Source organism: Gymnodraco acuticeps, unplaced genomic scaffold (genome assembly GCF_902827175.1).
Source record: "Gymnodraco acuticeps unplaced genomic scaffold, fGymAcu1.1, whole genome shotgun sequence".
Taxonomy (NCBI): domain Eukaryota; kingdom Metazoa; phylum Chordata; class Actinopteri; order Perciformes; family Bathydraconidae; genus Gymnodraco; species Gymnodraco acuticeps.
Window position 1 is genome coordinate 1,352,213 of NW_022990235.1, and position 68,971 is coordinate 1,421,183.

A 68,971-nucleotide genomic window follows, 5' to 3' on the forward strand; every position below is an offset into this window, starting at 1 on the left:
GATTTCTTGGAAAATGTGGAGATTTAGAAATTCTGGAACAGCATGCTTTGGTTATGATACAGACATGTTTGATATGTTTGTGTGAGTGATGGTTCAGACTTTTGAGTAAATATTTAAAACACTTAAACAACTAAATGGTGAAAAACCAGCTGCCCAGCAGGCCTTATTTGGTCATTCAGAGTAAAAAGAAAAGTTGAACTGATGTGGATTTCCTAGAAAGATTCCCTAGAAAATAAACGCAGGAGGGATTCATAAACAGAAATATTACATTCTCAACCTGAGGCACGGCTTTTGGATAACAAATCAAGCGTAATGCAATGCAAAAGACAGGATTAGAGGGTGAAAATACCTTGGCAACATCACATTAGTCTCTGCCTGACAGTAGTGTTAACTCGTTTTATAGTGTATTGTCACAATAACAACTTCCTTTGTCGAGCGTAATTACTCCGGCAAACCTCTGAGAAAACCTCTCGCAGTGTTTTTCCACCATGGATCGAGGGAAATCTATATTACTGGAAACAGGCTGTGTGTGCATTCCTATTATCTTTAATGTCGAGGCGGTGAATTCCCAGAAAGAGAGCTCTGTCAGGCGGCCCGGCGGGGCGGAGTCAAGCCCTGCAATTATTCCTGGAAAGCGAATAGGGGGAAACTGCCGCGCGATTCCTGGGAGCGAGCGCTCGCTTCAGCCCGTGGCCCAAACAAGGGGGAGAGATGAGTCTCAAAACCAAACACGGGGAAATGACCGGGCTCACCGCGGTGTTATCCTGAGAATCAGCCGAAAGAAAAACAAACATTTTTTCATCAGCAAAAGCGCTGCTAAATACCGGAGCTGTTAGAGCAAGACAACCAGAGGCGAAATGGGAGTTGGTGCGGCGGCTGTGACGTCAGAGCCGCCGGTGCTGTTCTCAGAATAGGCTTCTAGGAAAAGGTGATTTTTAAAAGCCCAGCCTTTACACTCTGTCCTTCACACATTTGGATCCCATTCTGGTGACAACACACTCCAAACCGCTGCTACGGAGATTTCTATGTTTTAAACGTGTTGTTTTCATGTTTCTCGTTCAGTGTTGTTCTTATTACAACTACAGGACCAGACCATTACTGACTGGGTACACCGAGCTCTTTTATCACCGATTTGAAGGCTTTTCGTTTTGTTTTGTGGAAGTGCTTTTTCCTTTCTTCGGACGGAGATCATTGTCTTTATGTTTCGTTATTTTCTGCGGAAGAAACACTGACCGGATCTTAATCTGCAGAGGATTTAAGGAATAACATGATTCTTTGTGTACCAGCGTGAGTTGACTTTCTTTGTATATGCGTTTTCTATTTTATTGTGTGCGTTGAGAATCCTATCAAAACCAATTATATGTGTAAAAGTAATACACATTGTATTATTGTTACGTTTTTATCTTAGTCTAACAGTGTTAATTGTACATGTTTTCTAGGAATCGCAACTCATGTATAGCCTACCAATTACAAATGGCCTGCAACACGGATAACAAATATTAAATGCTCTTTATCAAAAACGTCTTAATTATATCAGTAGAAATCATACAGTTAAGTTTAACCTTTAATTAACCACGATGGACTGATTCAGGTTAAACTGTTATTTAAGGGTCATTACCAAAATTGCCATCAGTAACAGACAAAACATAAAATATGTCTAAATTAAGTATTACATATGTATGTATTTAATTACATACAATTACAAATGAGATAATTCATAAGAATATTCACAGTTTGTGCTTCTCACGTTTAAAGTGGACAAAGAAGTGGGCGAGTGAACGACTCCATCTGTTCCTTCTTATTTAGCAATAAACACTGAACTAAAAATAATGATGTACTTTAACAAGGAAGAGCAAACCCTGCATTGACTATTTTCTTTTATGTTTTTTTTAAACCTTGTTTTTCACTTTATTTACAGTCCGAGAGCACCTCTGACTGCTGCTCCGTCCACTGATACCCTGAGGGGGATGCGGGCAGGAACAGCACCTACCCCTTGCCTTCAAAGCCCCCCCCCCACTATGGGACCCAACAAGGACCTGCGGGCGATTGCCAGCAACTTCTGCTATCTAGAAAACTCAGGTATGAAAAGTGTTTAACACTCACACTCTTTGTAAAAGATTGAGTCATAATTCAGTTTTTAATTTAGTCATAATTGTGGAAAATTAAGCAACAAACAGGGCAGTAATAAGGAGTGTTCAGAGTGACTAATATTTAGGAATGTGTGTGTGTGTGTAGGATGGTACTGGGGAGCTGTAACTGCAGCTCAGGCCCACGCTGCGCTTCAAGAGGCATCTGAAGGAGCTTTTTTGATACGAGACAGCAGTCACCCTCTGTACATGCTGACCCTCTCCGTCAGGACGGCACGAGGTCCCACCAGTATTCGGATCCAGTACAGCGGGGCACAGTTTTTGCTCGACTCCAGTTCCCCGGCCAGGCCAAGCCTGTCGTCCTTCCCCAACGTGCCCAGCCTGGTGCAGCACTACATGGGGCCAGGGAGGAAAGCAGAAGAGGGCAAGGTGTGGGAGGAAGCCCCTTCAAAACCCTGTCAGCAGACAATTCAGGAGACATCTGTGGTTTTAAAACTGAAGCGGCCTGTGTACAAGCCGCAGGGCCTCCCCTCCTTACAGCACCTCACTCGCCTGGTTATAAACAGACACTCTGACCAGTCCGAGCAGCTCCCACTCCCCAGGCCTCTGCTGCGTTACATTCAGGACTATCCCTTCAAGGTATGATGGGTGCCTCATGATGTTGTTACATTTAGGGTCAAATAAACAGTCAAACAGGTCTCTGGTGCCTGAAAATGACACCGCTGCTCCAGCAGTTGGAGGCCAGTCACGAAACCACTGGACAAATGTGTATAAATTCAATTTATACTGACGTGCCTGGTGCCAGACTTGATTGGTCGAGGATTGGTTGATGAAGTACAAAGACTTGTGCGCAAAGATGTACTGTAATCACATATTTTGTGATTGATGTGGGAATTGTCCATGTCCATTTGACCCTCATCAGTTGTGGATATACGTACTGTTTCCAATAACTACACTGATTCCATTAAGACATATTTTATGCCGTTTTATTTTTCTCAGTAAAACATTTTTTCTACCTTTTACATGTGTACATTTTTCTATTAAAATAATGAACTTACTTGCTGTCTTCTTAATAATTTTTATTTCCTCATCTTTATTATTCACCACCACATGATGGTTTGTTTTTGAGTCACTTTTTCACAAATCACCTTTGAACACAAAGACTGGCCTTTGAGCTTCAAGTGTGTGAGATGCAGATTGTGTGAGGAAGTGAAGGCCAGATTGTGTGTGATTTTGCTCAACAATGCGTACAGCCTGCATCTGAGTCAGCGAGTGGACGAGGAAAGGGGAGGACCGTTCATCAGCGAATTCACAGAAGTACTGAGAGCTTCCTGGGAGCGGGAGGGAGATTCTGAGAGGGAGGGTTCTAAGAAAAGCCTCAGTAATTACCTTCAGCTCTGAGCCTGCTTTGGTGCCATCTCGCACACATTTTATTGTGGCGGAGGATGTGATAACAACTGTTACCAGGTGAAGTATTACAGTGACATGAAAATAATTTGAGCCACGGCAGATTGTGAATATTGAGTGATCAGATGGGTGCGAGCGCGCGCTCGGCAGCTCAGTGGGGGCGGGGGGCTGAGGCGACCTGGGCTAATGCCAGCGTAATAGGATCTCAGTTTCTCAATCCAGATCCAACTTGTGGTCCTTCTCTTTGCGAAGGATGCAGAAACGCGGCCTAAGGAACAAATACAAATCGGGATTTAAGACTTGAAATGAGGAAAACAAATGAGTTTTTGTTTTGGGTGTTAATGAGCTAAGTATTATAATTTAATTAAATATTTTAACAGTGAAGCCTTTTAATCAAATAGAACTGATGGGGCTTACTCTGACATTACAGCGGGTTAAAGAGATCTGCACAAACCTGCCGCTGATGTCGTGCCTTGTCTCCACATAATGCATCTCTTCCACATTCACCTCCACCCACCGTTGAATGAGCGGAGGGTGTCTGGGATCCACCTCCAAGTAAACACGGCTGGTAATCACCATAAAGAAAACACAGAATGAACAAAAAATTAATTATCAGGACAGGATTAGCGGCAGCACCCATGAGATGAGAGCAGGGGCACATGTCTGGAAGTGAATTCACTGGAAGCTTACCTCTTTAAAGAGGCAACACGATACCCGTGCTTTTCGGAACATGCTGTTCTTGTGACAAGCTGCCGCCGTTTAGGAATTAAACCCAGGTGGGCTTGCTTGCCTGCGTGTGTGTGTGTGTTGGGCAGTGGGGTTCCTTACCCATGATCTGATAAAATCTGTGGAGCCAGAGTCAAAATTTGTTTGATCACTTCTAGGCCATCGTTCCCTCCATCCAAAGCAGCATGGTCTTCAAACCTGGGACACCAGAAAACACATAAATACTTGAATCACTACTTCTAGACATTGCATGCAATTTTTTGACTTTGGCTACTCTGAAGCGAGCATCACATTAATTAAATACAATTACATATTTTAATATTTTATTTGTTAATAAATTATTAGTATGATTGTATTAAATGCGGCAGGTTTAGAAAGAATAAACAGTTCATGAAATGATATATAGCACATTATATCACACCGTACTGCCTAGAAAACCAAAAGGAAGTTACAATGTCTTTGGTCATCATTTAGAAAAGAACAGAATCAGATCTGTTGACATCTGTTTAACACACAACATGTTCTTATGCTCTAAACGTCTTTAATTTGAAAGGAAACAGTATATTAAGTTAGGACTTACTAAAAACTCTTACTTGCTAAGAGGGTTGTTCAGATCATCTGTTGCACTCAATACATAATTGAGAGCAGCTTGATACATTTTCCTCTGGGCCAATCAGAGTGTGACAACAACCTTTCTTATGTGTTTATGTTCTTGTCCTGGAACTCTGGCTTCTTTACTTTCTAAATGTTTCTGATTGAGGGTGATTTTGAGCATGTCACCTGCATCAGGGCAGACTTCAGCACTAATGGTGCAGGACCTAATGCTTGCATGAAAATATTTGAACACTCAGGCTTTTGTTTATACTTTTTTAAGCTTTTCGGGATTAACTATTTAGCAGATGGATTTTCTTTTTAATTGGCAAAAGGACTGTTGGCCAAGACGCAGGAGACGTGAGGCGACACAACAGCTTGGTGTGTCTGGGCCTTTAACCACACCAATCATGGATTTCAGTCAAGTCAAGAGCTGAGAGGGCAGGCTAACTCTCTTTGATATCCCATGAGCGGACTTAAGCAACTACCTTATTTAAGTTGGATAACAAAATAAATCACCATGATGTTAGATTGTTTATAGTAACTCTTAAATTAGTCAAGTGAAATGGGACATCAATATTACGATATGGGACAGATACAATTGTTTAAAAAAAGGAGAAGTCACCAAAAAGTCAATAAATTATTCAGAGCACATTATAGGGATCATTATCATCGTCATCTATGATAACAAGACATTTATAATGTATATACATACTTAAATACATGTGTATACTCCAGTTGAGGATACTTCATAGGAAGAGTTTTAATTGTTACAATAATCCAGGAATGCAGAGTTTATACTGCTTATAGCTCATGCTATGGGGAGGTTGAATACAAAGGTTTGGAGAGGCTGAATGTGTTTTAATCACCGATACACTTCAGGTTCCAGCGCCGTCATATCCTCTGAAAACAGGTACGGGGGGTTGCTGACCAAAACAGAGACAGAGCTACAGAGGCTCAACACTGTTTCTGCATCTGGAAAAACACATTTGAAGTTTGGGTAACATTTCATGATGCCAGTGTTTATAATGCATTCTAATAGTTATAGCATGGTTTTAACAAAGTTGAAAGAAAGCCATTCTTTATGCTTTATAACACTATTGATAACACATTGACTCATAAGGGCTATCAAAGCACATATCATTCATTAAGAGGTGATAACAAGTTACATTGTGGTCATTCTTGCTTTAAGAAAAACAAATATTTTACAATGTTGTGTGTATTGTTGGCAAAGGTTAATGACAAGGATTATAATGCAATATAAAACAATTGTAATGTATTACAAGAACAGGGATTATAAAACACAATATATGACTTGACTTTATAAGACCTTTGATTGACCCTTTATGACTTATTTTGTTCATTGTTTATAGAACACATTATATATGTTTGGAAAGTGCTTATCAGCAGTATGTTTAATTCACTGCTTTCCCTTACCTTTCATTACATCTAAATGATGGATTTGTAACCTGTCCTGAAGCCCCAACCTGCAGAGGAAAATCCTTCATCAGACTAAACACAACGTTTATTGTAAGTCTTTCACCGCCACAAAAGTAAATCAATAAGAACATTTACAACTCCCTTTCTTGGGCTGTGGTTAATTACCTTAAAGCATTCTCTCCTGTTAAATCCACCGCATCCTGGCTTTGATCCACAGCGATGGCTTTAAGCTAGTGACAGAGAAACAAACACAGCCATTTCAAGTGCTGTTTTTTGGATACAAATAGCTCAGGGAAAGAAGTGTGCATGAGAACGTGACAAAATAGTGGAAAGTACGCCTGGGTCAGTGAGCTGATGTAAATACTGTGCTTTGTCATGTGAAGACAATAACTTATTCTCTGAGGTCAGGAACACCAAACTTATCTGGGGACCATAATTGTCTTGACAGAATATGGTGCCAACACATTTGTCATTGCTGAAATATTTCACTGAATAGATGAAGATTTTGAACTGCTGGGGTCGCGTTTGGAGTCACACACGCAAGCATCCTCAGTCAGAAAGATAATCATGATGGCAGGCTTTATTCTCTTGGGAATATGTTAATCCATCAAATATTTGATGAGATACTGACGTTCTTAGAGGCTCATCGCAAGCGTCTTCTTCCTTCAATCAACACAAATCTCACCTGAGGCCAACTCTTCAGCAGACTGAGAGAAATAGCACCAGAGCCACATCCCACTTCCAAGCATGTTTCCTGTGTACCAACTTCAGTCCCTGGCTTCATCTGCAGATCAGTGAGCACCAGTTCAACCAACTCCTGCACCAAAAAAACATGGCTCTGGTTATGAATGATTGATCACTGTAGAATTGTGTGTCCTGTTTTCCTTCTGTCAAACCTCAGTTTCAGGTCTTGGTATGAACACAGGAGGTTTCATCTTCAGTGTCAGATCTCTGAAGTCCCACTCTTCAATCACATACTGCACAGGCATCCTACAACAAGAACACACATTCATGAGTATTCTAAGTAAAACATATTTAAACAAAGGTGTATTTCAACTATTTATACCTGGATAGGCGTTTAGAGCAGAGCTTCCACATCTGCTCAGTTTTTTCTGGACTGAGAAACTCTGTTAACTTCTCCTGCTCAAGACTTTCTATCTGGATAATGAAACAATAAGTAGAAACAAGTAAGAATGCTGTCAATTGTGAATGTAGCTATTCAGACATATGAGGCAGGATCACCCATAAGGGGACAACAAGGGAAACGATTTATTGGATCTAGCCACTAGTTCGGGGCCAGCAAGGATCGTGACCAACTATTATTTAATGTAAGCACATGTCTGTGGGCAGGTCTCACATCAGGTAATGATGAATGAGCCCAGCAAAGTTCCACTTACAGTTTTAGCCCCGAGCAGATAAGCAAGGATGTAATGGCTGGAGTGGTCGGGCTCCGTCACGCCTCTCTCAGCAAAGTGTCTTTCCCATAAATCTGCTGCCTGTCGAGCTGTGATCCGGCCTGCAGGTAAGGCTGGAGCGCTGCATGACCGCACTGCATGGTAGCCCCAAAGTCTCTAAAAATGAAAATAAGAAGGTTTAGAGTTATCAAGCTTTGGTTTAAACAGGTACTTGTTGATTTCTACTTGTGCCTCCCCTTCAGGGAAATAACCATATGCTCAAGTCAGATTTATTGATAAGATTGGATTATATTGTTTGGCTGGTCACATGCAAAATCTTTCAGATTTGGGATCACGTACGAATTTCCAAATTAAAAGCCTGCAGTTTTACATTATCTAGTGACACATTCTGGTTTCCATCACATGACCTTCGTCACCCACACAGTCCCCTGATTCCTACTTCCCTTATCGGCCTAGCAGGATTGGATAGCCTTTAATGTTCCAGAGGAGCAATTTGGTTTAATAGCTGCAAGGATTATTCAAAAAGAATCGCCACTGCTTTGATATCTGATTAAGACATTTTTGATGGAGAAATGGCAAAAAAAGCCTTTTTCAGTCCCTCCAATATGGATATTTCTATCGTATTCAAAATATTTTTTCGGGGTTTTGGACCAAACCAACATGGCATTTAAAGACATCAACTTTGAGAAAATTAGAAGGACTTTAAAAATATATATTTTCTGACTATTTAAAGACGAATCAGACATAATATGCCGATTTATAGTTTCAGCTCTATTCGGTTTGCAAACAGTATTCAACACACTACACTTCATACAATAGATAAGAAATATGTTTGACATATAGTAGATGTCATCCTAATACAATTGCAATGAGCTATAAAAGCACAGAGTCCATGAGTATTTTGTTAAACTGTGTGTGCAATAACAACTAGGCCGACCATTTGTAAACAGTCGATGGAGCCAATAGTCTCAGATGTCTGTTTGATTTGGCCCTCCTAGAAAAGTTGAACTCCTCCTTGCAGGCATGGTTTAAAACTTTGCATAAAAAGGGTGTGGAGTGTCCTTCAGAATCGCTCTAACTTGATGAACATGGCTAAAATAATTTAAGTTAGTTCAAATGGTCTTTTGGCAAATGATATGTTTTGTATACGATGCTAAGGTTGCCAAACTAACAAACTATAGCAACAGTTAAATTGACTCAAAGAAGATGAATATAAATGTTTATGAGCTTTTAGTCAACCTTGAAAACCTTCAACTTTTTCAAGAAAAACAGTCTGTGATTGGCTTATTTATATGCTGGCACATCTCCAATGCTTCACTGCCTGATTATCTATTTTGCACCTGTCCTGGTCTTCCAGCCTTTGTTGTCGCCTGTCTTACTGTCTGATGATTCTTCCCGTCTGGTTTTCCTGCCTGGACTGAGTAGCTGGTTTTGACCTTAGCCTATTTTTAGACTTTAGCAAAGAGAACATTTATCTTTCACCGTTTTTGTCACTTTAGATAACACAATTATTTGATTTTCTGAGCCATTAAAATACCTCAAGTGTTAGTTAAACTAAATAATTAATTAAAATGTAATCATTGGGTTCTAGGAACTTGTGGTGGACCGTTTTTGAGCAATACAATATGACTTACATATTTATCAATAATTAAGTGTAATCTTAGATAGGCCTATACAAGGAGCATTGACTCTAAATGTTGAATGGGGTGGAATAAATGGCTGCGATAATTATTAAATAAAATGTAATTAAATTATCTCTTCTTGAGATACAATTACATCTTAAAGCTTTTGTTCAGAAGCAATTAGACTGTGATGCCACTGCAAACCCAGTATAGGTAAAACAACTTTTATATTTGTATACATACAAATCCTAATAACATTGAAGTGTTAATCCCTACAAACCGGCTCAGTAAATACATAAGCATGATCACTGGGATTATAAAATAGGCGCACTGGTCTGTAAATGGTATCTGTTACAAAGGATCATTGTGCTACACAGTTAGCATTACATGTAGAACACCAGGGTGACTCCCTGAAAACAACAATGTTTTGTGTTAGTTACCTTTGGTCCAACACTCCTGCAACCATAGCATGTGTAGCCTGCACTCAGAGATCTTTTCCACATAATGTATCCTAACAAACACAACCTATCAATATTGTTTTAGTTTCATCGCGGCATCCTTACGTCATTCTGTTATCCTACATGAACACTTTCAAGGTCACTTGTATCGCCCTAAATTAATGTTAAATGACATGTTCTGGATGGCACTGTAGTTGGTAGAGTTGATAGTATTTCCTGCACATGGAGCATCAAACCTCCCGGCTGTTGACCTGACACAGAAACGTCTCCACAACATGCGGTGCACACTGCGCAACACTAACCCCCTGGACACATTTCACTGAACTAAATGGTATTATCAAAAAGAATACATAATAACTCACACAAAATGAACAGAATACATATTTAAAAAATCTACTTTCCTTCAAAGTATTTGATATTGAAAACAAATGAGATGTTTGCATGGTAAACCAGATTATTTTTAACTGCGCAATACTGACCCTAGTGAATAATGCTGCATTTAAAGACTGTCGAATGTGTTACTATTTATGAAGACTTAAATAAAATCCCAGCAACATAGTGATAACCCCAAAAAGAACACCTAAAGTATTTGATTAATATTTTATTAGCCAAAAAATAATGTGAGTATTGCAAACAGTTGATGGTAAACATCGATGTAAACAACTATTAGCAAATGTATCATCCTTTAAATATACTTTCGACAGAAAATTGCAACTGTACATGCAGCACAAATGCCAGATCATTTATATAATATGTTGTTATTATTTTTAGTTTTTAAAAAACTACATATCCTGAACTGTCTGTTTAGTATTCACGGCGTACGGTGTATGTATTAGTAAATTCCGAGGTGTTCCTGAACACATCAGCAGTGTTGTTTTCTTGTAGTCAAGTGGGCATGAATGTGTCGAGTTTTGTAGAGTTTTAAGATAGTTTGCTATTAGTTGACAACATGTTGTTCAAAGTATCGTGGTAACACATTTATTTGGACGTGAGGGCTGCTAAGTGTACTTATCTGAAGGTTGCTATATTGTGCTTCAACCAAAGCTGTAAGCTAGCAGCTAGCCTCTTCTGCTAAATAACAGAAGACTGCCCTCTGAAACTGAGACGTTTGGTTGAGATGCTGATCATGACCTCTCGAATAGAGTGTATATTTTTCAGTGAATTTCACCCCACCCTGGGTCCAAAGATAAGATATCAGGTAAGTGTGCAAATTCTATTTTTTAACAAGAAGAAAGGTAATACAATTATCAAATCTATTACCATAATTAATACCAACAATAAGTATTCTTATAGTTATACAAACAAAAGTATTTATAAATAACTTTTCTTTGTATCTGTATTCAACAGATAAGCCTACATTAAGCAAACATAATACAATATAATGTTTTTATAATACATTCAAACAAATATAATTATGCATTATTTGAGTACAGCTATGAGATAAATTGTTAACAATATCATCAAGTATATTCAGAGGTGTGAAAAGTACTTCAAGAAGTAGATATTGTACTTAGGTAAAGGAAGAACTACCAGAGTGTAGGAATACTCTGTTACCAGTGAAAGTCCTGCATTCAAAATGTTACTAAAGTAAAAGTGCAAAAGTATCAGCATCAAAATATACTTAAAGTACCAAAAGTAAAAGTACTCATTATGCAGAGAAGTAACTAAAGGTATTACATATATATATAGTTGAGTAAAAGTACACGATTAAGCTCTGAATTTTAGTGGAGTAGAAGAAAAATTAAAATACTTAAGTGAAGTACAATGTACAAGTACCTCAAAATTGTAGTTAAGTACATTACTTGAGTAAATGAACTTAGTTACATTACACCTCTGAGGACATTACAGTTTAATATGCTGTTGTATTTGAAACACTTATAGTATCAGATAAAGCAAACATCTTAATAATAATTAAGAGTTATTTGTGTGGTATTGACCTTTGAAGTGAACAGAACAAAGTATTCTCTGTGTATCTTATGGGATGTATGTGTATACAGTGCCTCCTATGTTCTCTCCTCACAGGTCCCAGAGGAATACATTTCACGGGAGCTCTTTGACACCGTGCAGGTTTATATCATCACCAAGCCAGAACTGCAAAACAAATTGATAACAGTGTATGTCATCTAATGCTTCTTTCTCCTCGACAAAGTTCATTGGTTGTTATGAACATGTGATCTTGTTACATGCTAATGTCTCTTTCAGCATCAAACCATTCTCTCTTCTCTTTTCATCTTTCTTTTTTTAGCACTGCCATGGGAAAAAAGTTAATAGGATGTCCGGTGTGCATCGAGCATAAAAAGTACAGCAGAAATGCGCTGCTGTTTAACCTCGGCCTGGTTTGTGACGCTCAAACCAACACGTGTGCACTGGAGCCGATCGTCAAGAAGCTGTCAGGGTACCTCACAACTTTGGAGGTAATGAATGATGCATTTAACCGATAGTTACATTATGTTTGTTTTCAGACAACTCAGAGATGATCTTAAATGATTTTGCCTCTTTGTGTTGCAGCTGGAGAGTGAATTTATATCCAATGAAGAGAGCAAGCAGAAACTGTTACCCATTATGTCCACCCTGTTAGAAGAACTGAACGCCACAGGAGCCTGCACCCTACCCATAGGTATATCACTTTGTATTTGACTGTGTGTATTCCAGTTTTATATGAGAGTGATGCAAATATCAATATACTTTGTTAAAGGGACATAGATAAATGCATATGCAGATCTGTTCGGATTGTTTGAAGAAGATAGCATTTCTTAAAATTAGGTTAATATTCCTTGTTTACGGGTATAGCAATACAAGTGTGTAAATTGTATTCAGTGATAGTATTTTACAGACAATTAATGGCCAAAGCAAGCTGTAGGGTAAAGGGTGCGCTTTACCCTACAGCTTTTGCTGACACTTTGTGGTGGTTACATTTTGTAATACTAGTTATTTTCTAGCTGTTTAAAGACAGTATTTAAACTCATTATGTCTTCTTTATTGAGGAAGTATCCTACAGTATGCAGTCATCTATTCCCGGCTTGTGATACCGTATGTCTTATCTGTGGCATCGATCCAACTAACAAGACCCTTTCCTAAAACGGATTTATTGAATAGCAGTAATGAAGGTCATTGCCTAAAACACTTACTAAAGGTCTAAGCACAGGTTTATAATGTTGGTTTAAAAAAGTACTCCTTTGTGTAGCATTGATGTTCATTATTTGGCATTTGAAAACTAATAATAATGGTCAAGATTATGTTTATCTAAACTCTCTTTCTGTTTGCAGATGAGTCCAACACCATCCACCTGAAGCTGATCCAGCTGCGAAAGGACCCCCCCATCGTCCAGGAGTACGACGTGCCCGTCTTCACGCAGTACAAAGACCATTTCATCAAATCTCAGTGGGATCTCACCACTCAACAGGTAGGCCTTGTGGTCGATTTCTAGGAACCATTTGATAAGATATTTGCCAGAATTCTTAGAAGCAAATAAAGATTAGAGATGCTTTCCTGGTATCCGCTGTGCATGAAGTGATAGGAAAAGTTCTTTCTTATCCATTATTTTATGGATGAAAAGGAGGTCACTTTAGAAGAAAGTGCTAATAATTTGTGCAATAGGGTTTTATTGCTGTAAGAGTCTTGAATGTACTAGTACATCGAAGGCTCTAAAGATCTTCCTAAAGGGATACTGGGATCACCCGCAGAAATGCCTTTTGTGACCTTGAATCCCTAAAGAAATTAAATTGCATTTAGTTGACTTTTTATCCAAAGCGACTTACAATAAGTGCATTCGACCAGGAAGATACAAACTTGAAGAAAACAGAATCATATAAGTACATCAGGTTTTATAGAGCCTACTCAACTAGCTTTAGATAAGCCAGTCCTTTATTAGTATATAAGTGCTTTGTTAATAGTTTTATCGCTCGAAGTGGAGTGGAAAGAGATGAGTTTTCAGTCTGCGCCGGAAGATGTGTGGGCTTTCTGCTGCCCTGATGTCAATGGGGAGCTCATTCCACCATTTTGGAGCCAGGATAGCAAACCCACATGTTTTCGCTGATGGGAATTTGGGAAATTTTCTTTCAAACATCCAAAGCAAACAAAGAATACAGGAACAAAGACAATTCTTAATTAATAGAAGTAAGTTAGTTGAGACATATGTCATAACTCTCACACAACTCGCACAGTATAATTCCAGTCTACATTTCTGGTTGTATGCTCACATATTTGTCATTTATTTAAATCCCCTCAGACTCAGAGAGGGATAGCGTGACTTTGCAAGTGTGGTTGTGTTCATGCAGAAGTGTAAACAGTGAAGGAATGCTAGACAAAATCATTTTTCTTCAAGAATTTAAAGTAATCTGGTTCATTTTTGTTTACTGCAGATCTTGCCCTATATTGATGGATTCAGACACATCCAGAAGATCTCTGCTGAAGCGGATGTAGAGCTGAATCTTGTGCGCATTGCAGTGCAGAATCTACTGTGAGTACATTTCAGTGAAGAAAGGGCAAGACACACCAGCGGCAGCTCGCGTGCGTCAAAACACCCTCATCCATTGTTTTCTATGTACAGTAAGCCCGGGGGCTTCAAAACCAAAATGTCATGATAAATCACTTTCCTTTTCATCAGGCTGATGGCCGATAGCAGAAGTTTGCTCTTTTATTTTAAATGTGTACAATGTCTATGTTTGTGTTGCACTTAAGTATAGTATGAGTTTTATTCTCAAAAGAAACAATAAGAGGGAGGTACTGAAATGTCCTTTCTGTCATAGGTATTATGGAGTTGTGACCTTGGTGTCCATATTTCAGGTATAGTGTGATTCTTTTTATTTTTATGATATTGGGGTCACTATGATATCAAAAATAAAATCTAAATATTACAAGAAAAATATCAATATATTTGCTTATCATTTTTTATGAGCAGAATGAAATCAAAAATATAACTTATTTATAATAATGAGGCATTTACTGAAAGAGTAAGAAACAACAACACATCTAAACTCAATGCCAAATATGGTCGTCACTTTCTTCAACATCTTTTTTAATTTGCACTACACATTATTAATTCCTTGTTACAACCATCCACAAAGATAACCCCTTTGACATGTATACATCTATTCTTTTATTTTTTGTCTTTGTATCTAAACACACATATTCCCCTAAATTCACAATAGCTAAATACTACTCATTTTTTCTCACAGTGGCCTGATGCTCTGTCACAAATGTTTTAAGGGTTTGTTTAGTTTGGCAAATGTCCTGTCTCTGTTTACCCCCCACCAGTACTCCAATGTTTATTGCACCACCCCCAAAGTCCAAAGTCTCATAGATGACAAGTCCATTCAGGAAGAGTGCCTCAACTACGTCACTAAGCAAGGTAAATAAGGGATGTCTTTGTCGTGTTTGACGTCTGATTGTTTTTTTGCCTCCGAGGGGGCGGATTAAGTTTATTTTTGTTGTGAACATGATATTCTAGGAATGCCTTTAGGGAATTCTTTCAAATTGGACACCACGGTCCACTTGTACCCATGGAAATTAGGTTTTGGTGGACAAAAGTCAAGGTCACCGGGACCTCACAAAAAATATTTTTGTCCATATGTTGTGATTTTACATTTTATACATGTAATAAATACAAACGTCTAATAACATAAAATGATGAAGTGAGGACAATTTGCACAGACATGGATGTAAACTGCAACTTGATCAGTTTGTAGAGGCATACAACTACGAAGGGTTAATTCAATTGATTTGTATTGTTGTATATCAGGTCAGAAGCGTGCGAGTATAAGAGATGTCTTCCAGCTGTACTGTGGTCTGAGTCCAGGAACCACAGTCCGAGACCTTTGCTCTCGCTACTCGCAGCAGCTTCAAAGAGTTGATGAAAGGTCTGCATCAATCCCTTTATCAGTTCCTGGAAGTTCTTTATGACAACTGAAAAGTCAGATTGACATTTATTTACATGTGTGACATGTCATATTTCGCTTACAGGAGGCTGATCCAATTCGGACTGATGAAGACTCTTATTCGACGGCTGCAGAAATATCCGGTGAAGGTGAACCGAGATGAGAGGAGCAGGCTGCCTCGACTCTTCACCGGTTGTCATAGTTATGATGAGATCTGCTGCAAAACAGGCATGTTTTAAACCACTCTCGCTTTGTTTTGTATAGCTAATAATTAAATGTGAAAACACTTAACAATTATGTTTTTTTACAGGGATCAGTTACCAGGAGCTGGATGAACGTTTGGAAAATGATCCCAACATTGTGGTGTGTTGGAAGTGACATGAACATTGACTGAAAGACACAGAGATGCCTTTTTTCCGACTGAATAACAGGAAAAGTGAAGAGATTTTTTGTATATTTTTTGTGAGTGAAGTGTTTTTTTTTTTTTTAACAAATGTCGTAATTAATAATTATCATACATTTCTGTTCAGATCAAGAGAGGACGGTCATATTTATTATTATTGTACAAAATATAATTTGTGATTAATAAAAGACATTATACCACAATGTGATAGATTGTCTTAACTCACAGTAAGAGAAAACCCTTTAACATTTAATTTAATTTTATAGCCATAGAAAACTAATCCAGAGAAACACTAAACATTTTTATTTATTTTTCACAAGATTTACTTAATAAATATAGCTACTTTTACAAATAAAAGATTGTACCTACAAAATATCTGATGAGCTTATAAAATAACCTTGCCTCCTACACTCCTACATATACTTATATATATTCTTGTTTAAAAATAATAATAATTTTTAATCAATAGTCCTTTTTTGTAAATATGGTCCAGTTTTTTTAATTTTAGAGGTTGAAGCAGGGTTGAAGTTAATATATGTCTCATTATTAAAATGATTTCAAAATAAAATAAATTGTGCAAGAACAACAACATGTAGAGAGAAAGGGAAACACAACGTTCGGGTCCTGCTGAACAATCAGAGCAAATGTCAAAATAATCTAATCGTTTTTGCCAATTTATAGTTTTTAATTTAACTTTGTTCTACTCTGATTGCCGTTGTTTTTACCTGAAGCACCGCCCCCCTCTGGCGGGAGGGGAGGAACTGCGCGTTGGGTGAGCTTGTTTTACAGTCACCATGACAACCACAGCTAAAGAAGAGTATCACTATCCACTACAACTATCGCTGAAGAGACAACTCTTCTACTTTTTTAATTGATAGGTTGGTAAATAGTTTTCTCCCACGACATGGAGGCGTCTGTCGTTCTCCCTATTGAAGCAGAAGCGTTTGTGAAAAGTCTGGAAACTTTCTCTCTCAAGGAAGTGGGCTCTGAGAGGTAAGATGAAGCAGCTAACACACACCTGTGCTAACGTTAGCAACATGTTAGCGTAGACTAGCAGGTGGAAGTATTGACATTATTTACTGAAGTAAAGTAGCAGTACTACTACAGTATTAAAATACTCTGCTCCAAGTAAAAGTATGAACTATTAGCGTAATATGTACTTTAATCTATATAAATCGTTCACTGTTGATATGTACTGTACATATTGTACTGTTCTTTTATTTATTTTTACTGTTTATTCATATATTCTCTGTTTATGTTTATTTTGTATTTTATTTATTTATTTTCCCAAACTGGGATCCATGGAAATATATTATCTTATCTTTAGGTACCAAAAGTAAAAGTACTCATTATGCAGAATGGCCCATTTAAGCACCATATATTATGTTTATATATTATTGTATCCCGGTAATACTTATTTATGCATTAATGTGGTCATCACTTCAGCGTTGCACTTGGTAAAAGTGGGGTTCATTTGAACTACTTTATATACCACTGGGTGGCCTCACCTTTATTGATATATGGCAATGTATTTGTCGATTTATATTTTGAGTTAATAACAAAATAAATCTGCATTTGTAATAAACTTAGTGGAGTAAAAAGTTGAACATTTGGCAAAATACATAAATCCCAGGAGAAAATGTGGTCAATTAAGATTTGGTTAATGGCTTTCACGGCCTTAGTGTTGGTTATGACATATACAAAAGAGCCCCTTTGTTGTCATACAATGTATGCATGTATGTAATGCTTTCAAGAATGGTTGTAAAAAAAAAGCAACTTTTTGTAGCTTCACAAAACAACACAATTCAAGGTTACACGAGAGAAAAATATATGAATGAGTAACATATAAGCAAGATATTAAGTCTTACCAGACCTCAGGTTTTCGAGAGGTTTATTTCAAATATGTGGTCTGCTTGGTTAAAATGGCATTCATAAAGCTTACCTCACACTTTTTATTTAATTTTCTATGTGTGTTGACAGGTGGTTCAGACAGCATGAGCACATTGAGAAACTCAACATGCAGGCCATACTGAGTGCTACTGCCATGCACGATGAGTTTGTCAAGGAGGTCCTGGTGTCATATGGAAAGGTGACTAGTCTACATGTGATGAGAGACGCCCTGCTAAATTATCTGGTTGTTTCTATCTATATTCTAGTATGTTTTTCCTCACCCTCTCTAGATACCCATTCTGGTCCATGAAATGATCCTTGTGGAAGTGTGGAAGCACAAAGTGTTCCCCGTTTTATGTCAGTTGCAGGACTTTAATCCAAAGAGTACATTTCATCTTTACATGGTGGTGAGTGACACATGAGTTGTAAAAATGACAATCAGCTTGAAGCACTCATAACAGATTTTTGATGTCATTTGATGTATATTTCTTAGATTCACCATGAAGCCACAATCATAAACCTGCTTGAAACGATAATGTATAACCAGGTAAGTGTGTACACAAAAACATACTTCTAAATTACATTATTTTGACATTTTGTATGTGTTAAAGCATGAAAGTTATCATACGGCAATTACATGTTCTGTTTCTGTATGCAGTATACACTGTCAAGCTTTTTTTGAAATGTTCAAAGAGTTGTGTGTCCTGCAGGACTCGTGTGAGGCAGCTGGGGACGCTGTTCTTGACTTGGTGGATTACTGCCACCGCAAACTCAGCCTGCTGGCCAGCGGAGCGACCACTGAGGGCCAACACAAGCTGACTGGGAAGGCCGGTGTGTCTTCTATAGAGGTACGAGAGTCTGACGTCTATGGTTTGGGGGTTTATTGTTCAGGCATATTGAGAGAAGTCTTTCTTTTACCTAAACTGATAAGTCATATCATTGTTTTCTCGTGATGAAGGAGTTGCAGATGCAGAGTGCTGCGCTGGAATTTGAAATCTCCCTGAAGGCCGTCTCTGTGCTGCGCTTCATCACTGATCACACAGAGAGGTAAGTTAAGTTATTAGAAGCTGAGAAATATTATAATAAAGGTTAACGGCTTGTTTTTGTCTGACCAACAGTCATATTAACATGCCTACAATGTAAAATGATATATATGCATTCCATTTAGATTGTATTATATATATATATATATACAGACATAACAAGGATAATTGCAAAACAGTAACAGGAAATGTTCTTTCAAAATGTTCACATTGGAGGATTTGGGTTCCGGTATTGTTCAACGTTTTGTTTGTAAATTAAAAAAATGTAATTCATAAAAGTTGCAGAAAATTAAATGTCCTTTATTTTATGAATTGACCAGTCCTTTCACTTCTATAACTGAGGGAAGGTTTTTTTCCTTACAGTATAAGTGTCATCAACCGCATGCTCTGCACCCACAACATACCCTGCGTGCTGGTTTATCTGATCGGCTGCTGCCCTTGGAGTCGACATCAAAAAGGTGAATCACATCTCTCGTATTTTGAATGTTCTCTAAACTTGTGCATGGACAATATTAAAATAGGTCAGTTCTGCTTAATAAGTGACCATTTATCTAATTGAAGGTGAGGTAGAAAAGTACATAAACGGAAGATGGCAGAGCATTCCTGGTGAGGACCGTTTAAAGATGACAAAGCTGGATGGTCAGGTCTGGATTTCCCTCTACAATCTCCTACTGAAGGAAGACTGCCAAAGGAAATATAACTTCAACAATTACAACAAGAACCAGCTTCTAAAGGTATATTCACACAACATGTGTACTCACTTTTTGCATCTGACTGCACATTTTTACATTCTTTTATGTTCCTTTACTGCTGCTTGAGATATTTGACTTTAAATTGTATCAATCAACTCCTCCAAGAGAAGTTTAGGAAGTGTGTGAGTGCCATATCCCCCTCCTCCAACATCATATCTGATCTCCTTGCTTGTTTAAACACAGATTCAGTTTCTAGGGTTGTTTTGACTTAGATGTTTCCTGCTATTATATGCGTTCTCATCCTCTTCCTGTTGTATTAGTTATATAACCCGGGCCGTGTGCATCCTCCTGTAATCATATTTTCTCTTGTGCCGTCTGCCTAACTCATTGTAGAAGACATTGCTGAAGTTGTTTTTGTTGCTGCTGTAATATTTTGTGTGTGCCACAGCTCCGGGGTTTCATGACGGAGGTGTTGTTGGATCAGCTGCCAAATTTGGTGGAGCTGCAGCGTTTCCTGGCTCATCTCGCCCTCACCGACCCGGCCCCTCCTAAAAAAGAACTTGTTTTGGAACAGGTACACACTCACACATGTGCACACTTATCTGTACCTATATATTATATGTGCCCTGTGAATTCACCCTCTGCTTTATGTATAGATCCCAGAAATGTGGGACAACATTGTGAGAGAGAATTCTGGGAAGTGGAAGGCGATAGCAAAGTATCAAGTCAAAGAAACGTTCAGCCCGTCTGAAAGAGACCTGAGGCTGCAGGCCCAGAGGTAATGCATAAAACACAAGGCTGAGACACAAGAGATACATCAAATCCATCAAATTGCTCTCTGATTATTATTGAAATGGTTTTATCAGGTTGGACCAGGTGTACAATTTGGACGTGATGGAGAGTTTACTCCCTGAGAAACCAAAGTGTGGATACTGTGGGAAAGAGGCGGCAAAGAGATGCTCTCAGTGTCAGGGAGAGTGGTACTGCCACAGGTAAGATACAAACATATAACTGACCATGGTGTAAAAGGAGCTGAGCCTGGGGGCATGGGCACCATTTACCTGTTGATGTATTTTCAGACCATCATATACAGTGGGGCAAAAAAGTATTTAGTCAGCCACCAATTGTGCAAGTTCTCCCACTTAAAAAGATGAGAGGCCTGTCATTTTCATCCTAGGTACACTTCAACTATGAGAGACAGAATGGGGGGGAAAGAATCCAGGAAATCACATTGTAGGATTTTTAATGAATGAATTGGTAAATTCCTCGGTAAAATAAGTATTTGGTCACCTACAAACAAACAAGATTTCTGGCTCTCACAGACCTGTAACTTCTTCTTTAAGAGCCTCCTCTGTCCTCCACTCGTTAACTGTATTAATGGCACCTGTTTGAACTCGTTATCAGTATAAAAGACACCTGTCCACAACCTCAAACAGTCACACTCCAAACTCCACTATGGCCAAGACCAAAGAGCTGTCAAAGGACACCAGAAACTAAATTGTAGACCTGCACCAGGCTGGGAAGACTGAATCTGCAATAGGTAAGCAGCTTGGTGTGAAGAAATCAACTGTGGGAGCAATTATTAGAAAATGGAAGACATACAAGACCACTGATAATCTCCCTCGATCTGGGGCTCCACGCAAGATCTCACCCCGTGGGGTCAAAATGATCACAAGAACGGTGAGCAAAAATCCCAGAACCACACGGGGGGACCTAGTCAATGACCTGCAGAGAGCTGGGACCAGAGTAACAAAGACTACCATCAGTAACACACTACGCCGCCAGGGACTCAAATCCTGCAGTGCCAGACGTATCCCCCTGCTTAAGCCAGTACATGTCCAGGCCCGTCTGAAGTTAGCTAGAGAGCATTTAGATGATCCAGAAGAGGATTGGGAGAATGTCATATGGTCAGATGAAACCAAAATAGAACTTGTTGGTAAAAACTCAACTAGACGTGTTTGGAGGAGAAAGAATGCTGAGTTGCATCCAAAGAACACCATACCTACTGTGAAACATGGGGGTGGAAACATCATGGTTTGGGGCTGTTTTTCTGCAAAGGGACCAGGACGACTGATCTGTGTAAAGGAAAGAATGAATGGGGCCATGTATCGTGAGATTTTGAGTGACAACCTCCTTCCATCAGCAAGGGCATTGAAGATGAAACGTGGCTGGGTCTTTCAGCATGACAATGATCCCAAACACACCGCCCGGGCAACAAAGGAGTGGCTTCGTAAGAAGCATTTCAAGGTCCTGGAGTGGCCTAGCCAGTCTCCAGATCTCAACCCCATAGAAAATCTTTGGAGGGAGTTGAAAGTCCGTGTTGCCCAGCGACAGCCCCAAAACATCACTGCTCTAGAGGAGATCTGCATGGAGGAATGGGCCAAAATACCAGCAACAGTGTGTGAAAACCTTGTGAAGACTTACAGAAAACGTTTGTCCTCTGTCATTGCCAACAAAGGGTATATAACAAAGTATTGAGATGAACTTTTGTTATTGACCAAATACTTATTTTCCACCATAATTTGCAAATAAATCCTTTAAAAATCAGACAATGTGATATTCTGGATTTTTTTTTTCTTCTCATTTTGTCTCTCATAGTTGAGGTATACCTAGGATGAAAATTACAGGCCTCTCTCATCTTTTGAAGTGGGAGAACTTGCACAATTGGTGGCTGACTAAATACTTGTTTGCCCCACTAACTCATTAGCATAGTAGTAATATATCGTTAACCTCATAATATAATTGCTATGTCATATTTTAAGGTTTTCAGAAAAAGAAGAAAACACTTACCACGAATCAGGAGCTGCTCTGGAGGCTTTTACTCCCTTTTGTTCTTCAATATGTCGTCCGGTGTCCATGTCACTTCCTGACTGGTCTTTTTTCTCTCTCTTGAATCAAAGAGAAAAGCTAATGCTTCACTTGTGGTCAGCCGAGCCCTGTTGTTAATGGGGCCCGTCATCTTTGTATGTAGCGTCGAAAATGCCTAAGTCAAAGAGATGACTTAGGCAGATAGCGATTTTGCAACTTAACAAGCATTCTGATAGGCTGATGGCATAGGCAATAACGCACGGTGAATCAGCAGTATTAGGAGAGTAGTGCTAGGCAGATATCTCAATTTGGCCAAAATATGACTTAGGCAATAATGCTATGAGGCTCTGATGTGAGCTTTGGGTAATGACTGAAAGACTGATATTGTGGATTTAAGCTGCCGAATTTAGTTTTCTAAGTCAGCCTCCGTAAAGAGCTCAGAGTAGAATAGGTTCTCCCTCCGCTTGAAAGGAGCCAGTTGAGATGGTTTTGGGTGCCAGTATAGGCATGGCATCCTGATGCTTTCAGGTGACATGGTAAGTGGTAGTTAAAGCTAAGTCTGAATATGGTGTCTAACACGATGGACCTTTATCCAATTCATCCTAATGTGTAATTCAAATCAAATCAAAGTGATCTGCCTTGTGATGGGTTGTCAGAAGAGTGTTGCGTACAGAAAAATGTCACTGCTACCATTCTGATCCTAAAGTAGCATGACTTTAAGAGGCAATGCATTTCTTACCATATATTAGTGGACGTTAACGAATGTACTAGCGGAGGGCATTTGGAGCTATGTGGTTAAAGCACATTACAGCAATACACTGGGTTTGATTCCAGCGTTGGGACCTCTGTTGTATGTCATACCACTAACTCTCTCAGTTGTATACACTCTTAATATATTAACTCTCAAATCAAATCAAAAATGCAGAAAAAGAATCTTTAAAAAAAAAAAACAGTCCACTAGCCCAGACGACGTGTCTAGGTAGAAGAACATATGGGCTACATTGCTAGCCTGCTGCCAAGGCAACCATCTGGAAAATGTATGAATGTATGGCTATTGGTCTATGTTTGTGCATTGCACATAAATTGACATCTGTTCCATGACCATTGCACATACTTTGCTCTAATACTAAATGTTTTACAGTAATAAACGTGTTTCTTATGTTGATATCATTCAGTAAATTCAGTGTAATGTGTTTCTGATGATGTAAAACCTCGTCCATGTTATTGTTTTTTTCAGAGAATGTCAGGTGAAGCACTGGTCCAAACATAAGAGGGCCTGCCAGCTCATGAAGGGGGCCGCAGAGGAGATCCAGAGAGACCTGCACATCAGCAGCTGACAGAGAGAGGCTGAGAGAACAGATCTGCATATAGCACAGTGGAAATGTACATTCCTCTATGGTAAAATGATATGCCCAGTTACATTATGGCATTCTGTTTTAACCAATAATTTGTCTATTTAATGACATAGATTTCTTCCATACTTTGATTCTATTGTTCAACACAGTGGAGGTGTATTTACTTCAATACACCGGCAGCAAATAAAATGCTTTACAAACTCTCCATATCTTTTCTCTTTGTCCGTTGATATTGGAACAAAAAGCATGTAGGAATTTTCCAATGAGCACAACATATTGAAATACTTATATTTATACTCACATGGTTATAGAAGCTGTGGATTAGTGGCTTACCTTCTCAGTTGATATTCCTGCTAGTTACACTCAGACTTTACCCTCACCTAATATAAGATAGTTGACTTTCTGTCAGTAAATACATAACATGATGTACTGTAAGTTTAAGATTTACAGTTTCTGTACAGTATATATATTTACAGTGGTGGAATTAACATTACACTACATTCACTCAACTTATTTTATGCATGCAAGTCCAATTATGAGGCCCTTTCTCTGCTACTTTATATAGTCCACTATATTTTGGAAGCAAAAATCATGTTTTTTTCTTCCCATTATGTATTCTAGTTACTTTGCAGGTTTACATTATTAATTAAACAAATTAAAATCATCCAATTAATAATACCACTGCAACATGTACACATTACAGTAGGCTAATTCATCAAATGTACACTAGTTATATGATATGTATTATTATGGGCCCTTATGGACTCCATAATGAGTACTTTTTGTCCCTTTCAATTTTTAAGTAGCCTATATATTTGATACTGATACTGATTTTGAATGCAGGACATTTGATTTACCTGTAATAGATTTAGCCTCAAGTATGTAAAGATCTAAGTACTTCCTCCAGCACAAGTTTTACTGCTGTGGTAAATGAGACACAGATCTATCACAGTGGGGGGGAGGATCTGCACGCCCATTGTCTCAGCTGTGCTCCGGACTCAGAAGTTATGTGAAAGCTATGTGAAACCATTCCGGATGTCTGAGCAGCTCAACTCTCATTTTACTCTCAGTTTTTCATGATAAACTCTCTGTTCATAAGATGGTTATTGTCTTCAGAAGTGCTCAGACTCAGCGGTTTCTCTGATGTGAAGGAGAGCTGATCTGTGTCGCTCGCTAACAGCCGGGGATGAGAGATTGTTTCCAGAGATGTAGCCGCGGCTGCACACCTCCGTTACTTGGAAACCCTGAGAACATTTCTGCGGAAAGTTTTTCTCTTCGGATGGAAGAAGGTTTTGAGACAAAGCGGCTGCAACAGGGCTGTTTTTCCCCCTGTAAGTTGGGCTTCATATTGTAATGTTCTCTTAAGTTATTTCTGTAATTTACCAAGCGTGTGGGACTTTCCTCCTCAGAGCCCTCGTGTACAGTAAATGTGTTGTATTAATTATTTAGTTTTGTAAAACGTAGCCTAACCAAACACATGCTAAAGTTTTAGCTAGGCTATTGTGGCTACTTTTGTACTCTACTTTATATGCTAGGTAAACAGAATATGTTGTGCATGTACTGTATGTATGTGCATACGTATGTGACATGTTATATAATTAGCCTTGTTACAAATAGTGTTGGATTTATGACAAAACAATGTCATCTAGAAAACATGTTTACCAAACCATCATACAACATGTTTAAATGTTAAATAAAATGTCTAAATTCTACTGTAGCCTAGACAAAAATATCCAAACTAAATAAACATTGTGTAATAGTAGCCTACTGCCTAATTTATAATCAATCAGATTTGGTGTATATTTACTCCTGTAGGCTACTACTTGCAGCCTTCTACATTTTAGAAACTATGATCAGTTCATAATGTATGATGTTTGTCACAAATGTCCCAGTGCAAATAAGACACCTCCCTATTAACTGTCTATAACAATACAATTAAAGCATGTCAAAGCATTAGTACTAATAGTCCAATAATACATTCTGATGAATGTATGTGTATGTATGTAGTTATGTATTTATGTATGTAAGTGTAACATGCCATACTGCTGCATAATGAGAACTAACCCTAACTCCATACATTTAGCTGATCATGCTTCTGTATTTTAAATAAAGTAACATTTGAGTGCAGTTTACATCATTTAGTATTAATGGGGTACATGATCTGAATGCTTCTACTAGTTTTGATTTTTTTTAAAACATTTTATCCTTCACCAAAAAAACAACCACAAGTTTAACAGTCAAGTTGTCTGTGACTTAGTCATAGTGAAAGAGACAGATCACATTGTTTGAAATGGAGCCTCGGATAATCGTCGGAAGGTACCTGCGTGTGATATGTGTTTTTCTTCTTCTCAGTGATAATGGAGGAAGCCAGGCTCTGAGGGGACACTATGTCGTCGGGGGAGCTAATCGAGCTCCGTGACCTGAGGCCGGACAGAGAGAGGATTGAGCTGACACACGGCACTCACACGCCCTGCTCGCCTCCACGCCTGGAGAGAGCCAATGCCCTGAGGATCAGTCCGAGCAAGGTACCAGACCTGCTGAGCCGGGCGGGCATCATCAGAGTCCTGAGCAGCACCCAGGACCCCGATCCCACTGAAGAGAACGGAGAGGGACACAACTTCCAGCCCTGCAGCCACGCTCAGCCCACATGGTGTGACCTGTGTGGAGACTTCATCTGGGGCCTGTACAAGCAGAGCCTGCGGTGTGTCAGTGAGTAGGCTGTGTGATTTCCTCTGTGCATATGCATGATCAGAAAAGAGAGCAAGACTGAGAGTGAGAGAGGATATTTGGTTATTCAGAGAACAATCTAGCCACCAATGTAGGTGCAGGCCAAAAATAACACTGTATAAATCATTACTTTGTCCGCTTGGTTTGCCACACATGATGTTCTATGTTGTTTTTTTAACAGTATCAAAAAAGGCATGCAATTGTAGTTTTGGTGTTGTGATCATTACCCAGACTCTGATGATCTTCTTGCTTAAGGCTCATCTTTGAGTTGCAATATTACTGGACTTCCTTTTCATCAACTGAAACCCACTGAAATGTAGCTGTGGTTTGTGTAGATTAGAACATTCAGTGAGCAGGAAAATAATACCTCTTTACAGGAATCTAAATATGAAACCACAAACAATGAAGTGTTGACATAAACACAAGCCGATGACCATGAACACCCGGTAGGCCTTTCATGATAATAAGATTATACATTTGTTGCACGGTTTAAGGATATGACCTCCATAATTTTTGCTGACCTCAATATTGCTGGCTGTGTTTACATGCTTGTTTGTTTTATAAGATTATCCCCAACATTTTAACCAATATGACGGCAAAAATACAGCAGGGTTTTCCTGTCCATTTTAGGACCTGGTCATTGAGCAGACATTACAAATGTGTGTGAACAGGGCCAACTAATCAATTTATTGTTACAAATGTGTTGTTTACTTAATTTATGTTTTATTTATTTGGGATATTTTAAAGTAAATCGCTTAATTCCAATGTCTAATTATTCTTAAGAATAAAACGTGTATTGCTCTTTGAAAGGGCGTACTTGCATTTTATATGATTTTAATTACATCTATAGCATACAATGGATATTAAAATGACAAATGCAATCTGCTATACCATACATTTTACTTTAATAATTTGTCATTTCAATTAAACAGTATATTCATCATTAAGGCCATAGTATAAATAAGGTGGTGTTTACCTGAGCGGCATTTTATTCAGACGGGTTTGCAATATTCTGCATCCTAATGAACACCTCTCAATATAAAGAATTCCAGTTCAATACCAACATTTCAATTTACACATGTCCAACAACATCAACTAAATGCATGGTAACTGCAACGACTAGAAATAGCCAGAGGAGAACATCAGCCATAGAGAATTGCACTCTCCAATAATATCACATGCCTGTTTACCATTGAGGATGTCATCATCAGTATTTGTCTAAACTCTGTTTTTCTGCATTACAGATTGTAGATTCACATGCCACCACCGCTGTCGTGATGGGATCCGGTTGGACTGCAGCTGGGACCGAGGCTCTGTGGCTGAACATGCATGTGTGGTGGAGCACACCATAGAAACAGACACAAATGTGGTAAGGAATTTTGTACTTGGCACTATGTCTGTCTTAGTATTCTCTAATATCTTCCGTCTTGCTCACAATAAAAAGTGGTATTAGACACTCTTTACGTGCTTTTTATAACATCCTTAACATAGCTTGAAGGTATTACCATATTGTGCCACTATGGTTACCATTAAAACTGAGACAATGAGTTTGGCCAATACAAGCATCTACTTTGCATTTCACATGATGTGCTACTCGGTAATTATGCTGGACTGCTTTAGGGAACAAAACACATTGTTAAATGACCAAAAATGGGAACCATTTATAGCAATAAAGACCCACGATTGATCTAGTTCCACAAACTGCAATATGGGGATGTAACAGGTCCCACCATTTGTAAGATCTGGTTCAGTGTATTAAGTAACTGCTGTAAAACATCTGTGTTGAGTCCATGAGCATGTTGTTACACCAACTGTTTTATACATTTAAGAAAACAAACAAAGTTAAATCGTGTAAATCAGCCAACCTTCTTGAGTATGATGTATTATACAATCTGTTCATTTTTGTTGTAAGTTTTCATGTCCTTGCTAGTTTTGTATAGGGTCATAACAAGTACATAAAATAATTAAATAAACCCTATCCAGATAAACGGACATAAATTAAAGTCCTGGCTGCTGTACAGAACACTCCTTACTGTTCTTTCTGCACTACAGTGTTATTAACAAAAAGAGGAATCAAGGCTAAAACGAACTAGTACTTTTTCAAGGTAGTAGGGCTTGGTCTCTTGGTAACAGGATTTATTCCCTCTCTATCAAACTCATGCTGCTTATCAAAGGATTGCTGGAATGTAAATTCTTCAGAAAACTGTTCAGCAGAGTATTTACAGTACGTAGACAATGGCTGGATATGTTCATGGTGCTTTTGCACAGGCGTTTAACACAGCAGAAAGTTTGACTTTACAAAGCAGGGAAGAAACTAACTAAGTGGAAAGAACCAGAGCCATAATTATTGGTATTGGTAACACCTGTCAATCAATCAAAGTCCCCATGTCACAAGCTAGAAACGTCTCAGAGCGGTTTACAACATATACAGCATGCAAAAAATGGAAAATGGAAGAAACATCATAAAGAGCAACTAAGAAGGACTTTCTCTACCTTTGGTTCAGTCAGAATACACTGTAAGAGCAACAGCTGAAGGATTTCTGGGTGTAGAATCCTACATATGTGGACTTCACACTAGGAGGCTCCAAAGTGTTTCCTGCCTACACATTAGCCAAAACTTACTGAGAGACAAAAAGATATGACCAACTCCTCAGCGAGTGAGAAACAAATATTGAGGATATTTTACAAATGTCTTCACTATTTGGATATGTTTTCTTTTTTGGTGTTTCAACTTGAAAGGATTGTTTAGCATTTTCAAAATCATAGCTACTGGAAAAAGCAGTTTATCTCAACTTTAAATTCAGTTTCATTAACATTTCTAATTATAGTTTTCCAGAGCCAGATAGCCACTACAAAGCTATACCTTCCTTCACTTTTATTCATAATATAGTATCAAACCCCCGAAGGTTTAAAAATATTTTACAATGCAATACATTCAGTCAACTTATTTTCTTTTGAGTAACGTTCTGACACCAGAGATCCCTTACCTACATTTAAAATCTGAACGCTACAGTCGCTAAATGTATTATTTTGATGGAATTCTCTGGAACATGAAGATTGCTGTAACAAAAAATCGTGATTGAGGTGAGACTTATGATGTCTACATGCAGGTACATGATCATTTTGTGAATCAATGCTTAATGTCCTTAATCAGGTCTCCCACTAACACATTTTAATTATTGTCATAATGTTATATCCTATTGAATTGCATTATGGAGATTGTAGAATACATTGTTTTGAAAGATATTGGATATATTGACCTTTGCTACTTTGATTTTGTACGCTACTGAAGATATCAAACCCATATAAATGAATGTCATTCATTTCAGTAGATTCCTCTGCAACACAATACATAGACATAGATCTCGACAACACATCAACAGTTTAACCTAGAGGCTTCACATACTGTTGATAATGTTAAAGTAAAAATACTGGCCATATATCTTCCATATTAAACCTATAAAGTCACTGCCTCCCACTAAAAAGTGTGGGAGAAGAAGAGTGAAATTAGTAGAACTTGTTAATAATAGCCTATATATAAAATATATAATAAAGTTAGGAATGGCATTAGTGTTATATTATTTAAATGTGATGCTAGTGCCAGATAACTAACTAATAATAGATTTGCTCAAGTACTGTTCTTAACCTGTTAAGCCCCGAGCCTGTTTTTCAGGTCTCAGGCTCGAAAATGACATTCCCAGAACAAATGACCATATCTTCCCTTCTAAAAGGGTTAAATTAATAATCTTTTTTCTCAAAGCAAGGTTACACCTGTGAGTTGGATGTAGAAGTGTCAGAATCAATATAGATGTTTTTTATTTTAAAGTGAATTCAGATTGAACACAGTAAAAAAATGTAAATGATTGTGTCCGTCCAACAACACAAAAATGACTTATAGTGAAAATCACCCTTGAATGATGGGATGGTAGACTAAAAGCTTTAGGAATCCAAACTACAACATATAATAAGTACCCTGTATCAAGATTGATGCAAAACAAGTGAAATTTTACCTTTTTAGAGAGATTTTGCACCAAAAAAAACACTTCTGGGGTCATTTGGGTGGATTTGACCTATCTCTGGCCCCCCTTGCTCGATTTTGCTGATTGACATCTCTTTCAAACCGTCGTTTTTTCTCATTTTAATGCCATTGAACAAGTCTTTTGATCAGATTGACAGCTACGGTGAGACGATCTCCCGTAAAAGCTACGTAAAGGTACGTGTTGTGATGTCTGTGTTTGCTTCCCCTGTCGCGAGTTCGGATCACTCAGTGATGATATATATACCTAAATGATCTGTGGAACCTCAGCTTTAATTGGATATCTTGTATGTGCAGCTACGATAAGTAATAAGGGTATCTTTTATCTTGAGTTCTGTGCCAAAGTGCGTTAGTATTTTTCGCTATGATACATATTAACTTTCAATTTTATGCATTTCAGTTCTTCAATAACATTACTTAATTATCACTTCACTTTCCTGACACAGTTCCACTAACATACATTCACTGTCGATTGTTATTTTTTAATATTCTTTGCGGAATTTGGCCGTGTAAAATGTCCTCTTGGGTTGCCGTACAGCCAATGCGTGACGTCATTAGTAAGTGTAACGGACCCCGTGCTAATCTGGTAGAACGTGCAGATATGGTACCTACTCCGGCTAAAATGATTGGTCGTGCTTTTTACTGCGCCACGGCTTCCACAGATGACATTTTCCATTTTGGATTTTTCGTCAAAGCACTTAAGATATTCATTGCTATCGGGATGTTAAGAGCATTCCATGGAATGTAACAAAAAGTGTATCTCGAGCCGGTTTCTCAAATGTACCTACCCCATCTTTAAAGGTAGGGTAGGTAAGAATGGAGAAACCAGCTCGAGTAAACTAGAATTTGAAAGTACACAACCGAAAAAAATCTGCCCCTTCCTTCAGATTTCCTTACATAGCCCCTCCTCCAACACACACGAATGAGGCAGATAATTGGACTTGCTTTTTACAGCGCCACAGCTTCCACAGATGAAATATTTGTATATATTTATTGTCAAAGCATTTAATGTATTCATTGCTATCGGGATGTTTAGAGCATTCCATGGAATATAACAAAAACTGTTTCTGAAGTGAATTACCTACCCTACCTTTAATTACAATTTTGGGGGACTTTACAGAGTATTTCCATGTGTTGCTACTTTGTACTTCTAACCCACTAAATACATTGTGTACTCGACTACATTGATTAAACAGCTTAAGTTACTTTGCGGATTTGTATTAATGATGTAAAATATAAATAAGACTTTTATTACATCTTTAGTTACCTTTTGTATATTTTGAAGCTAATACTTTTGTACTTTTACTTGAGTAACATTTGAATACAGGACTTTTAGTGCTTCTTCTCAATAGGCCTATCTAAAGCAGAAATTATCATGACGTGAATAATAGGATTCACATGGTGTCTCTCTGTCTTTGTGACCAGACCCACATTGACCTATCATCACCACAGATAAAATGTATGGGTCATCATCACATTACATTTCCAGAGGGGAGCAGCAGCGTGGGAGAGGGAAGCGGCAAAGAGAGGGGGGTGCGGGTGGCATTTCCATTTCCCATGGCCGGCCAATCGCGACCGGCTGAGGAGATTTTGTGTATTTTCCAATCTCAACTGAACGGCCTTGGCTGGGTGGGGCTTCGGCGGGGGGAAGGAAGCGATGCATGTTGGGCGGGGGCCTGAATACACATCCTGTTTCACACAGACAGGATTTGTACAGTTGAAACGTGGCCCGGTTGAAGTTAGTTAAACAAAAGTCGGTATTTTTTGTCGAGTTGACTTGTTATCAAGACGCTACAGAGAGATTTCCTCCTCCGAGAGATAAGTGGACGGTTTTCGTTAGTTGGTTCTTTGCCGTTGTTTCAGCCAGACTTCTGTTCAGCAAAGGTTTTGTATTAAGCTTACTGCAACCAGTTATTTAATTAACCACCTTTAAGTCGTCGTATCTTCCGGTTATTGCCTCTAGTGTTAAAGTGTGTACCGGTAGTCAGCATGTCAAACGCGGCCAGCGACACAGAAAAGTCCCCCTCCTTCGAGATGACCTGGGGCAGCTCCACCAGCAGCGGCTACTGCAGCGACGAGGAGCCCAACTCCGAGTTTGAGCAGTACTTCACCGCCAAGACATCCTTCTTCCCCAATACCCGGAAAGCTAACGTTACTGCTAAAGTAAAGCAGGTGAGAAATAGACAAAAATTCGACAAGAAAAAAAGGGTTAGGCTTGAATAAAAACTCTTAATGTTAAAGGGGAAGTGAGACCAAAGGGATGGGTGATGGGTGGTTCTCCATATCTACTCTCGCGTTATTTTATATTTCTTCTCTCTTTCTAGCTATTTTTGTTTATTCTAAATGTATAACTGTTCTCATACTTTTTTATGTTTGGCTAAAGGGCACCCCAGCAGACTGGATGCTTGCCTAGGGTGGAGTTCTGGTTTCTCCAGTTTTGAGGAAGCCTTGTATTGTGGGAACCTATAATAAATGTCAGCACTGGGAATAAGGAAAAATAAGTTGCTTAACATGCCTAAAAAAAACAAAACAATTATTGCATTTAGTTCTGTGATGCACAGACCCACATTTGAACTCATACTGAGAACAACCCAAATGTCATGTTTAGTGACGCAGACCGGCTACTCAAGTTTCCAGCCTGACACCCACCATTCATTGACTATTCAGGTTTTTCATACTTATTTCTCAACTACATATGAGTCATGTGTTGTTTTGGAATTGTGTCCCCCGCACCCACTATCAGCTTTCTTTATTGAGGAACAGATGTTGTTTATTGCAAAACTCAGTGACATTCACAATTTTCTGTATCTGTACAGAAGCCATTTTTGTTTTAATGTTGTTGGCACTGACAACTCTTGTTTTGAGATGACACTCCTTTCGTGGGCATGTAGAGACAGTTTGTGCGTGCTTTTCCTCATACTGTTACCATATTGGAAGGCTCAACATGGCCCTAATTGATTTATTGACTTGTTAACAGCAGTATATTAACTCCACAGCCTTTCAACCTGCCTAAGGATGGCTCCTATTGATCTTTTTCTACTTGGACGTTGATTTAAAAGCTACCCATCCCTGTAACCGCTTGCAACTGTGGTTGGTTTTACATGAGACAATCCTGGGTCACAAAATGAGATGGGGGGGGGGCAGGGTGGCCTGAGATACATTTTCACTATTTGTTTTGTAAAAATAAATTCCACATTTATACATACATTATTATTTTAATAATGGAGAAGATGGCTTAAGTATTCATCCATATATGCTGGATATGGTTATTTTGGTTTTTGTAACTTGGGACACCCTTTTTACCTATTAACCATAAGGAATTATCTGGAGTACATTATGGAAAATTAATTTGTGTTGCATCAATTCTGTAGAATTTCCCTCCCACACAGGAAATACCAATTGGTCAGTACAACGGTCATGTATGCTAAGACCAAATGTGTATGACTGAAACATGACTGCAATTGTGCGGTTGATGAGGCAGCTGACTTTACAGGATGTGCCTTTAAAACAAGGGAGGGCTTTGTCTCTCCCCCTTGTGTGAGTCGGAGAGTAGAGGCTATTTTTACATGAATACCAAGTTGAGGAATGCAATGCTGAACCGTTGTTCACAGACATTGCAAACAGCTGCAAGTTGAACCTACCCCTCCTTTCTCCAGCCCTATAGACCAACGAATTGGAGCAGTCCAACAGGATTGAGCAGAGCTGGCATCATCGCTTTTGCCTTTGCTACGTTGACAGGAAATTGAGAGTCTGATGCAACTAGTGTTCCCTCTTAGAAATAACGGGGACCTGACAAAGTCAATTAACACCTTTTACTAAAGTGTGTCTGTTTTTATTCCCCTTCAAAACAATGTTCAGCCACATTTTGGATAGAACAACTTGTCTTAAACCGAATTTGGATCACACCCATTTTGCTTTCACATAATAGAGCCACACCTTCTAACCTTGTATAACCTGCCCTGGCTTCATGTAACAAGAACACCATTTGCAATTCCTGGAAAAAAACACACAATTTTTCCTACAACAGTAGCATGTTGCAAAGAGAGTTTTCCAATGTTAACAATGGCCAGCAACACTTAAGTTAACACTTGTGTAAGTTATCAGTAATTTCTCTAATTTTTAAAGAGCATCACATTTTTAACAGTTGTGCAATGGCCATTTTAAGTGTCCATTTCTGTTCTTTCCTCTGACCTGTTGTGGTTCGGATGGTCAGCACTGACACCTGGTGGTTTAACACTGTAACTCCTCACTGTCCTCTCCAGGATGAACAGATTGAATGGGGAAAGCAAGAATTGACGACTACAGATTTTCAGCAGAAGGTGAAGGAATACAACGCTCAAATCAACAGCAATCTGTTCATGAACATGGTAAGGGGCGTTGAGACACAGCATATCAATGAATTTCACTCTAAATGGTTTTTTTCTTTAGTGTAACATTTTCATTTTTCCTAACAGAACAAGGATGGTTCCTACACAGGCTTCATAAAGGTGCAGTTCAAGTTGGTGCGACCTGTGTCAGTCACACCTCCAAAAAAAGGGGGTTCCAATGCTGGAGCGAGGAAGGCTAGTGGGGTGAAACGCCGCACGTCGTTCTACCTGCCAAAGGATGCTTCCAAGCACCTGCACATTAGCTCACGCACTTCTGCTCGGGAGGTCATCGAGGCTTTGTTGAAAAAGTTTACTGTGGTTGACAATCCTGGCAAGTTTGCCCTGTTTGAACGCAGCGAGCGTCATGACCAAGGTACTTCTGCTGTTTTCAAAAGGGTTACCTATTGAAATCCTGCAGTATTTAATTCTTGTAAATCAAAAATGGTACGCTGTCTAGTAAATGTAGCCCTTTGATCTGCCTCTTTCAGTTTATATTCGCAAGGTGTCTGACAATGAGTTTCCCCTCCGCCTGCGTCTGTGTGCTGGGCCCAATGAGAAAGTCCTCAGCTATGTTCTGAAAGAAAATGAAACTGGAGAAGTCAATGTGAGTGTAACATCAGAGCCCCATGGATCTTAAAACATCTTGGGGTGGGGTGTAATTGTTGTATTTTTGTTAAATAATCTGAACTTGTAAAAAGGGATTCAACTCGTGTGGTTAGTTTAAAAACTACTCGCACTAATGCATTGTGTCTCTCTTTACAGTGGCATGCCTTCTCTATGCCTGAGTTGAAGAACTTCCAGCGTATGCTGCGGCGTGAAGAGGAGGAGCACGTGAAGCAGATAGTGCAGCGATACGCTCTGGCCCGCACTAAGATGCAGGACGCTCTGGCTGGTTCGACTCCCGGTTGAGGCGACTGCGCTCGGGGTTTAACATGCACCACTTGGCTGGCCTAAAGATGACCAGTCATCACTGCATCCAAAGATCCCAGATAATACAACTCAACACACCTCTTGGGTGAACGAGAGAGTGAGACAGGGCGCAAGACTGAGAGAGAGCTAGCGCGAATGTGCGTGTGAAGTGATGCGAGAGATGAGAAGTGCCTTACACCTGGAGAGCCTGATGTGCCTGAGAGAATGAGTTGAGAGAAGTCGATATTGGCAGATGAGACAGTGGTTGTTTCCAGTCATGTATTTTGCTATTGGGGAAAATCTGATTATCCAGTGTACCTCAGCTGTGTCACTTAAACTTTAAAGAAAATGTCAATGAAGTTTCAGTCATTTGTAGGTAGAAAAAATCTGTTGATTATACATTTGTAGGTGCAGTGCTGAAGTCAAGAACTCTGCTGTAATTGATCTGATAATCCCGCATCTGGAAGTTACATTCCTTTTTATTTTTCCAGAATATAAAATTGGTAACATCATTATTTTAAGTTAAGATAAACTCAAGCAGGTCCTTAAACAATCATACTTCTTAACATCCATTGTGACATGTTTAATTTATCCAGTTAAAGAGGTAAATACAATTTTTTTTTTTTTTTTTTTTTTGCTGAAAGGTATCTGGATTTTCATTTGACCCAGGCTCAATAATCTGCCATGTCCTCTCGACACCCCTGATGGGTGCAACTCTATTTTTTATTTGAATGTCAAATTGTGAGTTTGACTGATGTATGGACATTTGTATGAAACTATGAATGTCAGTGGTGTCACTCTGGTTGACTGGAATCCTGTATGAACATTGGTATACACGTGTTTCACTGGTTTGTCATTCCCTATGTCTTTCCTTTTTTTTTCTGTCCTTCTAGAAAATGTTTGTCTTCTATTTTTTCTTTCACTATTATTGTATCCGCCTATGCACATATTTACATGTTGAAGCAACACATCTAAATGTAGTGACCAATCTGCGTTCAGTAAAGAATTTCCAAGTTAAAACAAGTTTTTGTATTTAATCAAATATGAAATGAAGAAAAAAATATTTCTGTTATAAAAGCTATTTTAAAGACTATTTAAAAAGAATGACAATATTGACACAACATATTTAAAGGGTAAGAAACTGAGTTTAGTAAAATATGACATACTATATTCAAAGTGGAGAGCTGTGCAGATCTAGAAAATAGTTGCCACATTTAACGTCCCTTAACTGAACACTGTTCAAAATGTAGAAATAGATTAAAATGAATTTTAATCCGATCACTATTTAGAATAACCACTAAAATGATAATGACGTTTCGCTTTAAGGGTCTCACTGGCTGCCGTCTGTCAGATCAGCTGATCTCATCGACCTAAACAGCTAACGCTAGCTCAACGTAGCCGGTGGGGAACATTATGAAAGAACATGGCGATTTAATACCACACGATAAGGTAGGGTATTGAAGAAAATAATGACATTGAAAACGAATCGTGTTTGGTTGTGTAGGGCAGATACATCGCTGTGTTTGTCAAATAAACATAGCTGCTCCGTCTAGCTATTTATCATTTAGCAAACCTGCGTCAGTGGCACAGGCTAACAGGCTAAGTCACCTAAACAAACGGGTAACCTAAGCTACAGTTAGCTACACAATATTAGCCACACTGGTCGTATATCAAGAGGGCAGTTAACTAAGACATATACTGTGCATTATATGTACAATAGCGGTAAAGTGTATACGTCAATGTGGCAATATAACAAACATGAATAACTGGCCGTTTGGGATTATGGTTCAGTAGTCGTATGGCCCAGTGTTAGCTTCACGTAAAACTAGCAGAACGTAACAATATCACGTTAGCGTTACATTTCCTCGACGCTCTGCTTATGTTTTGTATAGTACTTTCGTCGTAGTAATATTAGGAACAGTGTCATCGTCTTTGATTAAATTGTGCCTCTGAATTTAATTGGCTTTTTCTTCAGGGTAAAATAGCAATTGTATTTACTGCATTAGATGTTGTGTATTATAACTATTAATCAACAAATATCATGCTAGTTCACAGTCTTAGTGCTTTACAGTAGGCAGCAACACAAGGGAGAGAGAGTCAAGTCTGCCTGGGAATGTGTTCTTTCAATGTGCACTTTTTATTTTCAGATCCTGGCTTTGGTAAGGAATTGAGAGCTTCTGGCCACCAACCAGATTCAAAGCTTTAACTGGTAACTAAGTATGTATTATCATTGAGAATGGGAGGAAGTGGATCCAAATCCAAAGGTGTCTGGCCTTTCTCAGGCAATGGAGCTGGAGGGGAGGCAGCCAGTGATGGGACCGAGCAGTCTGTGACCCGCCTCAAAGCTTCCAGAAATGCAACCCCTTTTGTTTTCACCAGGAGGAGGTAAATACAAGTAATTTGATAATGGTTGTTTCATCCAAATAAAGGAATTAAGACCACACTGAAGCATGTTGGTTATATTGTGCTTCAGAAGTAGGTAGTTAATTGTTTTAGCCTAATTCCTCCACAGTGAGGCAATTACAGGGAGTAGATGGCAGAGCTCAATAAACCTGTTAAAAATAAGATCAATAGTTAAAGGTCCAGTGTATAGGATTAAGTGGCATATAGCAACAAGGTTGCTGATTGCAACTAACTAAAACACTTACCACCCTTGTAAACCAGATTCTCTGAGTAAATAAAAAGGGCAAAAGCCTCTCTTGAACCAGTTTGGTTTATTGTTTTTTGGGCTACTGTAGAAACACGGCAGTGGAACATTATAGACACCGCTCTAAAGTAACGAGACAACAACAATTCTTAGTTTCAGGCAATTGTAAACCAATGAAAACATAGTTATGAATGCTTATTTTCTCTTTTCTGTTTATACATGCCCCTAAATCTTACCCACTGGTCTTTACAAAAATTGAAGTGTATAGTATCAGCAAGAAATGGTGCATAAGTTAGCAGTAGCAAGTGGGGGTAGGAATCTCAAGACCTGCACAATACATTTGGCCGGATGCCACTGGTTTTTAGTGAAAGTATTTTAGTTTTTTACACAAATTAACTTGACAAGTTCCCTCTTGCTGTTTGACACTGATCTGTACTTGCTGTGTTGGCAGTTCTTTGTACTACGACGAAGACGGTGACCTTGCCCATGAATTCTATGAAGAGACGGTTGTGACAAAAAATGGCAGGAAAAAGTCCAAGTTGAAGAGGATCCAGAAAAATCTGATTCCACAGGTGAGATAAAGCCACATTTTGACAAATGATGGTCTGGTTAAAGATGTTTCAAACGATTTGTCAATATCTTTATTTTTGTAGGGAATGGTGAAGCTGGACCACCCATGTATTCATGTAGATTTCCCCATCATCATCTGTGAGGTGTGAAGTTGCACAGGACTGATCTACTATGAAGTGCAGCCACAGGTTCTCTATTTGGAGCAAAGTCTGGTCCCAGTGTTCAAGCATCACACTCAAGACGAGTTGTCTCTGGAGAGAAAAAAGAAAATCCAACTGATATATTGAATGAAATGTCATACATTTGTATTCAACTAAGATCAGACGGTGCCCTGTTCACAAAATCAATATTTTGATATCCACTAAAGTAGTGTTGGTACAGGTTGTGTGTCCACTACCCAGCTGATATGTAGGCAGTCTATACAATACATCAAATGGAGCTGTATTTTTCTTGTGAGTTCTTTGCAGGGAATAACATCCTCGATTTGAAAAGGCTTTAACGTTTTATGCCTTCTGTGGGACGTAGAGTGAGTGTCTTTGTACGTGTACATGTGTGCACTTAGGTTTGTTTGAGGGAATGTGTGTGACAGAAAGACTGAGGATGTAGTTACAGGGTAGAATAATGAAGGATTGTGAAATGTATTGTGTATATATGGTCATGTTCTGTATTGTCATGTCTGAGTCTGTCTCAGTAACCGGAGCTCAGACCTGCACTAGTGAACATAATGTACTGTAAATAATATCAGATTTCTTAGTTGGAATTACTTGAATAAATGGTTTACTGAGCGGAATATCTGGAGTCAATATGTTTTCTATCATGTTTGTCATGGCCTAATTGTATTATTGAGATATGTCCAACTACACTAAACAACATTTGACCTCATGGTTTCATTAACTTCTTACTTAAGACAAAAAGTGAGTCTATGGTAGAGAGAAGGGGGTAGAAGATATCTCAACATTTTGGGATTTAGCTGAGTTGTTTCCTTGCCAACACCTATTTGCAAGTGGTATTGATTCTTATCTAACTCACAGCAAAAACAGTATTACAAAAACTATCCCTTGTCATCCATTGTACTTGTCATTATCTAGCTATAGAAACAACGCTCAGTTTTCTGATGAAAAACTAATGATGTACTCTGTAAAATAATTTTAGTTTACTAAAAGTGAATGAACAAGTTAAAATTGCATTCAATCAAGTGGTCACATTTAAAAATGTAGAAGGCTATTCATACACTTCCATGACAGCTGTAAGTATAACCCTGATCTCTCATAACTTATTTTTAGCTTTTACTCATTGACGTTTTAAATGTCGGTGCTTACTGAGCTGTAAAGCGGCTGTTTGCAAATAAGGCACTTTTTTTGCCTACTTGTTATGCAAATATGGAGATATAACCTTGTAATATAATTAGTTTACACTTAAGTAGTATGTAAGGTGTGCCAACTCTAGATGGCAGCAGAAATCTTTACCTGTACTGACAAAAATGAGTTCCTGCGTGAATATGTTTGTAGGTTTACTCTCTTGCCTCTAATGATATTGCTGTGCAGTTAGACTTCCCGAAAAGGCTGAAGATATAATTAAAGGTTTTTAACTCAAACCAGTTGAGGCTGTTGTTGCCAGCTGGCGCAATATCGCATTTTAATAGCAATGTAAACATATTTCAGTGCATAGCAGACAAATCCCCACAATAACTGGGTAGGGTTTCCTTTGCATGCATTCCCTGGTGTCTGTAATTGTGTGGAATGTGGTTGGGTGTGTTTTGGGGCCAGAGGTCAGTCACTTTGATGTGTTTCCCCTCCAGTGGTCTTTGATGTGTTGCTTAAAGTCCAGCTTGTATTATGAGGATGAGCCCCTTCTTGTAAAGACTTTAAAATGTATGAACTTTATGAATGTGACACTGTCCAGCTCTGTTGATCCATACAATGTGTTCTCGGATACAGTGTGTTTTATGAAAGGGATAACTTGTCCATGTGGCTTTGGTTTAGAGAGATAATGATTATAAATGATCAGCAGTCTTTAAAAATGACTAACCATGCCTTGAATTATAAACAAGAGAGATACATTTTTCTCAGGGATCACTTAACATATTCAATCTATTTAAAGTAAAACAGCAGTGCAACCTGTTTTTTTCTCGATTCACAGTTGGATCATGCAACTGAGAGGGATCAAACACAGTGGATTGAACTGAAAGAGTACACTAAAAAAAAGTTTGGTGACTTTCTGTGTATCTAAACGAAACGGTAATCCACATGAATGGAGGTTTAGGTTTACAAGTACACAAGGGCAAGTAAACTTGTATTGAGGTCAAACCAAATTGTTCCAATGAAGTTCTTCCATCCCTCTTAAACAAGTCACTATTACTCAAATGATAAATGTTCGGGACGCAAAGGGAAGGTGGCAGGGCGTGCTTCGAGTTTCCCTGCCATTGTTTTTGCTTCCTGGCGGTCCCTGACTTCTGCTGATGTAACGCTCAGGAGGCAGAGGTCAAAGGCAAGCTGAGACTGGAGGGAAACGGAGCCATTCCTTTGTTCCTTCACATGGGTCGTTCATGCTGCACTTTCCCTAAACACACAGAAACTGATGACATGGTGAAATGAGTCAGCAAAGCTTGGAAAACAAACAGCGGAACTGACTCGAGCACAGGAAAACATTTCACTTCCAGGCCCTCACCTCACCCCATCATGTGCTCAGGGATCCTTTAGTTCATGTGTCTCTGCAAAGAACAACTCTGAGAGGAACATGGTTTTCAAAACGTTATTGAAAGAAACACTTGACAACACAGTAGTATGAAAACAGGTGGTTACATTTGGTTAATTATGTGTCAGTGCGAGGCCTCTTTCTCCCATAGCCATCGTGCCTCAGGTCTTACCCCGGGCTCTGCACCGTCCTATCAGCTGTACTTGGCAACGAGTTGGCATGTGATACTTAGTTTGTCTCACTGAACCTTTGCCAGTGGCTGTCATCACATGGCTCTGGCAACAGAAACATCTGCATGCCAGAAGCGTTGTGCCCACTGTCTGAAGTGTGCTGCTGGGAACATTAGTGGAAAAAACATTAAAGCCTCTTCACTCACAAAGCAAAGAAGCAGAAGTATTTGATGTAAATTAACAAAAGCTGTATTCAGAATGTTTATTTTTGACTTTTCTGAAAAGGACTCAGCTCATACTGGCAAGTGACTGATGCAATAATGTGTGTGTTGTGGTGTAATTTCAGGAGGTAAATTCATTCATTTCGATTTACATAATTGCTAGTTTAATGCTTTATACATTACAATGATGAACATTTCAATTGTTCAGGATACTATTGACTAAACAGCCAAACAGAATATAGTAATAAGTAATTCAATATTAATAGACATTGCCTATACAATTATAAAACTTACTGTCTACATGTTAATTAATCAACAAGTTCTGCTTAATACTCTTTTTCAACATAAACTTGTGATGATTTGTATGTTGTTGCAACTTAAATCCCCAAAATCCGACTTAAACTTAAACTAAAAACTATTTTTGAATTGTAATCACGCATCAGATTGTTTTTGGGCTCAGGTTCCAAGGTCTTTAAAACAATGTTTGTTTTTAAATAATGTTCATAATCTACATAATGGATGTATACACAAATAGACTTTCAGCTATAATGAGAAGAATGTATATTTTATTTGAAAGCTATTTTGGAGTTTTGTGCTATTCTTACTGGTTGAAAGTGGATGAATTAAAGCTAGTTTTCAGTTGTTTTAATGGCCAGAATTTACGTCATATTAGAATAAAGTCTTCCTATACTTTAAATGCCATACTATTCATAAGCTATATCTAATTGTAATATAGCTGAAAGGTCACGGAATACAGTGGTCATTTGTGGGCATGATCTTATTTTTAGGGATGTGGCAAACTGGCCCCCTGCGACCTTAGAGTCTTGACATTGCTCTTTACAGTGTATCTGTTTCACGGCGGACGAGGCTAACTTCTTGGACTAATTCATTCTCGGATACAGTAAATATCTTTAAAATCGCCATCAAACTACATCCTACGGTCACTAATCTCATCCCTACATTTATGTGTAGGCTTGTGGTAAAGAAACACGTCGCTGTAACATATTAGACACGCGGACGGAGTTGTTGGGGTGTCCGGTTTGGTTTTGCATTTCCCCCCCTTTTTGCGACATGAATGGTACATCCTAAAAGTGGTTTGGCTCGCAGAGTAGCAACTGACAACATCGCAGGGGGCAACTTCACTTCACTTTACCGACCAACACAAGTTGTGGGACACCGACCAGCAACGCGGGCTGTTGTAACTTCACTCCGTCGTCTTTTTATTCCTCAAAAGCAATGCAAAATAACTTTTCCTATTAGTTTTGAGGCAACATAGAAAAGTAGCAGCTTGAAGTAGCAGGCTTCTGTTTTTTTGGGAATGCTTCCTCAGCCTGCCTGTAAAGGTAAGTGTGTCCCGCTGCAGTGAGACTTTACTTTGTTGTTGACTTCAAGTCATTCATTGCTTAGAAAATGCTCAAAATGCCAAATAATTGAAACTAGTTCACTACAGAATAATAATGTTTTGGGAGACTTTAGGAATCTGCACAAAAAACTATGGGACATTATTTAGATTTTGTATCATTATTTATTTTGGCTTTGTTTTTTTTAATAGCATTTATTATACTATGTTGCACAATAACAGTAAAACGTCACTGTACTTTCAGGTTTTTAATTTATAAGCATTAGCCAACTGATAAGCAGGGAATTGTTGCATTTATTAGAAAAGTAAACAAAATGTAATTCCTTCTGTGATTTTTTGCCGGTTCATTGTAATTTCTGGCTCTAAATTTTAAACAGTCCTATAAAAAATGCTTTATATAACCTTTTGAATTACTAACCTAATAAAGGAATGTACTGAGGACTGCCACTGATTTAAATAATAACATTAATAATAATAAAAACTAAATATCTTTCTCCTCTGTGATTTGTAGAGCAGAAAGCGACAGTCCTATCTGTCAATTCCCATCTGAAGACATGTTGTACTGGACTCTGCCTGACTGGAAAGTGCTGCTTCTGACTGTGCTGCTCTGGGACTGCCTTTGTGCTTTGGGACTGAAGCCCACGAGATGGCCACTGTATTCTAAAAAGCCTTTGCTCCTCGCTTGGAATGCCCCGACTGAGGACTGTGGCCCGAGGCATGGTATACGCTTTCAGTTGGATAAATTCCAAATCGTGGCCTCACCCAATGAGGGCTTTGTTCGGCAGAACCTCACCATCTTCTATGAAGATCGCTTGGGCTCATACCCATACTTCAAGTCAGATGAAACAGCAGTGAATGGGGGACTGCCGCAGGTGGCCAGTCTCACTCAGCACCTGGAGAAGATGCCTGAGGGAGTGCAGAAGTATATACGGGAACCAGGGGCCAAGGGCCTGGCAGTTATTGATTGGGAGGCCTGGCGCCCACTCTGGATACGTAACTGGGAAACAAAAGATGTTTACCGCAAACATTCTCGTGAGTTGGTGCGTCAGAAGAACCCAACATGGCCTCCAGAACAGGTGAGCAAAGTGGCCCAGCAGGAATTTGAGATGTCTGCCAGGAAGTTCATGCTGGAAACCCTGAGGCACGCCAAGAGCCTGAGGCCCAACCAGCTGTGGGGGTTCTACCTGTTCCCTGACTGCTACAATCACGACTACAGGCGCACTCTGGAGAACTACACGGGCCGCTGTCCTGACGTGGAGGTGGCCCGCAACGAGCAGCTAAAGTGGTTGTGGACTGAGAGCACTGCCCTCTTCCCCTCCATCTACATGGCCCCTGTGCTGCGTTCCTCGGACTCCGGACGGAAGTTTGTCCGGAACCGTATAAAGGAGGGGATGCGTTTGGCATCATCAGGCGATGGGTTGGCACGTCCTGTCTTTGTGTACACCCAGCCCACATACAGCAACTCCCTGGAGCAGCTGACAGAGGTGAAACTCTAACACTCTTGATTTCTGTTTGTCTTTCTGAAACTTTTTTTTACCCTTCTGGTGAAGTTTGAAATCTCCAAATCAACACATTAAACACAGAAAAAACGCAACTCACTGACTAAAAAGCCAACCGAGGCTCAGTGGTGTGAAGATTTTTGTGAAGTGAAATGATCAGTTATTAAATCGGCACGGTGCCTTGGTAAACAGGTTATTACCGTTTTTAGAGTATCGCTAAAAAAATGCATATTGAGTCTCCTTAAGATAACCTTTCTAATATTTTGCTGAGCTGGCTCAGTCATGTATGATAATGCACATTTAGGATATGGAGTTGTCCTGCTCTGAGATGAACTCCCAGTCACAGCTCTCTCTCTCTCTGATCAGTGCGTGCTCAATGGAGCTTTAGCTCTGCTTTTCCTTATCGGCAGGAGCAGTCCTTTCCTGTTCTGGTAGCTGACAGACTCCCCAATACCTCTCATTTATGTGGAGTGGGCCGGGGAGGGATGGGTGTTGCTCAAGTTGAAAATCTCGCTTACATCCTATAGACCATTTCCTTATGGAAGAATGAACAGATAAGTGCTGCTGCTGCACTTCTCAGTTCACACACAGTAGCTCATGGCTCACTAACACTTTGACCCTGTTATACTGATACTGCACAGTGTATTTTTCTTGTGCTTGGCCTGTAGTCTTAGAAAAGTAAAAGGTTTTGATAGGCGTTTGAAATGCTGTATCATCTTTTACAGACTGACCTCGTCTCCACCATTGGGGAGAGCGTGGCTTTGGGAGCAGCTGGAATCATCATGTGGGGAGATGCAGCGTATGCAAGCAGCAAAGTAAGTGCCCATGTGCTAATCATAAATCATGAATCACTCAGACACTACTTACAACACTGACCATAAACACGGTCATCTGGTAAGTTGATAAGTCGTATGTGCAGTCAGTTGATAGATAACATTTATTCCTCAGGCTTCAGTTCAAAGGGGGTCACATGGACGTCTGAAGATAGGCAGGCAACACAGGAGATAGTTCTATTTTCTTTAAAGTCACATTTATGCTGCAAAACTTAAAATTAGTTATGAACAGTGCATATCTCACAGTCATACTGACGAAAAAGAGGAAATGAACATGGCCGATTCATAGTCTTTAAAAAGAAGATCAGAATGATCCACAGTGAATGGTGACACACTTGGTACAAATCTGAAGACAAACAGGCATTCATTGGAGAAAAATGTCTTTATTATACTTAAATGATGACAAATGCATGTTTTGTTTTGCAGCAGCAATTCACCAGGGTCACACACATCTTTTGATATTAATTTATATATTAATTTATTTTTCATCCATCTTACATTTTTGTATGGTGTATAAGTAATACATAGAATATGAACTGCATATTTTTCTTTTTATACAGTGAAATTGCATTGTGTTTTTTCCTTGTTGGCCTCTATTTTGGATACATGAGCACATCCTATGCTGGTTGTGATCAGGTGCCATGTAATTGATATGTTCTGTTTAGATTCAGGCTCTTTTTTATTCTAGAAGGCAATCTTTGTGATCACTTCTAAGGCAGTTTGTCCTGAACCATGTGCAGCAGTTACACAGCCCATTTAATAGATAAGATGTGTAGCTCACAAAGTACAAAGTACCTCATAACAATATTTATATTTATAAAGGATTACTCAAGTATTGTACTTTCTAGAAATATTATGATTAATTGAATATCCATCAATCACCATCACTCATCTTATTGTTTCTTTTTATGGGCAAAAAAACAATTTTGCACAGTGAGACATTTTACTTTTGATACTTAGATATATTTTGACGATTATGCTCATGCACTTTAACCTAAGTACAATTTAGAATGGAGTAAATAGTAGTTGTAACAGAGTATGTGTACACAGTGTTATTACCTACTCCACATAAGTACAGAACACTTTTACCACTAATAAATGTTACACTGAAAGCTGTTAACATACCTTTAAAAGTCACAAAGGATCCCGTCACACTCCGTGATGAATGTAGAAAAACAGGCAGGTTTGGTGTTAAAGGTCAGCAGTGCAGACGTGGCCTCAGTGAGTGATGAATGTTTTTTTTCTTTCTTTTTCTTCTTCAGAACAGCTGCTCTGACCTGGACGCCTATCTCCGGGGTCCGCTGGGTCAATACCTCCTCAACGTCTCCACGGCAGCAGAGCTATGCAGCCAGACCTTGTGTGGTTCTCACGGCCGCTGCCTGCGCAAAAACCCAGACAGCGATGTTTACTTGCATCTGGACCCCGTCAGCGACGCTAGTGCCACAGAGAGCGGCAGTCTGAAGGGCAGCTTGGAAAAGACCACTTTACAAACCCAGTTTCAGTGCCAGTGCTTCAGCGGCTATCAGGGGGAGGGCTGCGATCAGATAGACCCTCTACGTCTACACCAAAGAGGGACGGCGTCTCAAATGATGGCGTCAGCTCTGCAATGTGCCATCTTACTGATTATCTCTCAGCTCCTCTGTTAATACACCAAACATACTGTAGACATGGTTGCATTTTATTTTTGTCTAAAGAGCGTATGAGATGAGAAGGTGGGAATCTAGAGAGGAGAAATTGTCATTTTTAAAAATCTTTTTTCAGTTGCTGTAAAATATGGATGACAAAGTGACATTTTGTGAAAACAATGTGGAAAGAATTTTAAATCAGTTTTTAAACAATGGAGACCTTGCATGAAATGTACTTACATTTCGCTCTCAGTTTCCTCTCGGTTACTGTTTCAAAGTGTCAAATTTCATGTTTTAGGTGGAAATGTGATGAATTAGTTGATGTATGTCAGAAGTAATGTTGTGAAAGTGGAATTTATGCACTTAAATCTGGTAATAGCGCAATATGTATTCAAAGTGCCTTATCTTTTTTAAACATGATTTTTTTCTGACATCTGATCTTTTTTATGGTGGCAACTACAGTGTTATTATTTATTTGAATGTATGTTTAGGTGTTCTATATGAGTTTTTCTTTATATGAAGTATAGTGTCCAAAACATGACTACTAGTTTTATCCTAAAACAGTATTTTTGTATTTTAGCAGCTAGAAGCACAATGTAAAAATAAAATGTCCGACAATTTATATGTTCCACAATTTCACGTACATGACCGCTTCTTTCTTTGTGATGTTTTCTAAAAATGTGACTTTTGTCTAAGAAAATAAATGTATTTGTTACGGCCTATTTTGAATTTCTTTCAAGATTTACAGGACACAATAAGAAGGGCAGAGTAAACAGAAGATTTGGTTTCCGATAATGCAGGAGTGCTTCTGCTGTTTGTAGCCAATAAAAGTGAGGCTCCAGGGGGGAGACATGGCATCACTGTCCACTGAGGGGAGGCAAAGCCAGCGAGTCCTCAGGGAGGGACTCATTTGCAGGCTGCTGCCTCATACCCCCTCCCCATGTAATTACAGGGTGCTGTTAAACCAAGAGTTATTTTTACTAGTTTTAAGAGCTGTGCAAGGCATATATTACATTTGCAGGGTAACAAGTTCATTATGGCTTGCTTGAAATCCATTTAAAGTCAAACTTAATTGCCCTTCGAGGTCAAATCTCTTTAGTTAACTGTTTGTTAAAAATAATAGTCACTTCGATTTTACTAAAACAAAAATACGTTATGAAAGGCAGAATAGGAAGTTTTAACTTGCTTGTGACTTTAAATCTGCTCCTTTAAATGATCTGCATGTCTCCTGTGATTGGCTGTTCGAGATTCTTTGCACACTTCTGATTGGTTGTTTCTGGTTCCTAGAGGCACTTCTGCTTTGCTCCTTCCCCTTTTCATGCATTCAGATCATGAGACTTCTGGTTGCTGTTCCCTGCTCTTCCAGACCACAAAGTACTAACCAAAAAAACCTTTTCCAGTTGTAAGATAGGTAAGTGTCTGTTTGTCATTTTGTCCTAAATCCTTTATTTTCCTCCACTACATAACATTATGGTCGGTTACTTTTGTCAACTTTAGCTACACCACAACAACATTTGAGGTTTTCTGGGAAGTAAGAGGATTAGCATTAGACAGAAAAAACACAAAGTTGTCAAAGTTTGGTCAAAAACTAAAAAACTAAATTCGAATTTGCTTAAAATGTTGATGCTTGAGACTCTAGTTATCTCCCAACATATAACCAACCACAACCAACAAGTATGAAGATAACAATTTCGCAATATCACAGTATTACAACACAGTGGAGTGATCTAAACAGTGCTGTATTTTCCTTCTTTGCAGGGATGAGTTCCTTTCATCACAAGGTGTTGCTTTTCTTAAATCTGATCAGCCTAGTGTCAGGGCTGCAGTTTGCCACAGAAGAGCCTTTCCTCACGGTGTGGAACGCCCCTACTGCCAGCTGTCTCTCACAATATGGCATTGACCTCGATTTGGGCACGTTCAGCATTGTCCAGAACCAGAACCAGACATTTATAGGTGGAAACATTACAATATTTTACTCTGAAAAGCTTGGTTTGTATCCCAGGTACAATGACAATGCAGAGGCTATCAATGGCGGGGTACCGCAGAACGCCAGTCTGGACAAACACCTCAGGGTGGCCTCTGAAGATATCCACACCTGGATCCCTGATAGGGATTTCCAGGGCCTGGCTGTGGTGGACTGGGAGAGCTGGAGACCAGTTTGGGAGAGAAACTGGGACAGTAAGCAGGTGTACTGGGCGGGCTCAAGAGCACTAGTGAAGTCCAGACATCCAGACTGGAGTCCTGCAGAGATAGAGGCCGCAGCCCGGGGGGAGTTTGAGGAAGGTGGGAGGAAGTTCATGGAGGAAACGTTAAAGCTGGGGCAGCAGGAGAGACCAAATGGGCTGTGGGGCTTTTACGGTTTCCCCAACTGCTACAACTACTACAGCGACAGAAGCAGGAACTACACAGGCGAGTGTCCACCTGTGGAGCTGAAGAGGAACGACCATCTGATGTGGCTGTGGAACGTCTCCTCCGCTCTTTACCCCGACATCTACCTCAGCCTGCAGCTGCGAGACCTGAGCAGAGAAGTGCTCCTCTACACCCACCACCGTATCCTGGAGGCCATGAGAGCTCCATTAGCACCACCTGTGTTCCCCTACGCTCGCATCGTCTATACATACACGTTAGATTTCCTCTCTCAGGCAAGTGGCAGATGTTTTAATTAAACTCATTGTGGGATTGTCGTGATTTGATTCTGATTGTTCTGCATGCTTTTTCCTTACTGCAGGAACATCTGGTCTACACCGTCGGAGAGAGCGCTGCTTTAGGATCTGCAGGGGTGGTGCTGTGGGGCGACCATACCTTCTCCAAATCTCAGGTACAGTGACTCACACGGTAACCATTCACACAGTATGTCTGGGTACATGTTTTGTGTTTATGGTCATTCATATTTCTCATGTAAAGCTTACATTGATCATGAGCACTCAAAAGTGTTTTGTATTTACTGCTCGATAGACAATGGTGATTTTGTTTTGTTTTTACTTAGTGTCTCTATGGTTATTTTAAAAGTCACTGACTAATGGTTTAAAAACCAGAAATAACCTCAAACATCATGATGAAGGCAAGATAGCCAAAGGAAATCATAAAGAAAATTTGGAAAAGAGCTGTACGACATGTTTTAACTTTTATAGTGTGTGTTCTTGCTTAGACAATTTAAAAAGTATCTTGATGCTTTCAGTGATCTTTATCATTAGCTCCTTTCTCAGAGGTTAAAATAAAAACACATTTGAATTAAGGCTTCTTTTATTGTGTTGTAACTTTCTGGTCCTTTAGCTAATGTCTTAGAAAGTGTTCTACTAAAAGAACATCTAGTATTATTCTATATCTCATTTATCTCATGTCAGCAAATCCCATCATGGGCACTTATACTGAACACCTTCAAATAAGTTCAATTATTTGTATTCACAAACAGTTTAATAGCACTATTGCAATTATAGGAAATAATCCAAAACTTCAGATTAGAGTTTCATTTTCTGTAATATTTACATGATATATTACTGACACATCTATATATTTGAGAGAGTTCATGTTAAAACAGAAACATTTCCAAGTTAAAAACACCAAACAATAACCAAACACCCTAAAAACTAAACTGATCCAACCCTCACTACTCATTCATACACCTCTTAACAAATATCTAGTTTAATAGAATTTCCCAAACATACTGTGAAATTTGACCTGTTTTAAATGCGATGCTCTTTTATGAGCAGAGGCTCATATGTGTTTAAGTTCTCTCTTTTTTAAATCAATACTAATGTGAATGCTTTATTTATGTCTCTCTTATTTCTTTCCTCCTTTTAGGCTACTTGTGAGGCTGTCAAATTGTATATGGACCAGACTCTGGGTCCTTACCTGGTGAACGTCACGGCGGCTGCCACTCTCTGCAGCCGGACCATGTGCTCCTCTCAGGGAAGATGCCAGAGGAGGAACTCAGAATCAAGGGCCTACCTCCACCTGGACCCTGCCGTGTGGAAGGTGGTGTCTGAGAAGAGACCACGGGGACGGCAGAACTACAGAGTTTTAAGACAGATGAAAAAACACGAGGTAAAATTCATGAAGTCTGAGTTTCGGTGCAAGTGCTACCCTGGATGGGGCGGGGAGAGCTGCTCCAAACGAAAGCAAGGATAACAGACTTTCCTTAACGGAGTTTCAAGGACTGTATTGGTATCATAAATGGCATTCAAGTCTTTAAAACGTGTCAAAATGAACCACTCCATGGGTAGAATGGTTAAAAAAAAGGTCAATTTTTTTACAATTGACCTTTTTTACATTTCCCTTGATTTTCATCACTTGGATGTTTGAGCCTCACTGCACAAAATGATTTATGTGCAGTGTTCGTCGCTAGAAAACCGTTTACACATCTGACTTTAAACGATTTGTACATGCAGGATCTTGGGTGATGTGGAAAACCGGAACCATCCAGTGCACAAAACCTGAGAATGGAATTATGGATGCAGTGAAGGAGACATATTATGTAGTACCACATGCTACTTTATACTCTTACTGCAATACATTCCAGTGGGAAATATTGTACATTTTAATCATTGTTTTTTTCAGTGGAAGCTTTTAGTTGCTTTAAAGATTAGGGCTTTAAAATGATTAATCAATTAATACAAATGTATCAACCAAGGGAAATATGATTTATTGCAAGAGATTACTGATTGCATGAACACCTTTTTAAAAGCTGCTTGCAAATTAACAGCACAATATATGATGGGACTTTCTGAATTATAAGGATTTTTTTCTCTTAATACTTTAAGTACATTTGACTGATGATACTTTTGCTTATTGGCTTGTATGCATATTTATTGAAATAACCGTATGATGGGACTTACTTGAGTAAAACAACTTGCCTACAATAAGTTTGATGCTGTGGCTTTCATATTAAATATTTCTGTGAATGGTTCCGAGCAGCAGGTGGCGCTGTGGGACAGCTAACTGGCAGAGATGCATGAGACATCAAGGTCAGAGCTCTGGGTGTTAGTAATCACAAGGAGAGTCAAATCAGTGTAGGGGAAACAAAAATAATTGACTCAGTAGATCCGCTTCTTCTGACTATATGCTCCAACTCTGCAGCCGCCGCAGCGTCCATGAAGGGTTCAAGTCTGACAGAGAAGCAGAGAGGGCACAAGGTGACCTTGATTGATTTACGAGTGGCTGTACAATGTTGTCTTATCTGATAGCCACCGCTGCTCCAAACTGGTGTTGTTGATTGTGATTTCCCCCTCTGTCCCCTGCGGGGCCGACAGGCTGGAAGAACAGACTCCCACAAGGTCCTGCTGCTTCCTGCTTCCTGCTTTATCATCATCTGGCTGGATTATAGGGAAGATGGATGCTCTTTTTTAAACTGGAGATAGGTTTTCAGCCTGTGTTCTTTTAAAACATAATTTAAGTCTTTGGCATTGATTGTGCAGTTTCTGGAGAAAAACAATTTGCGTTTCATAAGCCAGAGACAGAATGTAATGTCCAGCCTATATTTACCTATATTTAGTTTCTTGATAATGGCAGAAGGAAACACAACAAGGCTCTCCTTCTGATTGACGTTTGTGCTGCTTGTCAATCTATTTGTGATTATTATGTTCACCTTGGCAGCCTTAAATCCACTCCCTCTGTCCAAATAGAGAGACAGAATTATAATAATGCTGTGTTGTTGTTTAATAGGCTTGGGTTTATTAAAGATGTTGTTTACAATATTACATGCCATTCATTATGCAATGTCATATTTAACATTTTGGACCAGTATTTCACATTTTAAAAGAAAAACTTGCAGAAATAATTTGACACGGTGAATTTCACACATTACGAGCAGCATTTATCAAATGATCCCACAAACTTTGAAATTGCCTTTCAGTGTCATAAATGACTACATGAGCAGCGCCAGTCTGATCTGTTTATCTGGTTTGAGTGGTCTTCTTTCCCCTCCACCCTCTGTCAGGTCTGGCAGGCCCTCTATTTCTCTATCCTCTCATCTCTGCATTTCTTCATTTTAGCGTCTCGCTCTGTCACCCCTCCATGGTCACGTCTCCCCTTTCGCTGCTGCTCGGTCTAGAGATCGTCTCGCTCGCACTCCGTTTAATAACTGTTTTGTCACGCTCCGTGTCTTTGTCCTTCAGAGGAGTCGACTCTGATCAGGTTTCTTAAAGATCTGATGCGCACTTGTTTACATGATTTATAATAATAATAATAATAATCCTTATATTTATTATAGCACTTTATCAATGACTCTCAAAGCACTTTACAAATACACATTACACATACAGATCATACATGTCTACATGTCACCAAAGACACGTGCTGTGCTTTGATCAGACTTTTATATGAATAGTTTGATGTACAACTATTTGCTTGATTGCTTAGAGTTAGACACGAAGATCAATGGCGGTATCTCTGCACTAAATGTGAAGCTAAAACCAGCACGTGGTTAGCTTAGCTTAGTTTAGCGCATAGAAAACTCTCACGCTGGTTGTTTCCTGTTTCCTGTGAATATTTGTTTCAACTATGACTGTAGTTGTTCCCTAACTGTACCCAAATCATTATGTGCTGGACTATGTCTTGGTTGGGAGCAGTGGCCTCTGACAGTCCCTACTGGTTTTAGTACAACAAAAAGGATGTAAGACTTTGTGAACATTACACATTAGGGTTGGTAGGAGGGTGCGCTCACTGCGTTCTTTCCCTGTCCAAAAAGGTTAAACTATTCCTGCAATGGAAATGATGGAACCTCTGAAAGGCAAGTGAGGGAAAACAAATCTGGTGATCCATTTTCTCAGGTCTGATCTAAATTGTCTTCACTCCTATGTTGACGACTTAAGAACAGGTTAAAAATGGTTTCTATAAGGATTTACCTTGCAAAAAAATGACTCTTTCATAGTTCTTTATTTATAAAAACAAAACGTTATCATGTTTTCACAGATTAAAAGTTTTTTTTGACAGGTGTAAAAAAGTAAATAGGAAATATTCCTGAAAATGTTTTCCCCCCTGTTTAACCGATGAAAAAAAACAACGCAAGATTATCTGTGAAAAAGTGTTTTTTTCCCACCTGTTAAGTCATAAACACTGGAAAGACATTTTTTAAATCAGAACGGATAGCCAGAATGTCTTTGTTTCGAGCTAGGGCATTTGCATTTATATGCATTTGGCAGATGGTAAACCACACCTTTTTTTATGAGCTGGAATTACATGCCACTACTTCATACTTACAGCTACTGATTGTGAGTGAGTAGGCTATAAAAACCGATGGAGAGGGGTCATTGAATCACTTTTTATCACATCTCCATGTACGTAAATGAAATCAGAGCAGGGGATCAGAGACATTACATGAAAGGCAGAGTGTGAGAGAGGTCACAGTGTCCTATTTCTGAGATGGAGCTCTGACATTTCTGCACCGACTGGTAGGATCACCACCAGCTGCAGTCAGACCACATCCTATAGGAGTCGCTGACCAGGTGATCAATGTATTTGCACATAAATGAATGTGTAGGGATGTGCAGAAAGAACAGACCACTGTGTCTTTCAGTTTCCGTGTGTGTGAAGCGTAGTGTGTGTGTTATTGCTGTTGAGGATTTGCTTCTTCTGCTGCCTCCTGATGAGAGGTGACCTGACAGACTGTCCCATGTGACTTCTCCTGAGACGAGCAGCACTGCGCTCAACCCCAACCCCACCCGCCCTGCAAGACCCCATCAGAGCTTTAGAGCAAAAGGAAACACCCATTCACACACTTGTGATACAAAGGTGGCTCCTGCCAACGCCACACAATAACTGTGTGTGCCCCAGGAGCCATTCAGGTGGAAAATTACACTACCCAATCAATCGCTAATAGAAAATCTTTCATCTGGTAGCGGCCAATCATATGCTGGCTGTGTGCTTTCTCCTTGAAACAACGGCCAATCAGTTGCTCACAATGCTTGTCACTGTCATGTTGATCATCATCAAATGTAATTATTCTCCTGTTTCATGGACAGATATTGATAGCGGTGGTCGGTGACGGATGATGAGGGTAAATAATGCAAGCTAATCAGAAACTAACTATGCAAGTGGAAAGAGAATAAGCATTTTCCCAACCCAGGCAGTCTTTCAGTTTGTAATTTGTGATATTTTTTTCTTTCTGCAAGCATAATCCATTTCAGCGTTTTTCTCATTCATTTGAAAGGATTTGATCTTGGCTCATTTGAATAAACATTTTGCTCCATATTAGTCTGGGTAATGAAGTGGATCTCAGAAGAAAATGCTTTTGTTATGAGAGTGCAGTGGCACTAAGGAGTCTCACACTGGTCACCTCAGTGGGAAAAATGCTGATTGGATAGCAGATTTAATATAATGCAGAATACTAATAACGATAATTTTTTTTGTGGACAAAGTTTGAATGTTAAGCGCGTTGGACCGAGTGTTTATGGAAATGGGAAAGAGGGGTTTTATACACAAGGCAGCAATAAAGCCAGTCCCCATGTTGGATTGTATAGAAGTCTTGAAAGCACAAAACATTTTAGAGAATGGGTTTTTATTTTGTTGTTGAGGTTAATAACACTTTAATTTAACGGTTAATATTTAGCATTAGACAGTGTATCTGGCTGCTGCGTAAATTAATAATTGGGTAATACTATAAAATATTGGTCCCCTATGTCACTACGTCATCCTTTTGGCCATATATTGCTTTATTTTGTAAAACTGGCATTCAAAAAGTCAACAGGAAAAACTTGTCAGCATCATTTAGTGACTACAGCTAAAACAATGTTACCAGCGTTGGCATATAGCACACACACATGCTCAAAGAAGGGTTTTTGGAGTATTTCTGTGAGAGTGGAAGAAACAATTCAGCTCAGAAAATATGATTAGATTTCTAACGTAGTGAAGCGATAATTATCATGATTCTTATTCCACCCCTAAATACTCAACATGGCGTGCGTTTAAAAAAATAAACTATGCTTGGTTCCGACATTTCTAGAAGTGAAAAACAGTCTCTGCAATAAGCAAGAAGTTATTTTCATAGATGACTTCATGTCCTTATATTATTATATGAATGAATAAGGTCAACAAAGTGGTGCAACAGTCATTTCCTGCCTCCGGAAACTGCTGTGGTCTCGGATACTAAAATACATAAAGGTAGAGTGGGATTTAATGGGATTCATGACTCCTATTTCACTATCTTAATCGACTGTCTGTTCCTTCTATTTTAATTTACCAACTTTTATTATAAACAACTACAGTAGCCTATGGAGCCCATGCACAGAAACACACACAATAGCATGCACTCATGATTTCAAGATTAGTCCCCAGGATTCAAGGATTGCTGGGTCTCAACCTCAACACAAATGTCATTGTGAGTCGTAACCTTTACTGGAGCACATTATCTGCTCTGATATGGCGGGGCCGGGGCGGAGGACCAAACGCGATGCGATTGGATTTGAAAGGTCCCCATCCAAGTCATGCCCACCGGCTATCTTGCCTCCACAGTTCAGCAACACCAGCAATATACGGCACGTCGCAACGTTTCAAGGATCTCATCTGTCCCGCCATATCTGCATCTCCCTGCCCTCAATTAATCAGCGGTGGCTGGTGAATAGGAGCTGGGTGACTCTCGAGAGGAGAGGATGTGGAGATATTTAATAGGAGTGTAATGCAAAAATACATATAAATAATAATTTAGATAGTTCACCTGCAAAACGTTTTTAAAAAAAATAAAAAGTTTCAACAGCTTATGAGTTGAGCTTCATCAATTGAACTGTTTCTCTTTGTCAACACATGGTTGTTAAATTCAACGTATATCTTTGTACTTTCTTGTTTATTACTAGTCTTTGAATTTTTATTGTACAATACCATGTCTTTTTATGCTGCTGCAATGCAAACATTTCCCAAATTGGGATCAATAAAGTATTATCTTATCTTATCTTATGGTTAACAGATAATATAGTATTATTAATAATTCATGAACAAAGCCTGTATACACATTCTTACAGTAATTTAGTTGAAGTCGAAATGTAACTACTCACTTGAATGAGCACTCAAGTTACTCAATTCACGTAGTGAGTAATACCAGTTTAGCTAAATTATTCAGATAATATTATGTAGGTTTGTCACGAACTGTCACATATCCTCTAATGATAAATGTATACATTTGAAAGAGTCATTTGAATGTATAAGATGTTGACATGTAGCAAATACTAAGTTGACTGTGAAAATAGGATGACCAAATAATTTGTAACACTTCTCCGCTGCTCTATTAATGAACTAACATAGTTGGAGAGTAGGATTTGACAGAGGATGTGTGGGAAAAAGATGGTTGTGGTATTAGAAGTAGACGTGTTTGCAGAAGTGCTGACGTGTATCTGTCACTACAGGTCATGAGTTATGAAACTGACAATGCTTGCTCCTTGTATAAACCACAACGATCAGAGGTTGCCCTTGATGTCAGCTTGGATAGACAAATTGAAAATCTGCATTACATAAACAATGTTGCAGTAAAAAAGGCAGCTGCCGGGATGCTTCCTTCTATTTTAATGATTAAAGGTAGAATAAAGAAGGGGAAAAGTTTACTCGGCATTACAAAATAATGTATTTGTACTCTTGTTCTTTTCATCATTGTGATTTCCTTTTCAACTTTATTGTTCTCAAGGGAGATTTTGTCTTGCAGCCAGGTAATACACAGAACACACACAGAATTAAATATAAGATACGTAAAACCATACCATAACACGAGTCAACAGAAGGTACTTAAGAACTGCTTTGATTGAAATGCTCTCCTAAAGCTATTTTTCCAAAAGTCATAGGAATTCTTTAGTTTGGACAAAAGTGATTGATCTACTCATCGACTGACCAACCGTCTGATCAACTGTTCCTAGAGCCACGCCATGTTGAAACCCAATACATAAACAATGACAAGTACATCTAGTGAAAACACAACATAAAACCTTGAGTACATCTAGCTGACATGTCAACATTAAAACTGTTTGACACATGGGCGCTACAATAGATAAACCTTATTGCCCCAGTGGGGTAATTTGTCCTGGGCACAGTGGCACATTCTCTAACTTCACATAAAAAAGATATTCACAAAAACATCCTGAAAACATAAACACATTTGACATTGATAAGACGGCAGCCTTCAAAAAGGACCTGAAAGAATTTAAGTGCTTAAGAGCATTTCCATTTATTGCACATTGCTCTTTTGCTCTACAATACATAATTTGCCATCTTGTTTGATACTTCCTATGAAGGATGAAGAGGATACTTTCAAACAACTCCAGCCTTTGAAATTGCTCTTTTAAATGGTAGTTTACAGTTCTGATTTAAAAAAAAACTGAATTACATATTAAAGGGGCCCTATGCACATCTCCTGGGTCATATGTGTATCTTGTACCTTTACTGTGACATGTTTACATGCTTTCATTTTCAATAAGTGCTTTATCAGTCTGCTTTTATTGGTTGGCTGACTGGATCTGTTGTGATTGGTCAACCACTTAGAGATGTCCCGCCCTTTAGCCTATACCGTATAATGTGTTCAAGGGCTGGCCAATAGAAGCACAATTGTTACATAGTGATGTCACTATGTTATGAGAGTAAACAAAGGAGTCCAATGGAGGCGTATCAGGCAGGGGGGGTGTGTGTGTTGGAGAGAAACTCCCTTTGGGATTTTAGCCTTGGCAGACCATTTACATGCACACAAACCTATATAAAATGCTACAGTAAAGGGAAGACCCCAGAAAGCACAATAGGGCCCCTTTAATGTGACAAATGATATGACCTTATAACTACCTAATCATTATTAATGATTGTAGCGTGATCGTGGTGTTGAACGCTGCTAAGGTCAAGCAGCACCAGCTCAGAGAGGTGTTTGGAGTCTGTAGCCATTTCCTCTGTAACCTTCTGAAAATCCGATTTATGGAATTGTTCTGATTGGTTGTTATGAAATACTTGTCTCTTGAGAGTAGTGATTGACTGTAGATGACCAGTTACTAATTCATTCGTAGGTGTAAACTTGGAATTTTCTTGTCCTCCATTTGAGCTATGTTCTCCTGCACGCTTTTGGAAAATGTCCTTTTAGATCCATGAAAAATAATTGACTTCATGTCTTTTTCTTTCAGTTGTAAATGATGGGGTGAGTGGCGGGGGTAAGTCTCTAGTGTAGTTACAAAAATGTGATTGCATTTTACAAAGCAATTTGTTCATATCCTAATTAAAAGGAAACCCAAGTCATCAGCTGTATGTTCAGCAACTACCTGCAACTTATATTACATATTTCATATACCTAGTTTCAGTCCAAATGTATACAAGCAACATCATTTATAGTTGTTAACTGTTGTGGTCAGAGATCTTACAAAAAACAAAGAAAGTCTAACATTAACGTATTGTAGTGAATCAGTCCTAGGTGGATCTAATGTAATGTAAACTTGCAGGTCACAGTGTTTAATGTTGAGGGGAGAGCCTAATATCTGATACAGGCCGTCACTGGCCACATTTTACCTTTAACATTTGTGCTGCTTTCATATTTTTTCATCTATTGAAGTGAAGTTACATTAGTTCCACTGAAAGGATATCCACCTCTGTTAAAAATGTCAGCATTTGATATATAAGGATTCAGGTTAATATGTATGCTCACAGTAGGGGGCAGTAGTGAATAATGTTTCACCTTGAGACAGAATCTTCAGTAATTCTGAGCGAGTTCATAAGTCTGTATTTTACCTCCAGTGAGTGTTGTGCCTCTTGTCGTCTCCAACGAAATTGGAGTGTGATGAGTGGGGTTAGATGTGATCTCTAAAAATACAAACGAATGAAAGGCTGTGTTTAACAGTATTCCATAATTTCAAATTCAGGAACTGGTGCCAAAGAATTCAACATGAAATATTGCCTTTTGGTATTCATTCATGCTTGAATTTAAAGGAATTGGTTTTAACTGCAGGAACATTTCACAACAGAAACATGTGTGAAATGTCCATTTCAAGAACTGTTATTTTGAAACTGTTTTCTCCTGCATGTGTTGTGATTTCCACACATCCTTTTCATGAATTACACTAAAGATGAGGATTATAACATCAGGTGGTCTCTGCTGCTTTTCACGGTCTCCCACCCCCCAGTTGGCTTGAATTGCATCTTTCAGTGCTTCAGTGGAGCAGCGTGGCTCCACGGGGCAACATTCTTTCGGCACGCTGTTGTTCTTGGGCGTTGCAAAACGGTGGCTCCCCGGTTGCTCAGCCACCATCCAAAATGCTCGATTTCTGCACCTGTTTCCAAGACAACTGACATTTAAAGGGGCAAGGGGCGGCTCTGGTTAGTGACTGTTTGCCCTTGACCAGCACTCTGCTTGTACTTCAAAACTGTTTGGTTCAACCTGTTACTGTTTCATTATTTACCTCTGAAGGGCTACTAAATCAAAACAAATGCAAACTGCCTGCGAACTATCCCTTTACTATGAAGCAGCAGGATGGACAAAGCAGATATTTTAAATCAAGGATGGATGAATATGCGTGATGAAGAAAACAGCCTAAAATGGGGATTGTGGAAAAGGAGAAAGCTTGCCACCATTCAGTTGAAAAACTGAACAACTAGTTTATCTCATTTATTAAAAACTGGCACCCTACAGTGCACTACATTTAAAATTAAGCCATAAGAAGACTGTAGAGGAGAATTATCTCCATATGGGGACAGAGGAAGTAGTACTACTGGCAAGTCAAGGATGTCAGTGACATAAAGATTTGTTCAGATTTACAGTAAAATGTTGCCTAAAAAAAGGACAGCTCCTTCTGGAGCCAGGCCCAGAAGGAGGACTCGTCGGCGAGCGTCTGGTGGCCGGGCTTGCCACGGAGCCCGGCCGGGCACAGCCCGAAAAGGCAACGTGGGCAACACCTCCGCTTCTCCGTCCCGCGGGCCCACCACCTACGGGAAACAGCGATGGGGTCGGGTGCGCTGCCAGAAGGGTGGCAGTGAAAGCAGAGGGTCTCGACGGACCAGACCCGGGCGACAGAAGCTGGCTTTGGGGACGTGGAACGTCACCTCTCTGGGGGGGAAGGAGCCGGAGCTTGTGCGGGAGGTGGAGCGTTACCAGTTGGATCTGGTTGGGCTCACCTCTACGCACAGCGTCGGCTCTGGAACCTTACTTCTGGATAGGGGTTGGACTCTATTCTTCTCCAGAGTTGCCCAAGGTGTGAGGCACCGGGCGGGTGTGGGGATACTCACAAGCCCCGGTTGGGTGCTTCTTTGTTGGAGTTTACCCCAGTGGACGAGAGGGTCGCTTCCCTACGCCTCCGGGTTATGGGGGGGAAAACTCTGACTATTGTGTGTGCTTATGCACCAAACAGCAGTTCAGAGTATACAGCCTTCTTGGAGACCCTGGAAAGAGTCCTGTATGAGGCTCCTGAAAGGGACTCTTTCATCTTGCTGGGAGACTTCAACGCACATGTGGGCAATGATGGAGACACTTGGGGGGACGTGATCAGGAGGAACAGCCCCCCTGATCTGAACCGGAGTGGTGGTTTGTTACTGGACTTCTGTGCTAGTCATGGATTGGCCATAACAAACACCATGTTCGAACATAAGGATGCTCATAAGTGTACGTGGTACCAGAGCACCCTAGGCAGAAGGTCCATGATCGATTTTGTTATCGTATCATCGGAACTGAGGCCGTATGTTCTGGACACTCGGGTAAAGAGAGGGGCGGAGTTGTCAACTGATCACCATCTGGTGGTGAGTTGGGTCGAGTGGCGGGGGAAGCCTCTGGACAGACCTGGTAAGCCCAAACGTGTAGTTCGGGTGAACTGGGAACGTCTGGAGGAGGCCCAAGTTCAGGAGGCCTTCAACTCACACCTCCGGCAGAGCTTTTCGGGCATTCCTGTGGAGGTTGGGGACATTGAACCAGAGTGGGCGGTGTTCAAAGCCTCTATTGCTGAAGCCACGGCAGGGAGCTGTGGTCTCAAGGTCTTAGGTGCCTCAAGGGGCGGTAACCCTCGAACCTCCTGGTGGACACCGGTGATCAGGGAAGCCGTCCGACTGAAGAAGGAGGCCTTCAGGGATTTGTTATCCCGGGGGACTCCCGAGGCAGTTGTAAGTTACCGACAGGCCCGAAGGGCAGCAGCCTCAGCCGTGGCCGAGGCAAAGCAGCAGTTGTGGGAGAAGTTCGGAGAAGACATGGAAAAGGACTTTCGGGCGGCACCAAAGTTGTTCTGGAAATCTGTCCGACACCTCAGGAGGGGGAAGCAGGGAACCATCCAAGCTGTGTACAGTAAGGATGGGACGTTGTTGACCTCAACTGATGGAGTGTTAGGGCGTTGGAAGGAACACTTTGAGGAACTCCTGAACCCGACAACTCTGCCCTCTATGGTAGAGGCAGAGCTGGAGTATGACGGGGGATCAACACCAATCTCCCGGGGGGAGGTCACTGAGGTTGTCAAACAACTCCACAGTGGCAAAGCCCCGGGGGTGTATGAGATCCGCCCAGAAATGCTGAAGGCTCTGGGTGTTGAGGAACTGTCATGGTTGACACGTCTCATCAACGTTGCGTGGAAGTCGGAAACAGTGCCAAAGGAGTGGCAGACCGGGGTGGTGGTTCCCCTTTTCAAAATGGGGGATCAGAGGGTGTGTGCCAATTACAGAGGCATCACACTAGTCAGCCTCCCCGGGAAAGTTTACTCTAAGGTACTCGAAAGGAGGGTCAGGCCGATTGTCGAACCTCAGATTGAGGAGGAACAATGCAGATTCCGTCCTGGTCGTGGAACGACGGACCAGCTTTTTACTCTCGCAAGGATCCTGGCCCCTTATCCGGTCTACATGTGTTTTGTAGATTTGGAGAAGGCGTATGATCGGGTTCCCAGGGAGTTACTGTGGGAGGTGCTGCAGGAGTATGGGGTGAGGGGGTCTCTACTCAGGGCCATCCAATCTCTGTACTCCCAAAGCGAGAGCTGTGTCCGGGTCCTTGGCAGTAAGTTGGACCCATTTCCGGTGAGGGTTGGCCTCCGCCAGGGCTGCGCTTTGTCACCAATCCTGTTTGTAATATACATGGATAGGATTTCGTGGCGTAGTCGTGGGGGAGGGGGTCTGCAGTTCGATGGACTAAGGATTGCACCACTGCTTTTTGCAGATGATGTGGTTCTAATGGCTTCATCGGTCTGCGACCTTCAGCACTCACTGGATCGGTTCGCAACCCAGTGTGAAGCGGCTGGGATGAGGATCAGCACCTCCAAATCTGAGGCCATGGTTCTCAGCAGGAAACCGATGGACTGTCCACTCCAAGTAGGGAATGAGTCCTTACCCCAAGTGAAGGAGTTCAAGTATCTCGGGGTCTTGTTCTCGAGTGAGGGAACAATAGAGCATGAGATGGGCCGGAGAATCGGAGCAGCGGGAGTGGTACTGTAGTTGCTTTACTGCACCGTTGTGACGAAAAGGGAGCTGAGCCAGAAGGCAAAGCTCTCTGTCTACCAGGCCATTTTCATTCCTACCCTCACCTATGGTCATGAAGGATGGGTCATGACCGAAAGAACGAGATCGCGGATACAATCGGCTGAGATGGTTTTCTCCGCAGGGTGGCTAGCGTCTCCCTTAGGGATAAGTGGAGAAGTTCAGTCATCCGGGAGTGACTCGGAGTTGAACCGCTCCTCCTTCGCGTCGAAAGGAGCTAGTTGAGGTGGTTCGGGCACCTAGTAAGGATGCCACCTGGGCGCCTCCCTAGGGAGGTGTTCCAGGCACGTCCAGCTGGGAAGAGACCAAGGGGTAGACCTAGGACCAGGTGGAGGGATTATATCTCTTCGCTGGCCTGGGAGCGCTTTGGGATCCCCCAGTCAGAGCTAGTTGATGTGGCCAGGGAAAGGAAAGTTTGGGACTCTCTGCTCTACAATTTCATTGGTCCAGTTTCAGTTCTTGTTAAGTATGTTTAACTAATTTCCATTAATACATTATTTTTTCACTCGAGCAGATCAAATACAATGATAATGCTTGTAAAAAGAACAAAGAGAAGAGACATTTCTATTACCATTTTTTCCAAAAAGGAATTCCAAATGTAGTTAATAAGATTAGAAAGTTACAGTAGATTGGACCCAATTTTACTTTAGAGACTTTTAAATGCTTCAAAACTCAGCAATAATTCAAACTATATTTACTTGGTATACTTCATTAACCTGCTTTACAGAGAAATAGTTTAAATGAAACAATTATTGTCAGTAAATTAAATTGACATACACATTAAAAGTTGACATACACATTAAAAGTTTCATTTGTGCATGCCATAGTTTTAAATAATTGGAACAGTTTAGGCTCAAAGTCGAGGCATCAGACATGCTGCTGTACGGATCTCACTGTAACACCCAAACATAAACAGAGATTTAATTTACTGAGTCAGTTCTGAGCTGTTACAGTACTAATTAACACATATCCATTACAGCAAGCATACTGTTATTTAGACTAAAGACTCACAGCTGTACATAAATGTATTTATTAGTTTATTTCACTCATGGCAATTATTTTTTAAACAAAACATGTACACTTGTACACAGTTTTTAAGCCCATCATGGAAAGGAGCAGGGAAAATAAAATCTTATTTTACTTGCCCCTAATAAAAAAGAGAAAAAAAAATAATCTCTGCTTTTTCTGGTCGTGTAGATACAGATGTTGCCCCACAGTAATGTACATATGGAAAAATCAATGAACAATACAAAATGTGCATTGATTTGTAGTCAAGCACATATTTCGCTTTGTTCAACACAAACACATTTTTGGATATTTTACTTTTCACATGTGATTTCCATGTTCATTTATCATCCATTATAACTTCCAACAATCTAGATTCAGAGACTTTCTCTTGTTTTGTTCAAGTTAAAGATAACTTATTTACATCAAACCTTTTTTTAAGTTGGATCATTTCATTTGCAATACTTTCTGCCAAAATATTTAAATCATCCCCTGAACTAAAAAAAATGTGTGTCATCAGCCAACAACACAAATTGAGGTAACTTTTTACTTGTCACAAATGTCAAATATATACAAAATAAAGAGTTTTTGAAAGTTTGAATTAGTCCTCGAGTCGTCACAAAGAGACCTTACAAGTTTAGTCAGTTACTTCTGTCTCAAGTCATATCTGAGTTTAGTAGATGCTTTGTGAGTTGTTCCAACGAGCGAGGCAGTTACTGTGTCAAGACTCCAACTATAAAGGATAGTTAGATCAAACAAATAATTTAATATGACAGAACAAGGTTATAAATTCTGTTTGGCTGAATCTATTTACAATTTCACTTATCTTTCAATAGAGAAAAATATTTTAACTTGCTTTTTTCTTTTTTATATTTACAGACATATCCAAGTCTTATTTGAGGGGCTTTTCACTTTTTTAAATTATATTTTCTGCAAGAGCAACAGTTTCCAGAAGTTTTATGATACAAATATCTGTCCATTCACACCTTGTGAAATTACATGTGCTGTTTAAATGTTAATATCTCCTACTGATGCCATGCTTTAAAGGTCCTGCAAACAACATATTGTCATCAAGAAAAAGTCCCATGTATAGTTAAAGGATGACAGCCTGTTACGTCCCCAGCTCGCTTAGGGTAAAAGGGAAGCAACACGAAACCAGGTGTTCTTGGTAAGAGGTTGATTTTAATAATAAACTCAAAATTATGATATAACCAAAAATACAGGCTCTTAAAACCAGCTATCTGTTCAAAATAACGCTACACAAAACGAAGGCCACAGATTATCACAGTCATAGCGCACTATGGGCACTTAAGGCTAAAATAGTGAGGCGTCTCGCACAAGTTTGACGCCGTCACAAATCACAGAATACACACACCCTAACTAACCACTGTAGCAGAACTAGCACAGAACATAAGGAGAGCACCGAGAGACGTCTGACACAGATTCAGACCTCTCCTGTCTAATTGAGATGCACACACTCTTGTAAGAGTCCCCGGAAGGTGTGGGCAGGGATTGGTGAGTCGGGTCCGACCTGCTGTCACGCCTACCGGAGGAGGGACAGGAAACTGGCATCCAATGGCGTCCGGGCAACGGCACATCTCATATACATATAACATACACAGCTGAAAACAATCCCAGACAGGTTAACGAGCACACACCACCCCCCCCCCCCCCCTTAAGACACAAACTCACAGTTTTGTTAACCATGCCTACTACTAAACCTACCTAATAATTCTGAAGGACTAAAAGACTCGAAGGAACTCTCTACACACAATACACATAACGACCAGGGTCGTAACACCCCCCCCAACTAAAAATCAAACATTTCCCCCTAAAGAAAATGTTTGACCTCTCAAGGACTAACAGACTCTGAAGGACTCATAAGGACTAACGGACTATGAAGGACTCTTAAGGACTAACAAACTCATAAGGACTCATAAGGACTAACGGACTCTGAAGGACTAACAAACTCATAAGGACTCATAAGGACTCTGAAGGACTAACGGACTCTGAAGGACTATAACGGACTCATAAGGACTCTAAATGTGCCTGACTGCGGCTGCTCTTTGCGTTTCAGCGACAAACAGTTGGCGATGACATGCCCAGGTTCGCAACAGTAAAACACTCTACACCACAATACGATCCGGCAAACATTTCTTAAATTCTTCTAACAGAAGCAATTCTCGCAGAGAAGCAAAATCATTCGCTTTACATGTTGTGACCCATTTATCGGACATGCTTCCCTTTTCCCTGCCGAACTCCACATATGTTTGTCAGTCTCACGGAATACCGGAACCAAAGAAATATTTCTGCTAATATCAAAGCCAACAGAATTCAAGTTAGTGGAACTGGGTGTCATACCTGCGGGTGGGGCTGGTGCGTGTGTGTGCGCATCCAGCTTCCTTATTTCCAGCTGAAACTGTAGCTGTGCCTGCCCGGCCCGCTCCTTAGCCTCTATCTCAAGACGTGCTATGCAGACTTTAATCCTCACCACATCTTGAGAGCCATCACTTGCCATGGATAGCGCATCGAATCGAGGAAGTGTACCCGGCGTCTCCCGCTGTGTACCTTCCTCATCCTGCCCTCCCGACGCACCAGCAGCCAGGGATTCCCCATCAAGCTCCTGTGTGAACTCTATATGGGCCATGGTACCGTCAGACACAGCCAGCTTTGATTCGCCGGACAACTTAAGGACACCCCGTTCCACCAACTGATCTATGACCTGAGCCTTAAGCTCATCTTTTATCACATTTTTCTTTACCGTGAGACTAAAATGATCTGCGATCTGAAATAAATGGTCTTTTCGACACTTGTCTATTCCTTCAAGCGAAGGACATAATTCAACTGACTCACAGCCAAATAACGCCATTTAACCTAAGCTTACAAATGTACCATCTGATTCGAATTTATCAAATTACCAACCTGATTAGAAATGACGAGCCCCCAAATATGTTACGTCCCCAGCTCGCTTAGGGTAAAAGGGAAGCAACACGAAACCAGGTGTTCTTGGTAAGAGGTTGATTTTAATAATAAACTCAAAATGATGATATAACCAAAAATACAGGCTCTTAAAACCAGCTATCTGTTCAAAATAACGCTACACAAAACGAAGGCCACAGATTATCACAGTCATGGGCACTTAAGGCTAAAATAGTGAGGCGTCTCGCACAAGTTCGACGTCGTCACAAATCACAGAATACACACTTAAGCACACACCCTAACTAACCACTGTAGCTGAACTAGCACAGAGCTACACAGAACATAAGGAGAGCACCGAGAGACGTCTGACACAGATTCAGACCTCTCCTGTCTAACTGAGATGCACACACTCTTGTAAGAGTCCCCGGAAGGTGTGGGCAGGGATTGGTGAGTCGGGTCCGACCTGCTCCAATCCAGATCTTCGGTCACGCCTACCGGAGGAGGGACAGGAAACTGGCATCCAATGGCGTCCGGGCAACGGCACATCTCATATACATATAACATACACAGCTGAAAACAATTCCAGACAGGTTAACGAGCAGACAGCAGCAGCAGCCGTGACACCCCCCCCCCTTAAGACACAAACTCACAGTTTTGTTAACCATGCCTACTACTAAACCTACCTAATAATTCTGAAGGACTAAAAGACTCGAAGGAAATCTCTACACACAATACACATAACGACCAGGGTCGTAACACAGCCCTAAAGTAATCAGGGAGATAGATATAAGACAGTGAAATGGAGCCAAAAAAGGACCCTTGATGCATATTAAAACAGCAACCCTTAACATGGACTTTCAAGGTCACCAAGATGAAAAAGCGAAACCATAACCTTGAAGTCCCACTTTTCCCTCTCGCGGACTAACAACAGCCTCTCTCCTCATCTCTTTGTTTTTTTCCTCTTTCTCTTTCTGTCTCTTTCACTCTCCTCTCCCTGTGTCGTCTCCCTGATCGGGCGGCAGACAGCGTGTAAGTGCTCTAACCCAGAGAAGTCTCCAGGAGCTCTTGTGATTGGCTGTGCTCTGCAGCACAGTTCATAATCGATTAAGGCACGGTGAGCTCCCGTTAACAGCTTTTCTCTGCTGCTCCTGTGGCTTTGATACTGTCACACAGACTCCAACTTCGCCTTTAACCCTTCA

At 39.9% G+C, this 68,971-nt stretch overlaps 8 protein-coding genes across 11 annotated transcripts; 7 read left to right on the forward strand and 1 right to left on the reverse strand.

Annotated features, from left to right (window-relative positions):
• Positions 1-610: 610 nt before the first annotated feature.
• On the forward strand, positions 611-3,144 carry LOC117548201 (cytokine-inducible SH2-containing protein-like). The gene is made up of 3 exons (XM_034219329.1): positions 611-1,287; positions 1,919-2,079; positions 2,236-3,144. The coding sequence occupies exons 1-3, from the start codon at positions 1,268-1,270 to the stop codon at positions 2,730-2,732; spliced, it is 678 nt and encodes a 225-aa protein (XP_034075220.1). The 5' UTR covers positions 611-1,267; the 3' UTR covers positions 2,733-3,144.
• On the reverse strand, positions 3,062-10,021 carry hemk1 (HemK methyltransferase family member 1). Its single transcript, XM_034219328.1, has 11 exons — positions 9,729-10,021; positions 7,649-7,822; positions 7,318-7,409; positions 7,148-7,241; positions 6,937-7,068; positions 6,417-6,481; positions 6,249-6,298; positions 5,681-5,786; positions 4,323-4,418; positions 3,949-4,059; positions 3,062-3,762 (listed from the first exon to the last, which is right to left on the reverse strand). The coding sequence occupies exons 1-11, from the start codon at positions 9,789-9,791 to the stop codon at positions 3,708-3,710; spliced, it is 1,038 nt and encodes a 345-aa protein (XP_034075219.1). The 5' UTR covers positions 9,792-10,021; the 3' UTR covers positions 3,062-3,707.
• Positions 10,022-10,591: 570 nt separating this feature from the next.
• Positions 10,592-16,217, forward strand: nprl2 (NPR2 like, GATOR1 complex subunit). 3 transcript variants are annotated; one of them, XM_034218956.1, is made up of 11 exons: positions 10,592-10,944; positions 11,769-11,860; positions 11,992-12,160; positions 12,255-12,363; positions 13,013-13,149; positions 14,108-14,205; positions 14,495-14,531; positions 15,003-15,096; positions 15,487-15,604; positions 15,708-15,850; positions 15,933-16,217. In XM_034218956.1, exons 1-11 carry the CDS (start codon positions 10,864-10,866, stop codon positions 15,998-16,000), a joined length of 1,146 nt encoding a protein of 381 aa, XP_034074847.1. In that variant the 5' UTR covers positions 10,592-10,863; the 3' UTR covers positions 16,001-16,217. The 3 variants fall into 3 exon arrangements, with proteins under 3 accessions (XP_034074847.1, XP_034074849.1, XP_034074848.1); XM_034218957.1 differs by having other exon boundaries at positions 10,851-10,944; positions 11,769-11,813; XM_034218958.1 differs by lacking the exon at positions 11,769-11,860 and having other exon boundaries at positions 10,710-10,944.
• Positions 16,218-16,734: 517 nt separating this feature from the next.
• On the forward strand, positions 16,735-23,993 carry zmynd10 (zinc finger, MYND-type containing 10). The gene is made up of 13 exons (XM_034218955.1): positions 16,735-16,797; positions 16,904-17,018; positions 18,006-18,114; positions 18,206-18,322; positions 18,409-18,462; positions 18,626-18,763; positions 18,874-18,962; positions 19,322-19,416; positions 19,520-19,692; positions 20,099-20,224; positions 20,307-20,428; positions 20,517-20,642; positions 23,696-23,993. The coding sequence occupies exons 2-13, from the start codon at positions 16,930-16,932 to the stop codon at positions 23,793-23,795; spliced, it is 1,338 nt and encodes a 445-aa protein (XP_034074846.1). The 5' UTR covers positions 16,735-16,797; positions 16,904-16,929; the 3' UTR covers positions 23,796-23,993.
• Positions 23,994-24,815: 822 nt separating this feature from the next.
• LOC117548043 (ras association domain-containing protein 1-like) lies at positions 24,816-36,872 on the forward strand. Of its 2 annotated transcripts, XM_034218977.1 has the most exons (7): positions 24,816-25,144; positions 26,166-26,522; positions 27,785-27,909; positions 34,839-34,943; positions 35,031-35,316; positions 35,432-35,547; positions 35,706-36,872. In XM_034218977.1, the coding sequence occupies exons 2-7, from the start codon at positions 26,201-26,203 to the stop codon at positions 35,850-35,852; spliced, it is 1,101 nt and encodes a 366-aa protein (XP_034074868.1). In that variant the 5' UTR covers positions 24,816-25,144; positions 26,166-26,200; the 3' UTR covers positions 35,853-36,872. The 2 variants fall into 2 exon arrangements, with proteins under 2 accessions (XP_034074868.1, XP_034074869.1); XM_034218978.1 differs by lacking the exons at positions 24,816-25,144; positions 26,166-26,522; positions 27,785-27,909 and adding an exon at positions 32,244-32,748.
• Positions 36,873-37,093: 221 nt separating this feature from the next.
• tusc2a (tumor suppressor 2, mitochondrial calcium regulator a) lies at positions 37,094-39,859 on the forward strand. Its single transcript, XM_034218979.1, has 4 exons — positions 37,094-37,301; positions 38,000-38,237; positions 38,951-39,071; positions 39,153-39,859. Exons 2-4 carry the CDS (start codon positions 38,089-38,091, stop codon positions 39,216-39,218), a joined length of 336 nt encoding a protein of 111 aa, XP_034074870.1. The 5' UTR covers positions 37,094-37,301; positions 38,000-38,088; the 3' UTR covers positions 39,219-39,859.
• Positions 39,860-43,212: 3,353 nt separating this feature from the next.
• On the forward strand, positions 43,213-48,191 carry hyal2a (hyaluronidase 2a). Its single transcript, XM_034218976.1, has 4 exons — positions 43,213-43,497; positions 44,026-44,998; positions 45,739-45,828; positions 47,109-48,191. The coding sequence occupies exons 2-4, from the start codon at positions 44,069-44,071 to the stop codon at positions 47,490-47,492; spliced, it is 1,404 nt and encodes a 467-aa protein (XP_034074867.1). The 5' UTR covers positions 43,213-43,497; positions 44,026-44,068; the 3' UTR covers positions 47,493-48,191.
• Positions 48,192-48,790: 599 nt separating this feature from the next.
• hyal1 (hyaluronidase 1) lies at positions 48,791-53,345 on the forward strand. Its single transcript, XM_034218965.1, has 4 exons — positions 48,791-48,882; positions 49,230-50,113; positions 50,200-50,289; positions 51,273-53,345. The coding sequence occupies exons 2-4, from the start codon at positions 49,232-49,234 to the stop codon at positions 51,597-51,599; spliced, it is 1,299 nt and encodes a 432-aa protein (XP_034074856.1). The 5' UTR covers positions 48,791-48,882; positions 49,230-49,231; the 3' UTR covers positions 51,600-53,345.
• The last annotated feature ends 15,626 nt before the right edge of the window (positions 53,346-68,971 follow it).

What these genes read in the sequence shown, in the direction of transcription:
- LOC117548043 (XM_034218977.1), top strand. Translation starts at nt 26,201, where the DNA reads ATGTCGTCGGGGGAGCTAATCGAGCTCCGTGACCTGAGGCCGGACAGA. An exon ending in GCAATCTGTTCATGAACATG is followed by an intron (nt 34,944 to 35,030) that starts GTAAGGGGCGTT and finishes TTTTCCTAACAG; the next exon opens with AACAAGGATGGTTCCTACAC. An exon ending in CAGCGAGCGTCATGACCAAG is followed by an intron (nt 35,317 to 35,431) that starts GTACTTCTGCTG and finishes TGCCTCTTTCAG; the next exon opens with TTTATATTCGCAAGGTGTCT.
- hyal2a (XM_034218976.1), top strand. Translation starts at nt 44,069, where the DNA reads ATGTTGTACTGGACTCTGCCTGACTGGAAAGTGCTGCTTCTGACTGTG. An exon ending in CCCTGGAGCAGCTGACAGAG is followed by an intron (nt 44,999 to 45,738) that starts GTGAAACTCTAA and finishes CATCTTTTACAG; the next exon opens with ACTGACCTCGTCTCCACCAT. An exon ending in CAGCGTATGCAAGCAGCAAA is followed by an intron (nt 45,829 to 47,108) that starts GTAAGTGCCCAT and finishes TTTCTTCTTCAG; the next exon opens with AACAGCTGCTCTGACCTGGA.
- tusc2a (XM_034218979.1), top strand. Translation starts at nt 38,089, where the DNA reads ATGGGAGGAAGTGGATCCAAATCCAAAGGTGTCTGGCCTTTCTCAGGC. An exon ending in TTTGTTTTCACCAGGAGGAG is followed by an intron (nt 38,238 to 38,950) that starts GTAAATACAAGT and finishes CTGTGTTGGCAG; the next exon opens with TTCTTTGTACTACGACGAAG. An exon ending in AGAAAAATCTGATTCCACAG is followed by an intron (nt 39,072 to 39,152) that starts GTGAGATAAAGC and finishes TTATTTTTGTAG; the next exon opens with GGAATGGTGAAGCTGGACCA.
- nprl2 (XM_034218956.1), top strand. Translation starts at nt 10,864, where the DNA reads ATGCTGATCATGACCTCTCGAATAGAGTGTATATTTTTCAGTGAATTT. An exon ending in GGTACCTCACAACTTTGGAG is followed by an intron (nt 12,161 to 12,254) that starts GTAATGAATGAT and finishes TTTGTGTTGCAG; the next exon opens with CTGGAGAGTGAATTTATATC. An exon ending in CCTTGGTGTCCATATTTCAG is followed by an intron (nt 14,532 to 15,002) that starts GTATAGTGTGAT and finishes ACCCCCCACCAG; the next exon opens with TACTCCAATGTTTATTGCAC.
- hyal1 (XM_034218965.1), top strand. Translation starts at nt 49,232, where the DNA reads ATGAGTTCCTTTCATCACAAGGTGTTGCTTTTCTTAAATCTGATCAGC. An exon ending in CGTTAGATTTCCTCTCTCAG is followed by an intron (nt 50,114 to 50,199) that starts GCAAGTGGCAGA and finishes TCCTTACTGCAG; the next exon opens with GAACATCTGGTCTACACCGT. An exon ending in ATACCTTCTCCAAATCTCAG is followed by an intron (nt 50,290 to 51,272) that starts GTACAGTGACTC and finishes TCCTCCTTTTAG; the next exon opens with GCTACTTGTGAGGCTGTCAA.
- LOC117548201 (XM_034219329.1), top strand. Translation starts at nt 1,268, where the DNA reads ATGATTCTTTGTGTACCAGC. An exon ending in ATGATTCTTTGTGTACCAGC is followed by an intron (nt 1,288 to 1,918) that starts GTGAGTTGACTT and finishes CTTTATTTACAG; the next exon opens with TCCGAGAGCACCTCTGACTG. An exon ending in CTGCTATCTAGAAAACTCAG is followed by an intron (nt 2,080 to 2,235) that starts GTATGAAAAGTG and finishes GTGTGTGTGTAG; the next exon opens with GATGGTACTGGGGAGCTGTA.
- zmynd10 (XM_034218955.1), top strand. Translation starts at nt 16,930, where the DNA reads ATGGAGGCGTCTGTCGTTCTCCCTATTGAAGCAGAAGCGTTTGTGAAA. An exon ending in TCCTGGTGTCATATGGAAAG is followed by an intron (nt 18,115 to 18,205) that starts GTGACTAGTCTA and finishes CACCCTCTCTAG; the next exon opens with ATACCCATTCTGGTCCATGA. An exon ending in AAACGATAATGTATAACCAG is followed by an intron (nt 18,463 to 18,625) that starts GTAAGTGTGTAC and finishes TGTGTCCTGCAG; the next exon opens with GACTCGTGTGAGGCAGCTGG.
- hemk1 (XM_034219328.1), bottom strand. Translation starts at nt 9,791, where the DNA reads ATGTGGAAAAGATCTCTGAGTGCAGGCTACACATGCTATGGTTGCAGG. An exon ending in TCATTTAGATGTAATGAAAG is followed by an intron (nt 5,787 to 6,248) that starts GTAAGGGAAAGC and finishes GTGTTTTTCCAG; the next exon opens with ATGCAGAAACAGTGTTGAGC. An exon ending in CAGATTTTATCAGATCATGG is followed by an intron (nt 4,060 to 4,322) that starts GTAAGGAACCCC and finishes GGTGATTACCAG; the next exon opens with CCGTGTTTACTTGGAGGTGG.